This window comes from Juglans regia, chromosome 2 (genome assembly GCF_001411555.2).
Source record: "Juglans regia cultivar Chandler chromosome 2, Walnut 2.0, whole genome shotgun sequence".
NCBI classification, from domain to species: Eukaryota; Viridiplantae; Streptophyta; class Magnoliopsida; order Fagales; family Juglandaceae; genus Juglans; species Juglans regia.
This window is the reverse complement of record NC_049902.1, coordinates 2002331-2074419: the sequence shown is the minus strand read 5'-3', so window position 1 is coordinate 2074419 and position 72089 is coordinate 2002331. Positions and strand designations below refer to the sequence as shown.

The window sequence follows — 72089 nt, the reverse complement described above, 5'->3', positions numbered from 1 at the left end:
TATATTATATTGACATGATCAATCCAGATTCATGATGAATGAGGCTCATGATCCTTCTACTCCTAACCTTTAGAGAGTCGTCTTGATCATTATTAGATTGCTGTAGTTTTCAATGTGTTTTGCCTTTTCGGGGGGTATTTTCTGGCTGCTAAAAGTACAATATAAAGATAGAAAAATTCTACTTATCATTTCTTACACGACCACATATTAAGAAGTGATTTTTCATTTTCATTACTAGGTAAGAGGATAGTAAGTTATAAATTTTATCTTAGTAGAACATGTATTTCTATTATTATGAAATTTATAAATGAAATAGTCAATGGTGTGTATTAGATAATCAAAAACAGAGAATCTTGAGAACTATTCAAAATTCAGAAGAACTACGCGGGAGGCTATTGAACAGCTTGGAAAAAGCCCGGGCAGGTTTAAGGAAAGTGGAAATGGGTTCCTGTATCAGATTATGACTGATACTTAGAGCTATTTTTCAATCTCCAAGTCTTTCTGGAGTCCATTTAAAGTCTTCTTTATGCACATGTATCAGATTTTGGGGCTTTTAAAGTGTTGTGGGCTCCATTTCAAGCCCAATTTCTTTTGGGTTGAGCTATTCAAGCCTAACATAACCAGCCATACTCCTAAACAAATTTACAATCACAAACATAAACAGTAAACTCCAACATAACGAAGGCGAAGCTCTATCTGTAACCAGCCGAAACAAAGGAATATCGGGAAATTTCGTAAAGGCCAAATCTGAAGTCATATGAGCAATAGCAAAATATGAAGGGTTTTAAGTATTCATTCGATGATCATGATTATTTACATTACTTCTGACTTATTCCCCACCATCACTCCCTCTTCCCACTTGAAGTCAAGCTTGATCCTCACTGTTTGTACAATTTTTTAAGGAAAATTAAAAATATGTTCTTCTTGGTTGGTGTGCACTTTCTATGTTGATGTGTGTGTGTTTAAGAGAGATCAGCAGCTTTGATTCTTGGCCGGTTTATGAAAATTATATCATGCATGGGTCTTCATGATTTCATCTTTGGCCATATTTGCAGATGACACCACGAGGGTCGTAGAATGGCCCAACTGTAAGGGCATTACGGGGCCATATCTGAAAAAAATACAAAGCACACATGAATATTTTGGTTTCAGCACCGCAAAACCAATATTGCATTGATTCTAATTTTATACAAAGTGTACAAGAATAAGGAAATATACAATCAAGAGAATAACTATGAATATTTTTGATCATGTACAGCTAGCTAGATACAATTCAAAGTACTAATACAACAAGTCAATGGCTGGATATTTCCATGTGAGTCTTGATCTACAGTGAGGTCCTTTGATTCAAGGATGTAGTGATCTTGTTGTCATAGTTGGAGCGGAGAGTTGATATGCGTATCTGTTAACATCCCCCAACAAGCTAATGGATGAGAGACACACCTTTAGCTTGTCTTTAAGTAGTAGAAATCGAGCAGAAGTTAGACCTTTGGTAAAGATGTCTGCAATCTGTTGAGCAGTGAGAATATATTGAATTGAGATATGTTTTTGCACTACTTTGTCATGAAGAAAGTGGTAATTAGCCTTGACATGCTTAGTACGAGCATAGAAGACAGAATTTGATGCCAAGGTTGTCACACCAAATAGTAGGAGTGGTGCTAAGAGGAATTTTGAGATCATGAAGTAGCATGCGAAGCCAAAATAACTCAGTTGTGGCAAGGGCAAGAGATTTGTATTCAGCTTCAGTGTTGGACTTGGAGACAACTAGCTGCTTCTTAGCACTCCAACTAATGAAATAAGGTTCGAGAAAAATAACATAGCCAGTGGTAGACCTTCTATTATCTGGATTGCTTGCCCAATCTGAGTCACTATATGCATTCAATTTGAGGGAGCCTTTGCCAAAAAATAACCCTTGAGTGATGGAACCTTTGAGGTAACGAAGGACTCTCATAGCTGCTGTCCAATGTGTAGTGGTAGGATTGTGCAAAAATTGGCACAATTGATTTTTTGCGAAGGCTATGTCAAGCCTTGTCAATGTACAATATTGTAGTGCTCCTATTAAGTGTAATATTTAGTTGCATTCTCTAAAGGGTCATCATCATATTAAGACATCTTGGGGCCTGTAGGAATTGGACTATTGGCAGATTTGGCATGATCAAGAATCTCAATAATGTATTTGGCTTGTGAAAGATGTAGTCCAACATCATTTCTATGCACATGAATGCCCAAGAAGAAACTTAAGCACCCAAGATCCTTTATGGCAAATATTTGCTTCAAAGAAGAGATTAAGAAAGTGATAGCTTGCATGCTATTTCCAGTCACAATGATGTCATCTACATAAATAAGAAAGAATAGATGAATGTTGGACTTCTGAAAAATAAAAGGGAGTAGTCAACCTTTGATTCAATGAGCCCATGACTCATGAGTGTGCTTGCCAGCTTGTTAAACCAAGCTCTAGGTGCTTGTTTAAGGCCATATATGGCCTTATTAAGCTTGCAAACATATTGTGGGAACTGCTTGTTGATAAAGCCAATATGTTGCTCCATATATACTTCATCTTCAAGGGATCCATGGAAGAAGGCATTGGGTACATCCAGTTGTCTTATTGGCCAGTTAAAGCGGACTGCAAGAGCAAAGATTGTTCTAATGGTTGACGCTTTGACTACTGGACTGAATGTTTCAGTGAAGTCAATGACATCCTTCTACTCAATACCATTGACCACTAATCTTGCCTTGAATCTATCCACACTTCCATCAACCTTTTGCTTTACTCGAAAAACCCACTTTTTGGTGATGATGTTTTTATTGATTGGTCTAGGACATAAGGTCCATGTTTGATTGGCCTAAAGTGCTCCAAACTCTTCTCCATAGCTTGGCACCATTGAGGAGATTTTATTGCCTATGTGAGAAATGTGTTGGTACAGTAGGTAGGGATGTGGAATGAAAAGCTTGAAGAGGATGCTTGATAGAGTAGTACACGTGGTATTTTGAGAAGTCTTTGATTTTTCGAGAGCCATCTTGAGATCTGGTAACCATTGAACGTAAAGGAACGTAAAGGCTAGGGAGAGACTGAATTGGATTGAGGAATTGTGTTGTGTGGTTCACTGTCTTCAGTTTCAATGACATGTGAATTTGAGCTAGTTTCTTGATCATTGGATTCTAGTGGTTCATCATTAAGAGAAGTGGGAGAAGGTGAAGCTTCCACGTTTGAATCAACCAAAGAAACATTAGAAGGAATATAAATTTGTGAGAGCTGAGGGAAAGCACTTACTACCTGTGAAGTGCAAGTTACTGGAGGACTAGTATTTTTTGCAGAGGGCAATGCTTGAGAGGAGGTCCAATCTTGAGTTGGAAATGAGTGTACATAAAAAACAACATGTCTATTCATGATTATTTTGCAAGACACAATATACATCTGTCACCTCTATAATTTGAAGCATAGCTAAGAAAAATTCACCTTTTGGATATGTACAATAGCTTATGCTGATTGTAGGGACAAATGAGAGGTAAACATGAACACCCAAAGACTCTAATAAGAGTGTAATCAGGTTGTTTTTTTAACTAACATGGCATAGGGGGATTGATTTTGCAATATTTCTATGGGTAACCTATTAATGAGGTTGACAATAGTGTTACAAGCATCAACCCAATGTTTTGAGGGGAGTTTTGATTGAGGTAGGAGAGCCAACCCAGTCTCTACTATATGTCTATATTTTCTTTCTACTAAGCCATTTTGTTGAGGAGTTGGGGACATGATAACCTTCTCATGATGCCATTGGATTCAAGGGATCTAGTGAACTGATTTGAAGTGAATTCACCTCTTCCATCTGATTGGAATGTTTTAATTTTGGTGGTTAGTAGATTTTTAGCTATTCATTTGAAGTTAATGAAGCATTCAAATGTTTTAGCTTTTGATTATGAGGGGTATATCCAAGTGAATTGAGAGAAATTGTCTATGAATGACACATAGTATTTGCAGCCATTATTAGAAATAATAGGTGAACTCGAAAGATCAGAATGTATAATTTCAAGAGTTGCAAAGGTTAATTATTTGATTAAGAAAATGGAAGAGATTCAGCCTTGGCTAGTTGACAAGATTCACAAAAGTAATTATATTAACCAGACTGAGTAATAGGAAGCTGAGCAAGGCTCTTTATTCTATCAACAACAAGAGAAGAGGGATGTCCTAATCTTTTTTGCCAAGTGGCTGAATCTGTTGTGACTCCAATGAAAGCTATGATTTTCTTGACTTTGTTTGTTGACTTGGATATGTAGATTGGATAGAGTCCATCTTTACTTTGCCCTTTGGAAAAGAATCTGGCCCGTGCATTTGTCCTTCACAAAATTGTTGGAGTCAGTAAAAAGGAACCAGCAAGAGTTATCAGCACAAAATCTTTGGATGGATAATAAATTTGCAGCAGTTGAAGGGCAATGAAGGATTCTATTCAATTTAAATGATGTATTGGAGTTATGAAGTACAATGGAACCTCTTTTGGCAATAGATAAACCAGTACCATTACTTGCTTCCACCTCTTTATCACCTTTGTATGGTTTTTGAAGGGATAAGTTTTCCAAAGATGTTGTTCCATCGTTGTTGGCATCACTATCTGCATACCAAGGCTACTCTTGAGTTTCTTTTGTTCCATAGTTGGTTCTAGCTGCCATGGGAACAAGCTGAGCTAGTGGATGTGTGCCTTTATAGGCAAAATTCATATGTCGATTGCAATCCAAGGCTTGGTTACTAGTATTTCCACAAATTTGAATCACCATGAAAGGGATTCTTGGAGGAGTTATTGCTGTCTGACCTTTTTTGGTTGTGTTTAAAGTGATTTTTGTTATGTCCCGAAGGCTTCCATTTGTAATGAGAATTGGAGTACCTTTGGCTTATGAGAGTAGAGTGCAAAGTTACCCGTGTCAGTGTTGGAAGGTTGCTGATTTTCCAATAGAGCTTCAGAGTTGAGAAGTTCTACTTGAAAGTCTTGAAATGACATGGAGAACACTCGGGTGGCAAAGTTGAATGATGTTATGCATGTTGTGTATGCAGGACTGAGTCCACCAAGAATGTAGGAGATTAGATCATCATCTTCTATTGGATTTCCCACAACTATCAGTTGATTAGACCAAAATGTGTCTTGACCAAGATATTCAAAACAGGCCCGAGAACCTTGCTGCAATGTTTGAAGTTGGCGTTTTAGGTAAGCAACTCTAGATCTTGATTGAGATGAAAACCTAGAAGCCAAAGATGTCCACACTTATTTTGAAGTGTTCAATCCATAGATGGAGGACAAAACACTGTCAGAAAGTGTGGTAGTAAACCAACCAAGGAGATACTGGTCTTTCTTTTTCCACACAGTGTCATCTGGGTTGCTTAATATTAGTTATTTTTCCAGATTCATCATAAAGGAATCGAGGTGGGCATGGTTCTAAGCCATCAACAACACCCATACGTTCATGGCTTTTGTGAATGAGCAGGAACTGTGATACCCAGTTCAAATAATTTGATCTATCCAATTTGGTGGAAATGTGGTGTGTAATGCTAGATAAGGTGAATGTGGTTGTGGTATGTGAAGAGGATTCCATATTCAAAATAGGATTAGAGGAGCTATCCTAGGATAGCTCTGATACCATGAAAAAAAATACAAAGCACCCAATGAATATTTTGGTTTCTGCACCACAAAACCAGTATTGCATTGATTCTAATTTTAGGAAATACAAAGTTCAGTGTACAAGAATAAGGAAATATACAATTAAGAGAATAACTATGAATATTTTTTTTTATCATGTACAACTAGATACAAATCTAAGTATTAATGCAACAAGTCATTGGTTGGATATTTCCTTGTGAGTCTTGATCTGTAGTGAGGTCCTTTGATTCAGGGATGTTGTGATCTTGTTGCCATAGCTAGAGCTGGAGTGCTAATCTGCATATCTATTAACATATATACATCATAGAAATGGTTTGAAAAGATTAGTGGTGTGGGAGGGTGCAGGCCAAGCTTGTGAAGATTGCCTATGATTAGAAATTTTGGTGGTGATGGACGTAAATTGACTTTGCCCCTTCTAACTATACATCTAAAAACATACAAATATGAAAATATGAAAAAAAGATAAGGATGGGATTGACGGGTATTTAATTGAGAAAATCTTAAACTCGAATGAGGTGAAAATGTAAGATTTTCACCTTCTAATCACAAAGAGACATGTCAACGGTTTCATAAACCTATAATAGAATCAGATACTAACATTTTCTTTTAAATGTTAGTCCTATTTTGTTTACACAAACCAATTCAACTCATCTAATAATTACAACTTTCTTATACTCCTAAACAAAATAAAAAATAATAATTCAAAATTTTTAAATCTCAAAACAAAAATAATATTAAAAAATAATATTCTAACAATATTTTATTCAACTTTCATTTCATCTATCTGTCTAACCAAATGGGGTCACCTTTCCTCACTCTTAGCAAACTCTTTCTCTCTCTGCAACCTACAAAACATTGAATTTGGGGAAAATTGTTGGAAAAATCATGAAGGAAGAATCAAACCCATCAACTGAAATATCTCCTCTATATAATATATCTCTGTTTGGTAGCTTCCAGAGAGAGTTTTCATAGATCCATTTTTTTTATGCAAATGTAAAAAGAGAAATTTCCTTTATCAATTGAAAAAATGAGGCATTTATTTCACAAATCCAGCATGGGATGCATCTAGGAAAGCTCAAATCCACAACGGTCCAATCACACAATAAAAATCGAAGAGATTAAATTACAATCCCATTAAATTGAAAAAGCCTCATCAACCGAAAACACAATCCCACCAAAAAATTGTGTTGGAAAGATTTTGCTGAGAGTAAGTTTGCTAAGAGTGAGGAGAAGTTAGTATTTGATTTGAGTCTCTCTCTCCCTCCTCACTTTCAATCTCTCTCTCTCTCTCTCTCTCTTCACTGTCAGCAAACTCTTAGCAAGCTTTATAAAATATTAACATTTGCAAAATAAAATGTTATCGACCTCTAGATTTGAAATAGTAGTGTTACAAACTAAACAAGCCAACCTGCCCCAAGAGAGTTCGGCGAGCTGTGCGAACCTTTTGAAGACGTCTGAGAGGTTGTATACTCACCAACTCACAAGTTACCAATTGAGGTGGATTTTTCCATGGTGGCGACTTCTGGTGTAATGGCAAAGGTCTCGAACCCCCTTGTTGAAGAGGACAACCTGTGGGGCATGTTGATGGTTGAACTTAGCGACGACAGGGTTTCCATCCCCTCTCCACCTTTTAACTAGACTTATGAGCTAGAGATCTTCTCCTTTTCTATCCTAGAGGAACATCTCCCTAGCATTCCTCATTCTGGAAGCGCCAAGAACTGTTTGGTGTACACGACTAGCGTGGTGCTTGGCTTCGGTGCAGCGGGCATTATTGAGCTGGATTCCACTACGCTAAACGTCTCATTTCAGATGGAAGCCTTGCAGGAATCATGGGAATATCCTGTAACAGAGGATGATCATCTGTAGCAGGAGACATCGAATCGAGCGGTTCCATGCTGAAAGTGGAGGTCACATTGGGGATGCCCTCGGGAGTGCTCTTCGAGGAGGTGCCCCCACTGGCCACCTCTGCTCTGGCAGGGGTGCATTCATCGATGCTAGCACCTCAGGCTTGGCTACCCCGTCTTTCGCTGAGCCTCTTTGGCAGTTGGAAGTGTCAGGTTTTCCTTAATTCCAAGCTAGTGGTAGTGATCTTCGGGTGACGGGACCAGGCTTTGCCAGGGTGCGTGCTGAGGCCATCAAACGGGAGGCTAACAAGCAGAGGGGTATTTTCTCTTAGGTACTTTAGTCCGTCCTTTCTTCGTTGCTTGCTTTGTTTCTTCTTATTCCATGTCTCTATATACACGTTTCTTGTGTCTCAGAGGGCTGACCGTCTAGCTGCTATGATTGTTGAAGAAAAAGGATATCTTGAATAGGCAGTCTGGGTGCTTTGATCCCTTTAGATTCTTGTCCACCTCGAGGTCAAGAAGGCTAACTGGGAGGTCGAGGAGGCAAATTGAGAGAGGGAGTCCATGGTGGAGACCGTCATGAAGGCCGAGCAGCCTAGAGGCCAAGCTCTTGGAGGATGAGCGACCTTGGTTCCCAAATATGCTGGAGAAATGAGAGTCTGAGCTGGAGGAGTTTAGGTCATCTTGCGACACTCTGAGGTCCAAGAACAAGAAGCTTACCGACTAGGATAGCGCAGTTGTGAGGTTGCATAATTGGATATGGAACTAGTACTTTGAGGTGACCAAAACTGCGGCGCGCAAAAAGGACATTATAAAGAAGCGGGATTCTCGCATCCAGTCCCTTGATTCTAAGCTTACCTTGGCTCGTGACACAATTCGATCCCGACACTTGAAGATCTAGGCTCATGAGTCCATTTGGGAGGCTACCTAGGCATCTGTGAAAGATTTGTTGGCCCAAATGAAGGATGCTAAGGCAGTTTGCAACAAGACCTAGGGTTATGGCTTCAAGGAGGGGCTCGAGCAGTTGAAGGACCATGTGCTGCAGAACCTCGGGGTTGGCCTAAGGACTCTAGACTTGTCCTCTCTTTCTCTTGACCAGAAGGCCTTTGAATTTGCTAAAACTATAGGGAAGGACATGATGCCTGCTGCTTTAGAGAACCCCCTCTGTGCCCTTGAACACCTTTATTGTCGTGATTTTTGTACCCCCAATTCTGTTTTTTTGTTGTTGTGGTTGTTGTTTTTTTTTTTTTTTTTTCCCATTTCCCCCATGTGGAATGCAATTCTCTTGTTTTTTTTTGCTTTCTTTTGCCTTATGAGCGTCTTGATCTGTGATATTATAATTGGTCATTTGATCCATTGTTTGCTTATACAATGGTATCCCAAATGGCTTCTCGCGAGGGTCGCGGTACCAAGTCAAGGGGCTTGGTCGTGACTTGTGCATTGCGACAAGTCTGGGGACTTGAAAGGTTTCCCAGGAAAGTCACGGTACCAAGTCAAGGGACTTGGTCCTGAATTGTGCGTTGCGGCGAATAAAAGGTTTCTTGTGTGGGTTGTGGTACCGAGCCGAGGGACTTGGTCCCGACTTGTGCATCGTGGTGAGTCTAGGGACTCGAAAGGTTTCCCACGAGGTTCGCGGTACCAAGTCGAGGGACTTGGTCCCAACTTCTATATCGCAGAGAGTCAAAGATTTCTCGCAAGGGTCATAGAGTCGAGGGACTCAGTCGCGACATGTGCATCATGGCGTGTCTATAAACTTTAAAGATTTTGTTTGCTAAAGGAACAACGCAGAGAAACACATTAAAAAATTTATACTTGTGCCACCTTGGCTTAGTATGTTTGTCAGTTTTACAGTCTACGGGAAATACTTCTTCAAATGTTTTGCGTTCCATGGGTGTCGTAACTCGTTTCCTTTTCCATCCGTTAGGCGATATGACCCTGGTCGATTAGTAGTAGTAACCATGAATGACCCTTCCCATCAAGGCACCAGCTTCACTTCTTTTTGTGTGGTTACTCCCGTCTACTTTAGTACTAAGTTTCCCAATTGAAGGGATTTGGGCTTTACACAGTTGTTGAAATAATGCTCGGCCTTCCTTTGACCTACTTTCGTCCGACCTCCTGTCTTTTGTTTTTTGTCTAACAAGTCTAGATGCTCTCTCGTTCTTTCCTTGTTGGAGTTTAGGTCGAAATGTTGAATCCTATATGTCGGGATCCCAATATTTGTGGGGATCACAGCCTCACTTATGTATGTCAAGGTGAAAGGCGTCTCTCCGGTGGGTGTTCTGACTATGGTTTTGTGCCCGATAGGACTCTTGGCAGCTCCTTTACCCAATCGCCTCTTCTATCTGTTAGCTTCTTCTTCAGTGTCGCCAATAGAGTCTTGTTAGTAGCTTCGACCTACCTGTTCGATTGTATGTGTCCTAGGATGAGAACTTGGCTTTTATTCCTAGCTCGGTGCACCAATCGCGATAGTGACAAAGTCGAGTTGTCACCCGTTGTTTGAGATGATACTCTCTGGGATGCCAAACCGGCAAATTACAAACTTCCATAAAAATCTCGTGATAACACTTATTGTTTTGGTTCCTAAAGGTTTTGCCTTTACCCATTTCGTAAAGTAATCTACGACGACGATTACAAACTTTTCTCCTCCCTTGCTTACTGGCAGGGGACCGACCAAGTCCACTCTTCATTGTACAAAGGGCCAAGGTGACATGATAGATGTCAACTCTTCCTCAGGGCAGTCTTGGTGCGTGCACTTGACATCTCCGGCACTTCTTGACGAATTCCTTTACGTCTTCAAGGGCGTGGGGCCAATAGTACCCGGCCCTCATCACCTTTCTCTCCAAAGCTCTCCTTATGGAGTAGTTCCTGCATATCCCTTCATGAACCTTGGCCAGTATATATTGGGCTTCTGTGTTCCAGACGCGTCAGAGGAAAGGTTCTGAAAAGCCTTTCTTGTATAAAACCCTGTCCACCAAAGTGAACCTTGTTGCTTTATTTGTGACCTTTCGAGATTCTTGCTTGTCTTCAGATACCTCATTGGCATCTAGATATTTTACTACATCTACTGCCCAATCTAGATAGCCAGGTTGTATTGCCGCTATCATAGCCTTGATGGTGAGAAGGTTTGTTATTTAGGAAACTGCCTGTTTGGGTAGGGGTGTCCTCTTGCCCTGACGCTGCCCGAGCTAACTTGTCCACTCGTCGATTTTTCTCCCTTGGTATCTATTGGATACAAAAGTATCGAAAGGTATCCCATTTCATCCAGACCAATTGCATGTATTTTTTTAGTTTTTTGCTTTTTGTGGCGAATCCCTCCAATAATTGATTGACAACTACCTGCGAATCGACCCTTACTTCTACCTTTGATGCCCCCAATGTCCCGTCAATGGTTAGCTCGACAACTAGTGCTTCATACTTCACCTCATTGTTGGTGGTCTTAAAGATAAGTTTGATAGAGTAATATTGTTCCTCTCCGGATTCGGTGATGATGTATACCCCTACCCCCGGCAAGACGAGCCATCTACGAAGACCTGCCATGGCTTTCCTGTAGGCATGACGAGGTTAACCTCTAGAAAGTCAACAAACTCTGCCACAAAGTCGGCTAATGCATGTTGTCTCATCGCCTTTCGGTGGAGGTACTCTATGTCGAACTCGCTGAGCTTGATGGACAAATTTATTAAGCCTTTGTAGCACTTTCTTGAGTGAGCTGTCGATTAGCACCTTTATTGAGTGGGGTTGGAAATACGGCCTCAATTGTTAGGATGCGACGACCAAAGTGAAGGCTACCATGTCCATCCTAGGATATTGGGTCTCTGCCCTTCGAAATGCTCAACTAGTATAGTTGAAGAGTCTTTTCCCTCCTTCAATTTCCTGGACCAGGACTGCTAACATGGCGTTAGGCGATATTGAGAGGTATATTGTCATATTTTCCCCCAAGTTTGCCAGGTTGAGGAGTAGGGGGTGGGCTAAGTATTCCTTCAATTGCTGCAATGCCTGGTCGCACTCAGAGTTCCATTCCTAGGCTTGTCTGTTGCTTGGGCAATGAATCAATTAAGCGTGTCGATTCACCCTGCCAACCTTTGAACACAATTAATATTGTGGTGTTTTGAGATCCCACAGACTGCGCCAATGTTGATGATGTGCTTTGCACCCAACCAACTCATCAGTCCACTTGTTGCACTGCAAAGGTCCACAAGGGAAGGAGCTCGGGGTGGTAAGAGACACCTTCGATGCTTAAGTTAGTCAGATTATCTGAATATATGTATGAATGCAAATGGAGGATTTTCTTGCTTCGAGGAGGGATATATATATTCAGCCGGAGTGGTCCCCATGAGGGAAGAAGGTCTGCAGATTGTATGGGAGACCACTACCCTGGGAGGACCCACCTACCACTGTTGTGTTCTGCCATCATACTCGAGGTCGGAGGACTCTCATTCACGCCCTCTGTCCTTGTTGCGCCCACGACCCCACTACTCTGGCTTGGGGTGTCTTTTGACAAGATTGTCATTTGTAGATATTTATGTGCTGCCCTTGTGGCATTCCGTTGTACCCATAAGAGGCGCGTGCCCTGTTGGTGGTCTTGCGCACTTGGGCTTACCATCCTTCCTTACCTTACAATTCGTAGCCCGGGGGCCCAAGCACCTGCTGGTGCTTGTGCGGTTTGGGCCAAGCCCATCCCAAGGGCCTAGGGGTCTTCGACAACCCTTCCCAGAAGGGAAATTCCCTTCCAAGTAGTATATATGATATATTGTGATAATCAGAGTGCCATGCAAATAGCTCACAACGACGTTGTTTATGAGCATTCTAAACACATTGAAATAGATTGTCACTTTGTATGCCATCATCCTTAGCAGGACTCCTTTCACTTACATATAGTCTCCTTCGAAGAGAATCCTACTGACATATTCAGGAAATCCGATAACACCTAGTTAGTTGGGTGATCTTTTTTCCAAACTCTAGTTGACTTCGCCACCTTGAGTTTGGGGGAAGATGTTAGTATATTTAGGAATAGTTACTAGTATATCTCATAATATTTTCATGATTTGGTGCATCTTACAATATTTCCATATTATGGAATATTCTTAGGATATAATATTTTGCCATTCAGGTTTGATTGTATTTGTATTTATGTCTCGATTGTATTTCCTTATTTATCACAGGTCTAGTTGATTCAACTATAAATAGACATTTCCTGTACATTGAAATACACACTTGAATATACATTTGTTTTTATAGAACGATCGAGAAATAAGTTAGTTACAAGAAAGAATAATTGAAAACTGCTTTTTTTTTTTTTTTTTGTAAGTTTTTACGAAGGATTTGCTTGCCCCCTAATTTATTCATAATATATGAAAGATACAACATTTTCACTAATTAAATCCAACAACAAATTACAAAGCTTAGATAGCTTCCACACTTGAACATAATTACAAAGATAAGCTTAAAAACAAAATGAAAAAAAAAAAAAAAAAACACACTGAGTAGCTTTTTCACGCAAAGACAATATTTAAAACGAACTTGAAAAGTAAAATGAAAGCCACCACAATGAATGCGGCAAGTTGACCTTGATAGTAGCAAGTAATTAGCACATGGCATGGTGAATTATGAGCTCCCTCCCCATTTCAGCTAGGATCATCCTCTTGCATAAAAGAGCAATATTAGGTGCAAAACCATCTCATGCAAATATGGTCTTAATGGACGGATGGAGGAGAGTCATGTAGTGTTGGGACTAGATGAAGAGGAACTTTCTTAGACAAAAGGAGGCCGAAAACCTCTCCCATGTCCAACTCCTTCCCTGATAAATTGGCTCCTGGCAACCTCCAGTCAAACCAGCATAATATGTTGGCAATCAGATATTCAATTGCAGCAACACCAAATGTCAGTCCAGGACATCCCCTTCTCCCACCACCAAATGGGAGAAATTCAAAGTCTTGGCCTTTGAAATCAATTGAGTTATCAATGAATCTCTCAGGGAGAAATTCTTCAGGCCTCTCCCATACAGTTGGGTCCCTTTGTATTGCCCATGTATTAACAAATACTTTGGTTTTTTCTGGAATTTCATAATTGCCAAATTTCACCCTTGCTGATGTTTCGCGAGGTACTAGAAAAGGAAGGGGTGCATGCAATCTGAAAGTCTCCTTTATGATGCATTTCAAGTAATCCATTTGGTTGATGTCATTCTCATCTATCTTCAGCTTGTTACCCACCACTCTTCTCACCTCTTCTTGTGCTCTCTTCATGATGTTTGGATTTTTTATGAGCTCCGCCATTAACCATTCCAAAATTGTTGAAGTCGAATCACTTCCTCCAATAAGCATGTCCTGAAATTATTCAAAAAAAAAGTTTTACATGCTGTGTGCTATTTTGAATGTGTGTGTTTCAGAGAGAGAGAGTGAGAGAGAGAGAGAGACCAATACGATTGCTTTGAGGTTGTCGAGAGTGAGTTCAAATTCAAGCCTACCATCCTCCCGAAGTTGGTGAAGAATATCCACAAAATCTTTCTTATTCGATTTTTCATAGTTATCACCTGTGATTGTCTGGTGTTCTTCAAGGAGTAGATCTAAGAAATCATCTACTTCTTTGAAAGTGGATTTCAAATTTGGGATCAATCCGGTAAGAACATCAATCCATCCCAAAGAAGGAAAAAAATCGCCCACACAAAATGCTGTCTGTAGCACCGATAGCCTTCTTGATAGCTGTCCAAACTTGCTCTTACTATCTCCTCCGAATTTCTGTCCAAGAGCACATCTAAAGATTATGTTGATTGAGGTTGCAACGAACATCTCCCTTAGATCAACAGAAGTCTGTTTGAGGCACGACTCACGTAACATATTTGTTAATAAAGCAACTTCTTCTTCCCTTACATATTGGAACGATTGCACTCTTTTCGGACTCAAAAGTTCGACGACACAAATTTTCTTAGCTTGTCTCCAATACTCACCGAAGGGCGCATAACCTATGTCTGTACAACCGTAAAATAAGATGTTAGCTGCTGTGGTTCTTGGCCGATTTGAGAAAACGATATCATGTGTCTTCATGATTTCTCTTGCCATATCTGGAGATGAAACCACAAGGGTTGGAGCATGACCCAAGTGCAAGAGCATTACAGGGCCATATTTCTTGGAAAGGGCTTGAAAAGAGCGATGTGGGAGTGTGCCAAGCTGATGAAGGTTGCCTATGAGTGGAAGCTTTGGTGGCGATGGTGGTAAATTGGTTTTGCCACTTCTAAATATTAGACTAAAAACATAAAGAAGTGAAAAGATGAAAAGAAGAGATAGGAGGCCGGGATTGACGGGTATTTTTTGTAGCTCTTGCCACGATTGCATCAACCATAATGGCAGAGCCATTTCTTTCCTCCCAAGTGTTTGGCACCACAACCCTGCTGGCCCTTTCACTCATTCATATACATATATATATACACAATTAGCAAGCTGTTAATCATGTTTCTAAATGCACTTTCCGCAACATGACTAGGAGAATATATGGTAAAATATATAACAAGTGGAAGAATGACATAGTTTTGCACATGTAAAACAATCCTTAATTCGCATCTTTTGCTTGTGCAGATAGACATGAAGTAGACACTTGATCAGCAGTAGACATCTTTACCATGGCGTTTAGTAAGTAATATTCTTACAGTCGTCACATGATGCTAGCTAGCTAGGTGCATGCATGGGTCCCAACATAACCAATCATAATTGCTTTTTACCATATAATTATATAATCTTTGTAGTAAGGAAAAAATAGGATAATATTTTTTATATTGGCCTATCAACTAAAGGGATCAATCAATTAATGCATATTGTACACATGAAGCAGAACAAAATCGTGCGTCGATCGATTATTTATTTAATATTGTGCTGATGAAGCAGAATGTCCCTTTCTTAAATAATTTATCATTTTAGATATACATCAATTTATATCTATTATATATACAAGTGCTAATCAAGATGAATAGTATTTTCATCTAACAATTTTTTTTTTTCATTTTGCCCCTGCTTCTATTTCCAAATTTTCGTTTTGCCCTTAGTCTTCTTCCCATTTTGTCCCTACTTCTATTCCCAAATTTCCGTATTACCCCTGGTCTTCTCCCACGCACGAGCCCCTCCTCCCCTCTCCCCCGTCCGTTTCTTCGTCTCCCTCAGTGCACCGCTGCACGCTAGTGGGGCCAACACCACCCCGCCCATTCTCTTCCCCTCCAGCCAGCATCCTCCCCTTCCAATCTCCCCTTCATTCATTCATATATATACAATTAGCTAGTTGTTTTTCTTTTTTCTTTTTCTTTCTCTCTCTCTCTCTCTCTCTCTAAAATGACTTCATTAGAAAAAGAGCATTAGTACAAGAGTAGATTATATTACAAACCATTTCATGAGATCATGCTTCTAATACTTAAGGGAGGGTCCTTCCCGCTATGAAAAGTTAAAAAACATGGTGGTATTTCTATCAGAGGGGTTTTTCCAAAATTATTGTTGGAATATGCTCATTGCGCTATTGAATGTATCTTGACTACTCTCCATTCTTCCAGCTCTCTTAACAAAAATATAGTATCCTTTGCTAATCCTTCTGATTCCCAATTATTTGATTTTTTGGATGATTAATGTTATTGAAAACATTTAGTCAATCCCCTTCTATGATAACTTTTCTGATATTTCTTGTGAATGTTTCTTGAACTCCTATGTAGGCTGCCATCGCTTCACTATGATTTGGATTAGTACTCCATACAAACCTAGTCACTACAAATTGAACTTATCCATTTTTGATCTGCAAACTGCTGCTGATGTACTACCATGTTGTCTCACTGCAACATCAAATGTGATGGAGTAGGTGTCTTCGAATTCAAGTGGTTTCCAGTTCCAATTTGAGTTGAGTTCTGAACATTTCCATTCCCATGCTTTACAATGTTCTTGATACATATCTAAGGTTTTTTTGACAAATTGATCACTGCTATGCTGTTGTTTGCATGAATTTTATGATTTCTAGTGAACCAAATATTATCCATTGTCACAATAGCAAAAATCTGAAAATTATGTGCTTCTTCATCAAAGAGATTTAGTTTAGTAGGGTTAAGAATATTTTCAATCCAAGTCCTAATACCTAAAGGTTTGAATGCTTTTATGTCTAGTGGCCAAGGTGATTGTCTCTAAACATTTTCTGAGGATCAAAAAATCTGTCCTATTTGTCATCAAGAGGAGGAGACTAATGAGCATCTTTTTCTAAGCTGTTAATCATGTTTCTACATACACTTTCCGCAACATGACTAGTAGAATATATGGTAAAATATATAACAAGTGGAAGAATGACATGGTTTTGCACATGTAAAACAATCCTTAATTCGCATCTTTTGCTTGTGCAGATAGACATGAAGTAGACACTTGATCAGCAGTAGACATCTTTAGCATGGCGTTTAGTAAGTAATATTCTTACAGTCGTCTCATGATGCTAGCTAGCTAGGTGCATGCATGGGTCCCAACATAACCAATCATAATTGCTTTTTACCATATAATTATGTAATCTTTGTCGTAAGGAAAAAATAAGATAATATCTTTTATATTGGCCGATCAACTCAAGGGATCAATCAATTAATGCATATTGTACACATGAAGCAGAACAAAATCGTGGGTCGATCGATTATTTATTTAATATTGTGCTGATGAAGCAAAATGTCCCTTTCTTAAATAATTTATCATTTTAGATATATATCAATTTGTTGTAAGAGTTTTATTTGAACTCTATGTCCCACTCACCCATATTTGATAGAGTTTTAAATAGTTGTTAGAGTTATAATGAGATTGAAACTCCTAAGAGATAAGATTAACTCTTATCTCTAATTATAGTCTGACTCGAAGACTTAGATTTCATGATGGCCAGAAATCTATAAATAGGACTGAGGGGATAAAGGGTTATCACCTACAACATGATAGTGCCTCTAGCCATCGGGAGACACTAGTGAGGCCAAGTTGCTAGAGTGATCGTTCTCTCATAGCCAGATTCATTTCTTCATCAAACAGATGGAGAAATGTACGTCTTTTACTATTATTGTTTATTATTGTGGATCATACAAAATCAAAAATCCATTTATTAATGTTCATGTTAAAATATCTAACATGTGGTATCAGAGCATCGGGTTATAGATTTTTTATGATCTCAATGAAATATACAGTGAACATGTGATTTCATATATTATGATTTTATCATTCTGCGAAAGATTAAAAAACATTAGTTTTACAATCTGAGAGAAAAATTTTATAATGATTGATTCTGTATTATATGAAATTACGATGCACTGACAACTATTAATATATTTCGGTTTTGTACCTATTTCTCCTATTACGATTACTTGCATCTGTTTTGATTGAGTGTATTTCAAATATTACGCATTGTTTACATTGATGCGTGTTGGAAATAAAAATAATAAAAAATCCCGATAACAACTCTGGTGAAACCGTGACTTGGATGTCGGAGAAAGGAGGTGGACGGAGACCCTTGTCGAGCTCTTCCTCGCCTGCGACGTCCACCATTGCGGGATGAGGCTGTCTGCTGTGTGAGCTGCGGCGCTGTTATAGATGGGAAGGAAACAGTGCGGCGCTGAAGGAAGAAGAGACCTGTAGGGTTTCTTCTTAAGGCTAAGGGACTGGGCCATGGGCCGTGGGCCTTGGCCCAGTCCAAGAGAAAACCAACGGGCCAATATTGTGGCCCAGCTCGAGAGAGAGAGAGAAAAAAAAAGAAACACAATTGAAATCGGGCCAGTGGGCCCAGTACAGTAGGCCCGATTTCTGGCCTATTGTGTTAACCGGCCTCATCACTAAACCGGGTTTCGGCTCGGCTTACTGTACCAGTCCGGTCCAGACCGAAACCGGTTGAATTATATTATATTATCTTATAATATTATTTATAAAAAAAAAAATCTGGAATTTATTTTCTGTTATATATACATGTTATTATTGTCAAATACATGTATTAAATTTTATTAACATGTTATTATGGGTATTAAATTAAATTTTATGCATGTTATTATTGTTAAAGACATGTATTAAATTTTATTAACATGTTATTGTTGGTATAAAATTAAATTTTATGCATGTTATTATTGTTAAAGACATGTATTAAATTTTATTAACATGTTATTGTTGGTATAAAATTGAATTTTGTACATGTTATTATTGTTAAGCACATGTATTAAATTTATTATTATATACATGTATTAATTAGATTTTATGCATATTATTAAATACATGTATGAATTGTTTATTTTGGCTATTATTATGTCATGCATATTTTATCCAATATAGGGCAAATGATTTACTTCAAAAATTAAGAAAATATTGGTTGCCCAAAGGTACAAAATTTTCTTAATTTTTATGATAAATCATTAAACCCATAGTAAGGTGGATATGATGGAGTGAACAATTTGTGTGTCAAGATCTACTCCCAAAGGAGGATCTTGATGACACTTCTAGTTCATTCATCAAAAGTAAAGATTGGAGGGAATACTTTGTATATCAGAGTTTACTCCCAAAGGAGAATTCTAATGATACAACTAATTCATCCGCAGAATTTAATACTGGTGAGAACACTTTGTGTATTAAGATCTACTCCCAAAGGAGGGTCTTGATGATACTATTAGTTTATCCATAATTGTTTAAATTCTGATTATTATTTATAAGTGTCTAACTCAAAGCATTATGTGATAAAATTTTCTTGCAGTAAGCGTATCTACATCACTACACTCACAAACTTCATCTGTTCCTGTTTTGACTGGCTCAAATTTTTCTGAATGGGTTGAGCGAGTTAGGTTCACTTTGGGAGTCCTTGACTTGGACTCATCACTTACGAGTCCAAAACCACCACCCATTACTGAGAATAGTGACAGAGATCAGAGAGAGTCATATAAACAATGGGAGAGATCAAATAGGCTGAGTTTGATGTTCCTGAAAATGACCATAGCTGAAAATATAAAAAATTCACTCCCTAGTGCTGATGAAGCCCAAATTTTTTTGAAAAATGTTGAGGAGAGGTTTAGGTTCGCAGATAAATCTTTAGCAGGAACACTTATGGCTAGACTTACCACCATGAAATATGATGGTGCTAAAGGAATGCAAGAGCATATCCTTGAAATGACCAATATTGCCGCTAGATTACAAACCCTTGGAATGAAAGTTGAGGAGTCCTTCATTGTTCAGTTTATTCTGAACTCATTGCCACCTCAGTATGGTCCATTCTAGATGCATTATAATTTTATTAAAGACAAATGGAATGTGAATGAGTTGGCAAGTATGGTAGTTCAGGAAGAAGCGAGACTAAAACAACAAGGACATTACTCTGTTAATTTTGTGACCAAAGAAGCCGGAAAGAAAAAGCACCAGTATGGCAAGATGAAACGAATTGGACCACCGAAAGGAAAGCAGCCTGAGAAAGTTAATCAGGTTCAACATAACAGTAGCAAATGCTACTTTTGTGGGAAGCATGGACACATGAAAGCTGAGTGTCCGAAACGTAAGGCTTGGTTTGAAAAGAAAGGTAAGTCACTTGCCTTTGTATGTTTTGAATCAAACCTTGTAAATGTTCCCACTAACTCTTGGTGGCTAGATTCAGGTGCTAATGTTCATGTTTCTATAACTATGCAGGGATACCTTACAAGCCAAACACCAAGCCCCAGTGAACGATTTATCTTTATGGGAAATGATAATAAGGCTGAAGTTTTAGCCATAGGAACTTTTCGTTTAATTTTGAGTACCGGTCAATATTTAGACCTTCATAACACAGTATATGTGCCTTCTGTGAGGAGTAATTTGATTTCCTTATCCAGACTAGATACTGATGGTTATTCTTTTTCGTTCCATAATGGTAGTTTCAATTTGTTTCGAAATGATTTATCTATTGGTTCTAGGTTTCTTTCCGATGGTCTTTATCGACTTTGCCTCGATAATACATTTATTAAAAATACCTATACCCAGTACCATGAAACATGTATTGGAACTAAAAGAAACATTATGAATGAAAATTCTTATGACTTGTGGTATAAAAGATTGGGGCATATCTCCAAAGAACGGTTACAAAGATTAGTAAAAGAAAGGATACTTCCACATCTTGATTTTACTAATTTTGAAGTGTGTGTAGATTGCATTAAAGGAAAGCAAACCCAACATACTAAGAAAGGTGCCACAAGAAGTAAAGGGCTTCTTGAAATAATTCACACTGATATATGTGGACCATTCTCCACTGAATGTTTTGGTGGAGAAAAATATTTTATCACCTTTATTGATGATTTTTCACGGTTTGGATATATCTACCTACTACATGAGGAATCTCAAGCTGTTTCAGTGCTTGAGGTATTTCTCATGGAGGTGGAAAGGCAGTTAGATAAAAAAATGAAAATCATCAGGTCGGATCGAGGTGGAGAATATTATGAAAAGTATGATGAATCGGGCCGTAACCCTGGCCCATTCGCCAAACTTCTTGAACAGCGTGGTATTGTTGCACAATATACGATGCCCGGGACGGCACAGCAGAGCGGTGTTGCTGAAAGGCGTAATTGGACCTTATTGGATATGGTCAGAAGTATGGTAAGCAATACTACCTTACCCAAATCACTGTGGGGTGAAGCTATTAAGACGACAATGTATATCTTAAACCAAGTTCCTAGTAAGTCAGTTCCAAAAACTCCTTTCGAGCTATGGACTGGTAGGACACCAAGTTTAAGGCACATGCATGTTTGGGGTTGCCCAGCTGAAACGAGACTTTACAATCCACATGAAAGGAAATTGGATCCTAGAACTGTAAGCGGGTACTTTATTGGGTACCCAGAGAGATCCAAAGGGTATAGGCTTTACTGTCCTAATCACAGTCCGAGAATAGTGGAAACAGGGAATGCCAAATTCATTGAATTTGGTGAGATCAGTGGGAGAATTGAACCCAGAGAAGTGATAATTGAGGAAGTACGGATAGATGTCCCTATACCTACATCCTCAGAAAGGATAATAGTTCCTCTAATTGATCATCACGATGATACATTGGAACATGTAAATGATTATCCATCTCAGAATGATAATATCACTGACGAACCAAGTTCGGAGTCACTAGAACAGGTTGTCTTACGCAGGTCTCAGAAAGATCGAAGACCTGCTATTTCAACAGACTATGTGGTGTATCTCCAGGAATCTGAATTTGACATTGGGACAAGTAAAGATCCACTAACATTTTCACAAGCTATACAAGGAAATGATTCTAGTAAATGGATCGATGCCATGAAAGAAGAATTGAAATCCATGGATCAAAATCAAGTCTGGGATCTCGTTGAATTGCCTGAAGGGAGTAAAAGAGTCGGGTGTAAATGGGTCTTTAAGACCAAACGCGACTCAAAAGGCAATATTGAACGATATAAGGCCAGACTTGTTGCCAAGGGTTTCACTCAGAAAGAAGGCATTGATTACAAAGAGACATTTTCTCCAGTATCTAAAAAGGACTCTTTCAGGATCATTATGGCATTGGTGGCTCATTATGATTTAGAGTTACACCAGATGGATGTGAAAACGACATTTTTAAATGGAAGTTTGGATGAAGAGGTCTACATGGAGCAGCCAGAAGGCTACTCAGAAAAGGGCAAAGATCACCTAGTATGTAAGCTTAAGAAATCAATATACGGACTTAAGAAAGCTTCCCGACAATGGTACTTAAAGTTCAATGATACCATTACTGCCTTTGGATTTAAAGAAAACATTGTTGATCGATGCATATACCTAAAGGTCAGTGAGAGTAAGTTCATAATTTTGATTCTGTATGTTGATGATATCTTGTTAGCTAGCAGTGATCTTGGCTTACTTTATGAAACCAAGGGTTTTCTTTCTAAGAACTTTGAAATGAAAGATATGGGTGATGCATCTTTTGTGATCGGAATCGAAATTTTTCGAGATCGAAAACAAGGACTGTTGGGATTGTCTTAGAAAAGTTACATAGAAAGAGTTCTTGAGAGATTTGGCATGAAAAGTTGTTCATCACTGGACACTCCAATATCAAAAGGTGACAAGTTTAGCCTATCTCAATGTCCTAAAAATGAGTGGGAGCGCAAAGAGATGGCAAAAATCCCCTATGCATCAGTCGTGGGGAGCTTGATATATGCACAGATTTGCACGAGGCCAGATATTAGTTTTGCAGTTGGCATGCTTGGGCGCTACCAAAGTAACCCAGGGATGTCTCATTGGAAAGCAGCAAAGAGGGTATTGCGATATTTGCAAGGAACTAAGGATTACCAGCTTACCTTCAGAAGAACTGACATTTTGGAGGTAACTGGATACTCAGACTCTGATTTTGCTGGTTGCTCTGATAGCAGGAAATCCACTTCAGGTTATGTTTTCCTGCTGGCTGGTGGAGCGATCTCATGGAGAAGTATGAAGCAAACAATCACTGCTTCATCTACAATGGAGGCTGAGTTTGTGGCATGCTTTGAGGCCACAGTACATGGTTTATGGCTGAGGAACTTTATTTCAGGGCTTGGAGTTATCGACTCTATAGCCAGGCCGCTGAGAATTTATTGTGATAATTCCTCTGCAGTATTTTTTTCCAAAAACGATAGGTATTCTAAAGGTGCCAAGCACATGGAACTCAAATACCTAAGCGTTAAGGAGGAAGTACAGAAACAAACAGTGTCCATAGATCATATTAGTACTATGCTTATGATAGCAGACCCATTAACAAAGGGTCTAGTAGCAAAGCTATTTAAGGAACATGTTGATAGAATGGGTCTTATGATATGAACATGTTAATGAGTTTGTAAATGTTTTGAATTCTATTTTGACACTTAATGATATCTATTATGGTTATTTTGTTTATGTTTTCTTGTCTTTCCACTTTATATGTACATTAAATGATGTGGATGAATGATGACAAGATAATGTCAACAATAGACATGAATTGGAACCCAAGGCATTATAGCATTTGCCTTAATTATTCCAATCAAAGATTATGTTAAATTAAGTTACTGATGTTGTGGTACATGAAAGGGAATTTGTTGATTATATAACAGAGGACCGCCATGACTCGCATTAGTATCTAGTTTGACATTGATATTACGGAACTCCTGAAATGTAAATTAAGCTATGAAAAATTTCAGGAAATGAATTTGCGCAGTATGGTTAATTTCCTGTAATAAATTCATGAACGGCAAATATCATTTATGGGCGTATGGGCCAAGTGGGAGAATGTAAGAGTTCTATTTGAACTCTATGTCCCACTCACCCATATCTGATAGAGTTTTAAATAGTTGTTAGAGTTATAATAGGATTGAAACTCCTAAGAGATAAGATTAACTCTTATCTCTAATTATAATCTGACTCAAAGACTTAGATTTCATGATGGCCAGAAATCTATAAATAGGACTGAGGGGTTAAAGGGTTCTCACCTACAACATTAGAGTGCCTCTAGCCATCAGGAGACACTAGTGAGGCCAAGTTGCTAGGGTGATCCTTCTCTCATAGCCAGATTCATTTTTTCATCAAACAGATGGAGAAAGGTACGTCTTTTACTATTATTGTTTATTATTGTGGATCATACAAAATCAAAGATCCATTTATTAATGTTCATGTTAAAATATCTAACATTTATATCTACTATATATACAAGTGCGAATCAAGATGAATAGTATTTTAGTCTAAATTCTTTTTTTTTTCATTTTGCCCCTGCTTCTATTTCTAAATTTTCGTTTTGCCCTTAGTCTTCTTCCTATTTTGCCCCTGCTTCTATTCCCAAATTTCCGTTTTGCCCCTGGTCTTCTCCCGCGCACGAGCCCCTCCTCCCCTCTCCCCCGTCCGTTTCTTCGTCTCTTGCAGTGCGCGCTGCACGCTAGTGTGGCCAACACCACCCCGCCCATTCTCTTCCCCTCCAGCTGGCATCCTCCCCTTCCAATCTCCCCTTCATTCATTCATATATATACAATTAGCTAGCTGTTTTTCTTTTTTCTTTTTCTTTTCTCTCTCTCTAAAATGGCTTCATTAGAAAAAGAGCATTAGTACAAGAGTAGATTATATTACAAACCATTTCATGAGATCATGCTTCTAATACTTAAGGGAGGGTCCTTCCCGCTATGAAAAGTTAAAAAACATGGTGGTATTTCTATCAGAGGGGTTTTTCCAAAACTATTGTTGGAATATGCTCATTGCGCTATTGAATGTATCTTGACTACTCTCCATTCTTCCAGCTCTCTTAACAAAAATATAGTATCCTTTGCTAATCCTTCTGATTCCCAATTATTTGATTTTTTGGATGATTAATGTTATTGAAAACATTCAGTCAATCCCCTTCTATGATAACTTTTCTGATATTTCTTGTGAATGTTTCTTGAACTCCTATGTAGGCTGCCATCGCTTCACTATGATTTGGATTAGTACTCCATACAAACCTAGTCACTACAAATTGAACTTATCCATTTTTGATCTGCAAACTGCTGCTGATGTACTACCATGTTGTCTCACTGCAACATCAAATGTGATGGAGTAGGTGTCTTCGAATTCAAGTGGTTTCCAGTTCCAATTTGAGTTGAGTTCTGAACATTTCCATTCCCATGCTTTACAATGTTCTTGATACATATCTAAGGTGTTTTTGACAAATTGATCACTGCTATGCTGTTGTTTGCATGAATTTTATGATTTCTAGTGAACCAAATATTATCCATTGTCACAATAGCAAAAATCTGAAAATTATGTGCTTCTTCATCAAAGAGATTTAGTTTAGTAGGGTTAAGAATATTTTCAATCCAAGTCCTAATCCCTAAAGGTTTGAATGCTTTTATGTCTAGTGGCCAAGGTGATTGTCTCTAAACATTTTCTGAGGATCAAAAAATCTGTCCTATTTGTCATCAAGAGGAGGAGACTAATGAGCATCTTTTTCTAAGCTGTTAATCATGTTTCTACATACACTTTCCGCAACATGACTAGTAGAATATATGGTAAAATATATAACAAGTGGAAGAATGACATGGTTTTGCACATGTAAAACAATCCTTAATTCGCATCTTTTGCTTGTGCAGATAGACATGAAGTAGACACTTGATCAGCAGTAGACATCTACACCATGGCGTTTAGTAAGTAATACTCTTACAGTCACATGATGGGTCCGAACATAACCAATCATAATTGATTTTTTACCGTATAATTATGTAATCTTTGTTGTAAAGAAAAAACACCATAATATTTTTTATATTGGCCGATCAATTCAAGGGATCAATCAATTAATGCATATTGTACACATGATGAAGCAGAACAAAATCGTGCGTCGATCGATTATTTATTTAATATCGTGCTGATGAAGCAAAATGTCCCTTTCTTAAATAATTTATCATTTTAGATATACATCAATATATATATATATATGTATGTACACTAGCGATGAGATTAGGTGCAAGAGGCGCGCGCGTTTGCACTGTATTATTATAAAATAAATTTCAAATATAAACATTCAGTGTAAAAGAAGAAAATTTAATGATAAGATCTACGATGATAATATAGCTAATTTCAATTAGAAACTACATCTTCATATTGCAATAAGTTTGAAAAACCTATGACTCATACCCAGAATCTTCAATCTCATGAAGTATTGATTGAACTGAATCATTGCAAATTTTATATATATAGAACCAATATATTTCAATTATTTCATGACATTATTATTGGTTTTAAATAGAAAAAATGGTTAAGACGCCTAAACAAGAGTTGTGAATTAAATTGGTTAATAGTATGATATATGCTTAATTTTATAACTCGTGATTTAATTAGGCAATGGTTTTTCACATGCACAATACATCTTTGATATTTTATTCTTCATTTTTATTTTTTTTCTAGTTTCTATTTTTTTTAGGCCAATAAATGCACAACATTAGCAGATAAAAAATGAAAAAGCAACATTTTTACAAACAAATAAGGACCCCTTCAGTCACATTGTGCACATTTTACTCATTCGGCATATCTAGATTCCTACCAATAAAATATTTTGCAGTATAATTAAAGAGAGGCTCAAATAGATGAAGCATATGGGTTGCAAAATATAAAAGTAAAAGTGGGCTGGCAGAAAAAAGAAGGCAACAGCTTTATTTGAGAAAGGCAGAGTTTTGCGCAGGGGCATTGATGTAAAAAAAAAAAGTGTCAAACATAAAATACTGTTCATATATCTATACCCTCTTTTGGTTATACTAGTAGTGGTTTAACGTGCAAAGCACGTTTGCCACATTTGCCTAATTGGAAAAATAAAATAAAATTCTTGAAAATAATGTGTCCAAACCGTCAATAAAGTGTGACTCCTTACATGTAGCACAAAATCTTGAATAATTGAATTAGATATTAGTTCACAATCATCAAGATTAAAATAGTACATAAGATTGATTAGTAAATAGCCTAATTATTATGAGATTTAAATTATGTTAAAATTTCTAATTATTTATATGGTTTTACTCTCTTAAAAATATTTATAAAAATTAAGGTTAATTTTAAATGCATGATATGATATTTATATTTTAATTATCTATTTAAGTTAGTTTATTTTTAATGTTTTAACATCTACCTTTGGATCAAATCTAGATACTCAAGATGAAGGGTTAATGGCTGACAAAATCAAAAGATTCAAACCGTAATGACAAAACAAATCAAATAAGAGTGGTTGACAAAGTGCAAATGGAAGAAGTAAAACACAAAAAGTAAGGATAAAATCGTAATAAGCCCTAACCAAGGGCATTGATGGAATAAAAATGTTAAACGAGAATTACTATTCGTCACTATTCATATCTTATAGACGCTTTTAAAGTATAAGGATATATATATATATATATATATATATACTAGGTGGAAGTAACGTGCAACGCACGTTTACCTAGTTTTATGAAATGATTATTTCTAAAAAATAATATATATTTTATAAAATGATTGATTTCACTTAATAATTTAAGGTATAGTGGAGAAAATCTCAATCTTATTACCTGGGTGACCGTTTGTCAATTGGTACCTTGATTATGAGATTATGTATTGATTATGAAGGGTAAAATCTCAATTTTATTGCTTAAGTTACCAATATAATTATTGTTAACTTGGCGTTATCACCACCTTAAAACAATGATTTAAGCATTGCAAATCTCATTGGCTTGTTGGATTACATGAATAATTTTGTCCATAAGTTAATTGGTGGGCCAATAATAATAGTATAGGTATATCTGATAGACTCCGATAATACATATATTAATATTTGTGAAGTCATGTCCCAGATGATCTCAAAACATTTTCACCTTCATTATGGTGATTGAATATAGAAAAAGCAGCTTCGTTAATTAATAGTCATCTTCACTTTTTAGGTAAAATTACATAGATTATGATAGCTCTCAAGGAATAGAAAAAAAAAAGAAAAAGAAAAAGAAGAAGATGAAAACTTGAACATCTCACTTGGGAAACCTCATTGAAAATACAGAGGTTTGAAAACTTGAAATTATGTTCTTTCTTTTGCATTTGTTGTTAATTTTCTGGTGTGGAATGCCCTTGACATTCTTTGGTTGATTAGATGGCAGGAGTCTTTAAGCCGTTTTAAGCATATATTTGGTTTGAATGCACAAAGAAGATATACAAATATCAAAGTTCATTACATTGCAGGAAACCATGATATTGGCTATGCAAGTCTTAACAGTCAAAGGCCAGAGGTATTTTAGCACGTTATCTCTGGCGATAGGCTGCTCTTTTTTCTATAATTACATGAGGATTGATATCGAGTGCTTGTATGAATGGGGAGTTGCTCTTATGTCTTACAACCATTTTATTGTCTAGGCTGTGCATTGTTTTACAAATGCATGTGTTATTCGTTGAACTATATTTGTTTCTACTTTCTGGTAATCTATTCACTTTTAAAATATGGCTCATCTTTATTTATCAGTGTTTATTATTGCATTCATGCAGGTTATCAGACGCTATGAAAAGGCATTTGGGATTTGAAACTACCAATTTACCGTTGGAAAAATGAATTTCATTGCCATTGGTGCCCAAATAATTAAATTTGGTGCCTCTGAGCAAGAAGCTTGCATTGCAAAGTCATTGAAACAACTAATGACACATTGTTGAATCTCAAGCCTAATGCTTCTAAGGTATTCACTGTTGATAGCAGTAGCCCTAGCTTCCCTGCACAGCAAATCTCAATCCTTGTATCCACATTCCCCCACTCCACATCAAACTGCCAAGGCAACGCGTGGAATTACCACATTCAGACTTTTGGTAAGTAATTCATGTTTGACTTCAATTTTGAGGATCTTGCTGAGTAAAGCGAGCAGAGTTCTTACCTTCGATGAATTTCTAACCAAGATTTCATTTGGTTTTACATTCTTGAAAATGCCCGTAATGTTTGAACTCCCTTGATCAATTTCTAGCTGCAAACTGTTGATTTTCTCTAGGAGTTCTTTCATGTACTCTATAGTATCTCCAGGTATAGACGTCCTGTCCATCTTTCAATTCAAAATCCAAACAAAGCACATTGGATTCCATATAAATATGAACCACATATTCTAAGAATGTTGTAATCCAAGTAATTAGAAACAGACTCCATGATTTCTTTCTTTTTTTTGTAAACAATCAGCCAAGACCCGATAAGTTTTGTCAGAATTTGTTTTAAGTAGTACTCAAAATGGTTTTGTTTGCTACAATTTGAGCAAATTACCATATGGAATCTGAATTCAGCGAATGCCATATAGCAGCATCGATCCGGCCAATTTAATTACCAGACTATTGTTTTCTTGCAGACTTGAGTAAAGGAGAATTGACAGTACGTAATTGTCTGAACATGCAATACGAAAAGACCAAAGATGATAAGGAAGAAATTAGAAGAAGACGAAGAAAATAAATGGATAAAATAGATAGAGTCATCCAGTAGTATGCATGCAACTCTATCCTCCGGATAAATATTTAAATGGAAAGAAAGAAAACAGGTGAAGCTGAAATAATATTGGAGGGTCTGGTGTAGACTTGTGTTAAAAAAGCATTGACCACTCTACGAATACAGTATATCTATCCTAGCTCTTCTTCCATCATGGAAAATGGATAGTCTTCTTCCATTGTGATAAATGCACACATCAAATGGACAGAAAAATATCACTCACTGTAAAGCGACAAATATGTAGCTAAAAAAAATAAGCAACAGAAATCCCCAAAAATGGAACTAAAGTGATATTTCTTTACACAAATAGAGCAAGGGCTCCCAGAAAGCCATATCTCAAAGCGCACTATAATAATCTTCACCCCAAGCAACCAAAAATCCTTGGAAATTATAGTTTTCCCCCCTATGAAGCCAGACCAAAAAATATATATTTATATTTAAATCGTTTCCGATAGCCTCAAACAAAGCACGAGCTAGTGAGCCTCTATTTTAGGAGGCCAAAAACAGAGTCAACTGTTGCACCTCCGCTGCCAATGACTGAAGCTTCCCAGCCACTTGCCGTCGTGCACCATAGCCCAGCTGTGAGACACTGCCCAGGTCGATCACCATTACACTGTCGTAAGCTTTTGTATCTTCCTCTCATGCATGTTCTCTCTTTCTCTCACTCTGTTTTTGTAAACTTGTAAAAAAATTTGTCTTTCAACTGGGTTTTTGTTAGAATCTACCTCAAATAATACACAAAAAAAAAAAAAACTTGCATCAGTCCGTCTGTGTACCAAAAATTTATGATGATGAAAGAAAGAAACGGCAGGCATAGCAAACCTTAACTTGAGACGACATGCAGACTTCTTATAAACAGCAAAAAAAACTTGCCTCAGTCCGTCTGTGTACCAAAAATTTATGATGATGAAAGAAATAAATGGCAGGCATAGTAAACCTGGTGATTCTTGGCCACTTCGCACCGTTGGTGGAGGAGACGTTTGGTCTTCTAACATGTTGCAAATCATCCGTGAAGTCGAAGGGTCAATATATCTATGGTATATTCAATAGGCATTCCATTAACTCTTCACACTGCTTTTAATTTTACTATACAAACGAAATTAAGAGGGAGTTAACAGAATACAGAAAACGTTAATAGAAAAAGAAGAAAATCTGTTAAAACAAGAATTTCCGTTAGATAGCCACTTTATATATATAGAAGATATATATATTTATATATATATATATATTATTTCATTTGCAACCTTTAAAGCGCTTCATCATTTGCAGGCTGAAAGGATGAATAACAAGAAGAGAGCCAAAAGGATGCATGGTTCAAAAACGTCGATTTAAAAACGTCAAAGCAAGGCGTACGTGCAGCTTTCTAGCTATATCTCCCTTATCTTAAAATATTGTATGTGATGATTTTTCCTTTGGCATTGAGTCAATGGAATATATGGCCCATGGTCTGTTTGTCAGTTTTATTTCTCAAGTTGTTTTATATTTCAATAATTTTCTCTTCAGTAATAGTTGAATTGAGATGTTAAATGATGCCTTATCTAAACCATTTTTTTTTCTTCGTGAGCAGCTGTTTTGGGATCTACGTATCGAATCCCCAGAATCAAGCCCTTAGATGGGCAATGCCATACTAAGTTTCTCATTATCTGTAAAAACGACAGGTACACCCTGAAGATCAGTCTTCGAGATCTAAATTATCAACAACAATATCATCCTTAATTTCTAACTTAAAGCATTGGAGACTTCCCCTTTCAGGTCCCCAAGCCTCTCCTCTGATTAGTTATTGAATATGTGGGAGGCATAGCCGGATATTGCACTAACATTTTGCCTCATTTATGGAATCCACGAAAAAAAATTAGGAAAATACTTTAGCCATAAATAGATTACACAAAAGTAAACTCACAAACTGATGTGACTTGATGTGGTACGTCAGATTGTGAAATGACTTTTACTATAAAGTAGATCCAATGGATTCTATAAAGTCACGTCAGTTTGTGGATTTACTTTGTGTAATCTCTTTGTATCTGTAGTAGTTCTAAAAAAATTAATTTATTGGTAAATTAGCATGATCCAAATGCATGCTACCACACTCTCACACACAGTTCGTGAAAGGAAGTTGCTACGATGGACAATAATAATACTGAGTTTGGATAGGAGATTTGTGGAGATGAAATAGAAGCTGCACTAATTAATGGCACTAGAGAAGGAAGCCTAACAAAAAGAGAACAACGCCTTGGAGCGAAGGGTAATTGAATCTGAAAAGGCGAAGAACGAGGACAGGACAAACATCATGATGAAGAATCTCACGGGGGGACCAGCCCAAAGCGACCAAGATGAAAAGAGAAAAATGCATGACGATCTATGGGTTCTCATGAAAAACCACAAAGATATAGCGAGACGAATGGGGAGCGTTTTCATCAGACAATAACCTACTCAATAGTAAAGACCAATCGTATAGTAGGAAGATAATGATAGTCCCCTCTCGCCAAAATTCAAGGTAGCACTTATAGACCTCTATGATAGATCCAGAGATGTAGTAAAGCATCTGGAAATTTTCAAAATCCATATGAACCTACACAAATTTTTGAGAAAAATCACATGTAGGGCTTTTCATTTGACCCTCAAAGGTGTAGCAAGAAGTTGGTTCGGGAGTTTACAAGTAGACTCTATAACTTGTCTAGGAGTCCTTTCATGGCTAGGTTGGTAAAGAAGACGACAATGACTCTACGAGAGTTCATGGATAGAAAAGATTACTTTTTCAACCACCAAGGATACTCTTAAGGCATTGATCAATCCCAGGGGGACATAGGTATACAATGCTAATAAAGGGCAAAAAAGGTAGTCAATAATGGAAAAGGGTGAGAAAAGGATGAGAAGGTGAGGAGCAGGTGCCACAATCGTAAAAAGGAAAAAGTCTCCCACTCTCACCACCAAGGTCCCAAATGACACAAGCAAGACAAGTAGTCCAGGCATTGGGCAACAGTTGGCAGGTGCCATCTCCAAATAATTTAAAATATCACGAAGGGTGTGGCAAAATGGAAGCATCAACCCCTTCTCAGACATGTCAATGTAAAGTTTTACACGATTCGCGATCCCATCAGAGTTTACCATACCATCACGAGAATTAGGAAGGCTTAGCCTTACCGAGTTAGGGACATAGAACCACTCTTTTACATAGTTTAACTCTATTTGGGTTGTGGCCACAGCCCATCGATTCTGTAATGCCCCAAACTCGGGTGGCTTGGAGAATTACTACCTGTCACTTAAAACCATGTTTCCCAACACAACTAAAATAAATCTCCAAAAACTTTATTATTAAAACTCAATCTCATGTATTCTAAATAACCACATTGAAAACTCCACAAAGTCATTATCGCAGCAAAAATAAACTAAGGAGTTCACAATCTCCCGGTAGTCATAACAAACAAAACTAATAATTTCATAAGTCTTACTAAACACAAGATATAATTAAATCTAAGAGACATTAAAACTAAAAGACATCAGAATTCCTTGTTCTAACATCCTCTCCTCAGCTTAATCATGCTCACCAATCTAATGCAGGTTCTCAGTTGGACTCTCCACATCATCTGAAAAATATTATGAAGATAGGGGTGCGTTATCAACAACTCAGTAAGCAGAATATATATGCTAGCGTGCAAATATGAACATTTATAAAGTATAGCATGCAGAACAAAATATTTTCCAAAGTTATCATGCAGAACAGAACATATTTTCAAAAGTAACCGAGCGAAGGTTTTAACACCAGTAAAACCCAGAGTACTTTGGCATAACATAAACTGAGCATCATCATCACATCAAAACAGAGCAGCATACAGAGCAGAGACCATGTTTCACCCCCGTGGAAGGGTTGTGCTATCCCTAATGGCCAAACCGAACGAGACAGAGGTGAAATCTTTACCTTATTCTTCTCGGAGCCCCGAGTGTGCACACGGGAAAGACCACAATAAAACTATTTTGTTTACAAAGTAGGTGCACTCAGATACAGAGAAGTTGGTACCAACCCAAACAGTGCAGAGCATAACAGAGCAGAGCAGAGCATAACAGAGCAGAGATAGAGTCAGATACAGAATCAGTACACCGTGCCAAAGGTTTTCAGATGCCATATCAAAATAAAACAGAGTACCAAAACATAATCAGATCATTCTCTCATACTGAAAACAAAAGTCGGAGCATTTTTCTAAATGAATGCATAATTTTTCAGATTCTCAATATCGCTCTTTTTCAGATTTCAGAGACAACATAACAAAATTTAGCTCATGTCTATACAATGCATGTCAGAAAATATTTTCCCTTTTTCATACAGATTTCATGAGTAGTGCAAATAAGCGACCAAGGTTGATTTTTCCCAAGTTCTCATTTCATAACAAAATATGCAAAGTTTTCAGAAAGTCAACTTCAGTCTTAATAACTTGTATAAAGCCTAGCATAGGAACCCCGCTTACCTGACTCCTGCAGCGTATTATTTGCCTTAAATTCGACCTCTAAAAATCTCGTCACCTATTGATAGAAACAAAATATATACATTGAGTATTAAACAATAATTGGCATAACTTCCATCTAATAATTAAAATCCATAATCTCAAACCATATTATAGCAAAAAAAACTCACTAAGACAACCATATATAAATCTGGACAGCCCGCATTTCAACCCAAAATACCATATACTATTCTTAATATTGACCTATACACCCACCAAAGTCAACGTCAAACACAAATAATCAAAATATCAACCCCACTTCAGTGGCCCCTAACTCCAAGCAATCATCACAACTCAACCAAAACAACAACAATATTACTCCAAATAATTTAACCTCCACTTCAACGGTCGTATAAAAACCTGAATAGTACAAAAACAACACCTACTCAACTCTGAGTATCCATTTGGTTTACTGCACATCCAACCCAAATAATTCAAAACTCCAAGACGATTCCAACACAAGGTGTTTGCTTGCACACCAAAAAATCCCGAGAACTCATGGACTACATATTAAAAATAGAAATTTCATTGAAGTGACTTGAAGTGAAAGTGTGTGTGCGTGCGTAAGAAACTGAGAACAAGAATGGCCTACCCATGGAAGCTAAATTCTCCAGTAATGGCTTCAATGGTTACACGAAAAACAAATCCGAGTACCCACAAAAACGCAATACCCAAAAACCACAAAGCCACAACAAAATCTGCAACTGATGAGACAGAGAGGGTCGGCTGAGAGGGTTGAGTTCAGGGTCTTACATGTAGAATAAAAGAGAGGGAGAAAGAGATACCTGTAGGCAGAAAAAAATACCAAGTGGAAGAGGAAGAGCCGCGTCTGAAGAGGGAAAATCCAACTGTAGAAAACAGAGGTACATGAGAGGGAGAGAGACGCACAAAATCTACAAAAATGAAGGGACGCGTGAGGGAAAAACACCCAATGTGCAGAAAGATGGAGGGGGTGCGAGAGAGAGAAACTGATTAAGAGGGAAAAACCGAATGGGAGGAGAACGAAATGGAGAAAATGCTAAGCATTACCTTCGGACTCAAGCAATAAACCAACAAAAATAAGAGATGGAAACGGGAAGGGAAGTGGGTAACGTGGGAGAGAGAGACACGGGGGAAACTAGAAAAAAAAAAAGAAACTGAAAGAGAGAGAGGGAGAGGGAATCGGGGAGCTAAGGAAGGAGGAAATGCTTACCCAAAATGGCGTTGTTCTGAAATACATCCAAGAAAAGGCTGGGCCTTTCGTGCACTGGTCCGGACTCACAGACTGGGCCTTACATCCTCCCCCTTACAAAAATTCCGTCCTTGAAATTTGCTACAAGCTATAAAACTTCTCTTCAAACTGGTGAGGATACTTAACTCGCATCTCTTCTTCGAATTCCCAAGATGCTTCGCTGATAGCATGATTCTTCCACATTACTTTAACCAAATGGATAGTTCAAGTTCGTAACACTTACTCTTTCCTGTCCAAAATCTGCACTGGTTCCTCGATGTATGTCATATCCTCTTGAATCTGAAAGGGTTCATGATTTATAATGTGGGTGGGGTCATGAATGTACTTTCTCAACATAGACACATGAAACACGTTATGCACTCCCGAGAATGCCGGTGGTAGAGCCACCCTGTATGCCACTGGTCCAATCTGATCGAGAATCTCAAACGGTCCAATATATCTTGGGCTCAACTTACCCTTCTTTCCGAATCTCATAACTCCTTTCATCGGTGCAATCCTAAAAAATACCTAATCTCCCACCTCAAACTCTAACTGGCAACGGCGTTTATCTGTATAACTCTTTTGTCGGCTTTGAGCTGCTTTCATTCTAGCCCGAATGGTATCAATCTTCTCAGTGGTCTGCTGAATAATCTTTGGCCCTATAAGTTTCTGTTCACCTACTTCATCCCAATACAATGGAGATCTACATCTTCTGCCATACAAAACCTCATAGGGTGCCATCCCGATGCTAGCTTGGAAACTATTGTTATAAGAAAATTCAACCAATGGTAAATGTCTCATCTAAGTACCTTTAAAATACATCACACACGCCCTCAACATGTCTTCTAAAAGCTTAATAGTCCTTTTTGACTATCCATCTGTCTGAGGGTGAAAAGCAGTACTGAAACTTAACTTAGTACCCATTGCCTCTTGTAAGCTTCACTAGAACTTAGAAGTAAAACAGGGATCTCTATCCGACACAATGGATACCGGTACTCCATGCAACCTCACTATCTCCCGCACATACAGCTCAGCTAGTTTCTCCAGTTTATAAGAAACTTTAATGGGCACAAAACGGGCGGTCTTCGTTAAGCGATCCACGATCATCCATATAGTATCTTGTTCGCTTAAGGTCCTTGGTAGACCTGTCACGAAATCTATGGAGATATGCTCCCACTTCCACTCTGGAATCTGGAGTGGCTGTAATAACCCTTTTGAAGTAATTAGTATAGACATAAAGTTCATGAATTCATACCATTCCAAAGTTGGCATTTAGAAATTATTGTAAAGTCCTCCTCCACCACCCGAATTGAGATAACATTAATGTCTGGTTCTTTTTTATTTTATTTTTATTGTTTTTGTGGCATAGGTAGTAGATTTATAATAGTGATGAGAATATTTTTGTCATTTCACAGCTGGAACGTACTTCCTAATTTCCAATATACTTTTAATGGATAAGCTATTTCCATTAATATGGGGTTGGGTTTTAAAAATTGAAATAGAATTTTACCCTAGCCTGTTGATATTCTTCATGTCATGGAGAAGTTTATAATTTTTACGAGACGTTGTCGTGTTCCTCTAAACTTTGCGATTTTAGATTTCGAACTTTATTTATTAGAAAGCATTTATTGTTGACTCAACGTCTCTGTGTGCCATCCCACCTGGAAAAAACATATTGAGGGAGGGAAATAGTTATTGTTTCTTGCTTCTTGATCATGAAGTGTTGGGATATAGTTAGCATGGATATTTTTGTTGAAGTTCTATGGATTTTTTCCAAGGTCAGCCTCTTTCTCTCTATTTTCTTCATCTTTATTAGATAAAGTTTCTAAAATGCAAATTTTTCTTAGAATAATATATATATATATATTTTTTTTTGAGAAATATCCCAAGTTTTGATAATGAGAAACCTTATTCTAATCTTTTCTTCTCTTTGGATTAGGATTCTGTTCCAGCTGTAGGGATCTCTAGTTTTGGATCCATTCATTGTTACTACCACATATTATGCACTACTTGTTTGACTATTTTTTAATGTTTTCTGAATGAATATCACTACTAAATGGATTTTGCAACTCACTTTAACTTCAGTGTTGAATAGATATTGCCTCATTAGCAACTTGGTTCACTTCATTGGACACATACTTTAAATATTCTGAGGTATTTGTTGCTGAATAGAATTTTACCCTGGCCTGTTGCTGGTAAACAAAATGCGCAGCTTGAGGTATTTGTTGCCCTTTTTTAAGGGAGGGGTGATATTAGTTCCTGCTTTGTTTCAGGATTGAATGGATTATCAATTAGCTATCTTACTTATAAATGATTTTAATCTAATGACTTGCATTGCATTTTTAAATGATTTTTTGTATAAGCAATTTTTTTTTAAGATGATGACATTGCATTGTCTCAATATTGCTTGGGAAAAAAGAGTATATATGGTTTTGTGAGCTTGTATGGTGGTACTATTGAGACAATGCAATGTCATCATCTGTTGCACATGGAGATGATGACATTGCAACTCTGCTGTTAAATTAAAACATATAAATCCCTATTGATCTAATACCCAATCCTCTGCTATAAAGATCCAAATCTGGAATATCTAAGTGAGATTTGTAATTTTCATGATGATAAATTCATAGGGAGCACTTATAATATGAACACTAGAGTAGGAGTTCTTGGATCAGTACTATTTATCAGTAATTCGACTTTTGATTGTTGGTGGTACTTGTATCTCATTTGCTTTCTTCCAGAACTCATCATTTACTATGGGGCTAGAAGTCTCACCCTTTCATTTCTGTTTCTCTCATTTGTGATAAAGAAAGATGGATGCTCATTATTGGTTTAAAATCAAGGTTTGCCTTTATACTTCCTAAATTTATTCGATTCAATCAAGCTTCCAAGATGTTGTCACACGCCATTTGCTATATGTCCCCCTTTTCTTGCAGTTGTTCCACACCATTTGCTACTCCTGGTTTATGTAAATTGTTTTACTCAAGATAAACTTGATTACCATCCCCAATGCATGTGGGATTATTCATAATGTCATTTTTGGCAAGAAATCATGATGCCTTGCTTGTTTAGTTGCTACTTGTAACCATAAATTATGTTTTACACTTCGAAACTTCTATTGAAAACCAAAAAAGAGATGTGAAAGATGAGTTTACCAAGATGAGTCTGAAACTTTCTACATAAAAATGTGTTATACGAATAGGTGGAAGGCTAGGTACACCGAATACTTTAGAAGCCAAAAGTATAGCATATTTGATAACCCAGCAACAATATTGGTGAAGAATATACTGAGGTTGATTAAGATTTCATGCTATATGCCTGTAATGGGTTAGGACCCTAAGATTTGTGTACACTTTGCAATCCACTTGTATGCTAGTTTGACTAGTGAACAAAAGGATCCCAACACATATTTGAGAAGTTTTAACTGCTTACAATATGAACTATTATATGGAAATAGCAAAGTTTGGAAATGTTTCCATCCCTTTCATGATCTTCGCCACCCAATTCAATTATTTTCCTATACCATGCAGTATTATTCGTTGACAGAATGTTTTATTGTTCCTTACAATTTGGTTACTTTTAGCTCAAAAGTGATTTGACTCCATCAAGGAAAATGAAGGAAATATATTTTAAACATTTTTGATTAGATTGAATTCATTTATGTTGGGACCGACCAGATGATGGTCTTGGTTTGTTGTACTAGGGTGAAATTCGAGTGAGTGTATGCAGAATGTATCTAGTTTTTGTGTTTTACATGTAAGGATAATGGTTATTGTAATTGTCACCATATGCAAGATGCAATATATAATCATGTATGATTGGATAGGTTGCTGTACAAAACAGTTTCTGCAATTGCCATTGTATGAGATGTGTAATTTTTTTTATTGGCTAGGGTGGTGGAAGGTCTGCGGAGTTGGGGGTTTCCTTTGTTGATTTAGATGCCAAGTATATAGGGAGAGAAAGTATGCAAGAAGCAATGCACTTGGGAAATTTGGACATGAGGTATAAATGACTATGTACTTGATCTGTTGGTATCTTTCTATTTTCTTATCAAGTACTGGTGTTTATATCTCTGCTATCATCACAAAAAAGATACTGGTCTTCTTAATTCAAATGGGAGAACTTTTTACATAAACCAAGAGATAACAACCTCTTTAAATGCTTATAATTTGGCACTTGTTTTCTCACATAAAATGGCAATGGTTATTAATCCAGATGCTTTGTAATCTTAGTTTTAAATTATTGCTTACAGAATGTCTTAGATAGTTGGAGTTCAAAACTTAGGTAGTTGCTCGAAGAAAGTCTTGGTTTAAGATTATGTTTATAGGTTATTAAATCTGTTTCATGTGGATTAACTTCTTTAAAGGATTAACTTCTTTGCCATCTTTAAAGAAGTTAATCCACATTTATGATACTATAAAAAGATATTATAAGGATAATGATACTAATGAAACGTTTAACTAGTATTTTTTTTTTGTAACAGATTATTTGCAGCAACTTAAAAAGGTCACTTTGTCGTCGAAAATCCTTCCTTGTGACCATTAACGTACATCGCAAATATACTTTAGCGTGAAAAAGTTTTTATGGAAAGGCAATAAACATTTGTGACGACTTCGTGATTGATGAAAATGCCTAATTTTTGCAAAGAATGTTCATCGCAAAAAGTCTTTATGGTTCCCATAAGCTTTTAGTGCCAAAATAGATATTCGTTGGAAAATAGGCTATTGTGGCCATTTTTAGAGTATTTGCGGTGAAAATTTATCGCCACAAATAATTTTTTGTAACGATTTCCTATGATAATGGAATACACATTTCTAGCGAATTTTTAACTATTTGTGTGATACCCGTATTTACGTGTATTTTGACTAAATAAATTATTACATTTACTAAGATTATGGACTTTTTTGTTTTAAATTTTAAATGATTTACGTGATACTATTTTAAGATTTTTAATTGTTAATTCAATGTATTTTCTTGTTATTAATTATTGTTCATTATTTAAATTGCTCCTTATTTTAAATTAGTTTATTGTTGGATTTAATTATTTTATTTTTATTTAGTCACTGTGTTTAAATTAGTTTATTTAAGTTTTTGTTTTGAAATCATTTTCGTTGGATCAGTTTTGAGATCCCAAGTTGAAAGACTGGATCTCATTTCTTTCCCTTCATTTTTTTCTTTTTCCTCTTTTCTTTTTCCCTTATTTTCTTCTTTCTTTTTCTTCATTTATCTCCCTTGCCTCCCAGCCTGTGCGACCCCCTTCCCTCTATTTCTCTCAGTGCGTCTCTCCCCCAGCCCACCGCTGTGTACCGCCGTCTGGCGTCACCACTCAGCCCACTAGCTCCACCACCCTCCCCCACCCTAGCTTCCCTTCCCCAAGCTTTCTCTCTCTCTCTCTCTCTCTCTCTCTCTCTCTGCTGGCCGTGTAGAACCCATTTGGGTTGTGAATTTTTTGTGCCGCCGTGCACCGTCGTGGCCGTCACCGCTTCTCCCGTTTGCTTCCCCTCCAGCCGGCGACCTCACCCTCCGATTTCTAGCCCTCCTCGCACCACCATTAACCTCCACGCACGGCTTGAAGTCGCAGCCTTCTCTTTGCTCCAACGCTGCTGTCGCGCCCCCTCCGGCCACCATTTCTTCACCACTTCATCTCTGACATCCTAGCAACCTAATGCACCCATCCTGAACCCCGATCGGCCACCGGTGAAGCACATTCATCAACATTTCCATTTTGGGCATTTTAGTCTTCAACCACCCTCTACGCCGCCACCCACAGCCAACCACCACCACCATTGGTTTCACCGACATTCCTAAGCTCTTTCCTATGAATCTCGAGTCTTGGTTTGTCCTCGTTCAAAAGTGAGTTTTTGAGACCCACAGCCACAGTGCATTTTGCACTATTCCGTTGTTGTGCCGCCACTTCTAACACCTCCGTGATATTTCAAAAATCATATTATAGTATTGTAAGTATTTTCCCAAAGAACTTTTGAGATTTAAATATATTTTCGCGCTATCTCATATTTACTGTGAATTGGTTGGTTGTGCCGGACTGAGTCCAAGGAGTAAGGGGGTTGGTTGGATTGGATTATGGAATTGTTTGTGTGATTGGTTTATGATGTGAGATTTGTTGGCTGTTTCGGGTTTAAATATTAGTGTTTTGAGTTTGACGTTGGTTATGGTGGATATTGATGATTTTAGAAAGTGATGATATATTTTGGGATTATGAGAGTTTTAAGTTTTGAGGAATTAAAATAGGTTATTTTAGAAGGTTAGGCTTAAATATTGAAATACGTGATTGATTGAAAACTTACAGAAATTACATGATTATTTTTATAGGTGATGATTTATAGTTGACTCGAAGTCGTCCAGGTAAGAGGGGTTCCCATGCTAGATTTGCATAAAAATAAAAAAATAAAAAAAAATAAAAAAAGAAAGAAATGAACTGAGGTTGGTTTGTAAAAAAATGTGCATGTTGTTTTAAAAAGAAAATGAGAAAAAACAACCTCAGTATATGTTTTGCATTCACTCAGGAGATATTTATGGAAGAGAAAAGAAGTGTTTTTGACATGAATAGTGTAGACATGAGCAATATTTGACATGTTTCTAAAATATGCAAAAGAGCGAATGTGATATCATTGAGATTTTTATGCATGTGATATGAAATGATCTGGATCTATTTTTTATCAAATGAAAATTATATGAATATGTTTCGCACGTGTTTTGATATGATATGGATATGATAAATCTTTGGCAGACTTATCTGTTCTGAATCTGATTCTGAATATGGTTATGATATGATGATACTGGTTCACGTGATATGGTTGGTACCAATATGATATGATATGAGTGCACCCACTTTGGAAACAAAATGGTCTTTTTACGTGTTCTTTCCTGTGTGCATCGAGGCTCCGAGATTGAAAAATGGGAAGTTCACCATATGAGACTGCCTGGTTTGGCCACGGGGGTTAGCACAATCCTACCACGAGGGTTAAACATAGCATATGATATGATACGATATGATATGATATGATAAGATAAAGATGCTCAGTTATGTTATGCCAAAGTGGTTTTGAATATGAAACGGATCTTTAAATATGAATAGTTGATTTTGAGTATGAAAAGATTGAAAAATTGCTTTGATTTTCTGATAACACGTTTTTCTAAGATCTGTATATAAAAATAAAATGTTTTGTTTCTGCATACTGAACTTTCTGAAAAGGCTCATATTTACATACTAATATATGTTCTCTGCTTACTGAGTTGTTGATAACTCATCTCTTATCTCCATAATATTTTTCAGATGATTTGAATGTTCCATTTGAGGATCAAGGATATGGAGCATGAGTGAGAGGAGTTAAGAATTGTAACATCCCGTATTTTTTTTTTAGTGTATTTTTTTTAATTGAATGATTATTTGTTATTAATTTAAAAATTGATTCTCTTGTTTTAAATTTTTAGATTTTAGTGGGTTTATTTTTATAATTTTTATTAATTTGTGAAAATTAAATTTGACATGTTTCCTTAATATTAATAATTGTTATGCATTTAAATTTCTCTTAATTTAAATTAGTTTGTGGGTTTTAAAATTATTGTATTGTTAGATTTAATTATTTTATTTTACTTAGTCACTGTTTTTAAATTTATTTTATTTAAAACTGTTGTGTTGAAATAATTTTTCGTTAGAATTTTGTGACCCAAGTTGTAAGTTTTAGATCTCATTTATTTTCCTTCATTTTTCTTTTCCACTTTCTTTTTCTCTTTTCTCTTTTTTTTTTTCTTCTTTCTTTTTTTTCTTTTCTTCTTTCCTTTTCCGGAACTGCTCCTCCCACGCGCGACTTCTCTTCCTCTCTCCCCGTGCGTTGCGTCTCCTCCCCAGCCCGTTGCCGTGCGCCTTCGTCCGGCGACACCGCCCAGCCCATGGCCTTCCCCACCCTCGGGCGACCACCTCCCTCGAATCTCAGCCCCTCTCACGTCGCCGTTTGCCCCCACACGCAACACTATGCCGCAGCGTTCCTTGTGCTCGTGCGCCGCCGTCGTGCCACCATCGGCCACCATCTCTTCACCATTTCATCATCGACTTCCTAGCAACCTAATGCACCCATCCTTGGCTCCGATCTGTCACCGGTGAATCCCATCTATCTCCATCTCCGATTCGTGCTTTTTGGCCTTCAACCGCCGCCCACGACCAACCACCACCACCACTAGCTTCACCGACATCCTTAAGCCCTACCCTAGCAATCTCGGGTCTTGGTTTGTTACCGTTCAAAAGTGAGTTTTTGAGACCTATGGCCACAGTGCATTTGGCAATGTTTTGTTGCTACGTTGCCGCTTCTAGCACCTCCGTGATCTTTCAAAAATTATATTATAGCATTGTAAGTATTTTCTCAAAGAACTTTTGAGATTTAAATGTATTTTCGTGCTAACTCATATTTACTGTGAATTGGTTGGTTGTGCCGGACTGAGTCCGAGGAGTAAGGGGGTCGGTTGGATTGGATGATGGAGTTGTTTGTGTGATTGGTTTATGCTATGAAATTTGTTGGTTGTTTCGGATTTAAATATTGGTGTTTTGAGTTTGACGTTGGTCATGGTGGATATTGGTGATTTTTTTAAGAAGTAACTCTCCGACCCGTGCTAGATCGAGGCGTTACAAGAATGATGGTTTAAGCATAGAAGGTTTATATGGGTATTGAGGATTTTCATTCAGTAAACTTGTTGTGCTCTGATGATGTGATTTGTTGGGAGGTTGATATTTATATTAAGACTTTGTATTGTCTTAGAATAGTTATTCTGGAATTTTTGATGTAAATAAATGAGTATTTTGTACGATAGAGAAAAATTAAAGTATGTACTATGTGGATAGAAAATAATTTTTAAGTGACATGAGTTAACTCTTCGGACCATCAGGGATGGGGCATTACAATTTGCGACTAATTTAATTGCCGGAAATAACATACTATTTGCAACAATTTTCTCAGTTCGTTGATTTTATACGAAAAAAAAAACAAAGAATTCCTACGAACATGCGATGATTGAAAAATCAACGAGAATGGATATTTCCAATGATTTTTCATAATATTAGCGACGAAATGTGCCATCGAAGAAAAGTCATTTTTCTCTTAGTCGTTCCAAGAAAAACAATTGAGAATTTTTCTGCCAATTTTTCCCTTTTTATTTATTTAAAATATATAGACGGTACATGATCATTTTGGCCATATAAAGTGAACACTAAATAAAAGACAACCTTCGCCAGCTTAATTAATGGCTTAAATGGATCCCAACGTACACCAGAGCACAATTATTAAGAAAGGATCCCAAACTAAATTAAAAACAAAGAAAGTTTTTCATGCAAATACAATATTGATCGAAACGAAGCTCATGATGATCAACACTATCGGTGATAACATTAACAAGAGTAAAAGCCGCAATCAGTTGGCCGCCATCCATAACCAGTTGTCAGCAAATGGAGAATCGCCACTACAGCAAAAGTAATATTCCTTGCGTAACCAAAATCAATCTCATCTTTAATGGCTGGATGGATGGTTCAAGGAGAGTGTAGTGTTGGTACCAAATGAAGAGGAATTTTCTTACCCACAGTGAGCCCATAAATTTCTCCCATGTCCAAGTCTTGCCCCTTTACACTAGCTATCGGCAACCTCCAATCAAACCAACATAACATGTTGGCAATCACATACTCAACTGAAGCGAGAGCAAATGTCAACCCTGGGCATCCCCTTCTCCCACCTCCAAATGGGAGAAATTCAAAGTCTTGGCCTCTAAAATCAACAGGATTGTCTATGAATCTCTCAGGGACAAACTCTTCGGGCCTCTCCCATACTTCAGGGTCCCTTTGGATTGCCCATACATTGACATATACTCTTGCTTCTGGTGGTATATCATAACCGCCAAATTTCACCCTTGCTAATGTTTCTCGAGGTATCAACAAAGGAAGTGCTGGATGGAGTCTGAGCGTTTCCTTGATAATACATTTCAAGTAAACCATTTGATTGATGTCATTCTCATCTATCTTCAATTTGTTGCCCACCACTCTTCTCACCTCTTCTTGTGCTCTCTTCATAATGTTTGGATTTTTTATGAGCTCTGCCATTAACCATTCCAAAGTCGTTGAAGACGTCTCGCTTCCTCCCAAAAACATGTCCTGAAATTGTTGAAAAAGAAGACTTTACACGTGATTGTGTGTTGGTGTGTGTGGATGTGTCAAAGTATTTGAGAGAGAGAGATCAGAGAGAGAGAGAGAGAGAGATACCAATAAGATTGCTTTGAGGTTGTCTTGACTGAACTCATAGTCAAGCATACCGTCCTGATCTTGAATTTGAAGAAGAATATCAACAAAGTCTTTCTTATAATTTGGTTGGTCATGATCATGATCGCTTCTCATTTTCTTGTGTTCTTCAACAACTTGATCTAAAAATGGATCAATTTCTCTGACGACGGCTTTCAAACTTGGGATTAGTCCCGTAAGAACATCAATCCATCCTAGAGAAGGGAAAAAATCTCTGACGCAGAATGCTGTCAATAACACCATTACCCTTCTTGCTAGCTGTGCAAACCTGCTCTTACCATCTCCTCCTTCAAACTTCTGTCCAAGCGTACATCTAGAGACAATATTGTTTGAGGTTGCAAAGAACATTTCGCTTAGATTAACAGAAGTTTGTTTGAGGCACGACTCACGTATCCTATTTGTTAATAAAAGAACCTCTTCTTCCCTTACATATTGGAATGATTGCACTCTTCTGAGACTCAAAAGTTCAAGGACGCAGATTTTCCTTACTTGTCTCCAATATTCACCATAGGATGCGAACCCTATGTCTGTACAACCGTACAGTAATATGTCAGCAGCTGTAGTTCTTGGCCTGTTTGAGAAAGTGATATCATGTGTCTTCATGACTTCTCTGGCCATATCTGCAGATGACACCACAAGGGATGGAGCATGACCCAAGTGTAAGAGCATGACGGGGCCATACTTCTTAGAAAGGGATCGAAAAGAGCGATGTGGGAGTGTGCCAAGCTGGTGAAGGTTGCCTATGATTGGCAGCTTTGGTGGGGATGGAGGTAAATTGGATTTGCCACTTCTGAGTATACGTTTAAAAACATATAGAAATGAAAAGATGAAAAGAATAGATAGGAAGGGATTGACTGGTATTTTGTGTAGCTCTTGCCATGATTGTAGCAACCATGGCAGCTGAGCCATTTCCTCTCAAGTTTAAGCACTGGCAGTCTGGCTCTTTCGGTGATATATATAATGGCTTTAAGTTTTTCAACACTTCAGACAATACCATATATAATAATATCTTCTTTTTTTTGGAAAAAAAAAGAGAAGAAATTATTATATATGGTATTGCCTGAAGTGTTGAAAATATCTTCTTATTTGCATCTTCTAAAATAACAAGATGCAGAATGACATAATGTAGCATGCAAGATGACAAGAGAGCCTCGACGTCTTTTGCTAGCCCTCTTTGTTAAGGCAGCAGAAATGTGTGACTCTGAAGACTCTTCTAGAATAGTGAAGAATAAGTCTGCAGAATATTCTTGTAACAAAAACAATGACTAGGCTAGACAGGTGTCAAAAGATGTATGGCAATAGACTACAAATTCTATTATGCAAAAGTTTATATATACTGTCCTCATGTATATAGTGTTGTGTGTAAGAAAATATTCGGAAATGAAAAGTAAGTTTCTATAAGAAAGTTCTTCTAAGAACTTTATTCAAACACCTAGTGTGTATTGCGTTTTCATTTTCTTCATCACTCTTCACCTGGACACTTACACTCGACATATTTAATTAAATCCTGGTGTTTCGAATCTTTGGATAATCTTGCAGTCACATATGCCAAGGCTAGGTACGGCCAAACTAATTAAACGTTCAAAAGATATTCTCTTTACCATTTAAAAATACAATATAAAATAATTATTTATACACAAGAAAGTATAACCCACCATATATAAATAGTCAATTGTTTTAATGGGTATCAATTTTTTTCAATTATGTCAAGAGCTTACAATCATAAGAACATTATGTGAACCCTTCTCTGCGTAGTTCTTGCCATGATTTTAGTAGCAGAGCCATTTCTCTCAATTGAGTATTTAGAACTAGCAACACATGATGGCTCTTTCAGTTATATATAAAAGGTTAATTACAAAATTAATATATGGGTTTTCACATATTTGTAAATCGATGCCTAAGTTTTCAACTTTTGCAAAATTGTTACATATGGACTCTAAGAAACTCGCAACTAGCTAATTAATTATATGATCTAGTGTCGATCTCCAATTAGAAAACAAATAGGAGATTTTTACCACATGTCAATCTTTGATTGGTTTACATGTGGGATCAATATTATGTCATTAGGTACCGATCCCACATGTAACCAATCAAAGGCTGACATTGATGAAAATACCTAATTAATATTTGTGAGTTTTAAATTCATTTTTAAAAAACTTAAACCTCGATTTGCAAATCAAGTACTAATTTTGTAATTAATCCTATGTATAATGGCTCCTTGTCTTTCAACACCTAGGCAATTATAATATATATATATATATATATATATATATATATACATACTAGGACAGGAGCAACGTGCAAACGTTTACCTAGTTTGGTGAAATGGTTATTTTAAAAAAATAATATGCTTTTCATAAAAAATTGACCTCAATCAATAATTTCATACATAAGGAAAAAAATGTAAATTCTAACAAATATTTTTAGATAATGATAGTTAAGTAGAGTATTATAATTACATGTTTACATAGATTAAAAAAAAAAAAACATTAGTTCAAAATTCAACATAGTCTAATACATATTTATCATATTGATAGTTTTTAGGAAACTTGTTTAGGACAAGCTTGGTACAAGTCTAACAAAAACATTAGTTCAAAATGTGACTTCTTTAGTTTTATTTTGTGTCATCTTGTATGGAATCAATTGAGACGACATTGAAGTTTTTGTACTGCTATTGATTGAATCGGTCAAGGTCTGCAATAACTTGAATCATCCACTTTTTCCGTGAAACTTGTGTTGCAACATTCTCTATATATGGCAAATGCTCCAAGCAACCTCGCAGACCCAACAAAGCAGAGAAAATTGAGAACTAAAATCAAAGAAGGAATCAAAATATTTGTTAGAATTTACCCACCACCAACAAGCATAAAAGTAGGAATCAAAATAACCAACACAGGTACAAGAGCAGAAAGGGTTTTATCTGCAGGGGAGATTTTTCTATGCGTCGGATTGGTCATATTATTCCCTTATGTGCTTTCTATTTTAATTTATTTCTCTTATAAAAATGTATGTTATTAAGAAGTACTCTTTCAAATGCCAAACAAGACGATCACATGATTGTAAATACAGGAGGAGACATGTTCAGAAGCTGATAATTTAGGATACGTTTGGGTGTTGAAAAATGTTGAGAAGTGTTGAGAATGTTTGTGAATAGTTATGAGTAGAGATTGGAGTGAGTTTGTGGGTCCCATTGAGAGTATTTTGAATTGTTTGGATGTGTGAAGTATGTTGAGTTGTTGACTTTTGAGTAGGTAGTTGAAAAATATGTGGGTCCCATAAATATTATAGTGATTTTATTTTTAGTAATAAATATTATAATGATTTTATTATAGTGATTTTTTAATATTAATAAATATTGTAGTGATTTTATTTTACTTTTATATATAATAATGATAAATAGTATAATGATTTTATTTTTAATTTATATATAATTGTGATAAATATTATAATGATTTTATTTATATATATAATAGTTATAAATATTATAGTAATGTTATTTTTTATTTATATATTATAGTGATTTTATTTTTAATTTATATATAATAGTGATAAATATTATAGTAGTTTATTTTTTATTTATATATAACAGTGATTTTATTTTTTATTTATATATTTTAGTAATTTTATTTTTTATTTATATATAATAGAGATAAATATTATAATGATTTTATTTTTTATTTATATATTATAGTGATTTTATTTTTTATTTATATATTATAATGATTTTATTTTTTATTTATATTTAATAGTGATGAATATTATAGTGATTTTATTTTTTTATTTATATATTATAGTGATTTTATTTTTTATTTATATATAATAGTGATAAGTATTTTTTATTTATATATTATTGTGATTTTTATTTATTTATATGTTATAATGATTTTTTTTATATTTAATAGTGATAAATATTATAGTAATTTTATTTTTTATTTATATACTATAGTGATTTTATTTTTTATTTATATATTATAATGATTTTATTTTTTATTTATATATTATAATGATTTTATTTTTTTATTTATATTTAATAGTAATAAATATTATAGTGATTTTATTTTTTATTTATATATTATAGTGATTTTATTTTTTATTTATATATTATAGCGATTTTATTTTTTATTTATATATAATAGTTATAAATATTTTTTATTTATATATTATAGTGATTTTATTTTTTATTTATATATTATAGTGATTTTTTATTGTTTATATATTATAATTATTTTTTTTATTTATATTTAATAGTGATAAATATTATAGTTATTTTATTTTTTATTTATATATTATAGTGATTTTATTTTTTATTTATATATAATAGTGATAAATATTTTTTATTTATATATTATAGTGATTTTATTTTTTATTTATATATTATGAGAAAATATACTTTCAACCTTGAATTGCGTAACCGCCGCGTAATCGCTTTGAAAAAAATGAATAAATATGGGACCCACATGAAAAAAATTAATTTTTTAATAGTGGACCCTACTTTTTTTCAAAGCGATTACGCGGCTGATTTTATTTTTTATTTATATATTATAGTGATTTTTTATTATTTATATACTATAATGATTTTTTTATTTATATTTAATAGTGATAAATATTATAGTGATTTTATTTTTTATTTATATATTATAGTGTTTTTATTTTTTATTTAAATATTATAGTGATTTTTTTATTTATATACTATAATGATTTTTTTTATATATTTAATAGTGATAAATATTATAGTGATTTTATTTTTTTATTTATATATAATAGTGATAAGTATTATAGAATGTTTGTGAATAGTTATGAATAGAGATTGAAGTGAGTTTGTGGGTCCTATTGAGAGTATTTTAAATTATTTGGTATGTAAAGTATTTTTAAAAGTATTAAAATATTTGAAAAGTGTTAAGGAACGTTTGGTACCCAAACATAACCTTAGAGAGACAAAAGGACTGACGTGTTTTTAATGGTCACGACTTCCTAAGCGACACCGAGTACTATGCCACCCACACGAAACTAACACTGATAATTGATATTATTTATGGCGGCCTATCAATAATTCAGGTAGGCCTAGTAAATAATATCCATGTATATATATAGAGGAGATAATGAACGAACCTAGCTAGCTCATTTCAAGACTTCCCTTTGGAGAGGCGAGGATAAAAAATGTATGGCCACGGTTCCCTGCATTTGAAATTTCCGATTTAATCTTATTAATGACTAATTCAACCAGTTGTATAGACTTTAAGAAATTTTGTCATCTCATATATATATATATATAGATATTTTCGTCATGGGTCTTGCATGTGGGTAATCCCAGGGGTCTTATTTATTTATTTATTATTATTATTATTATTATTATTAGTTATAAAAAAAAATAGAAATGATATTGTGAAGAATGACTTCGTTCACGAATCAAGGATTATAATTAGCTTGTAATTTAATTCATATATAGAATTCTAAACACCTCAAATCTCATTAAAAAGGGTTAAAATTATATGTAGCAAAACATGAGGATATATCCCTTATATATTAAAACCGGCTATAGGCATATGAATAGGAATGGATAATGTTTTTGTTTGACACTTTAATTCTATTCCACTTATGCCCCTCTGTAATTGATTGTTATTACATTTATGCCCCTGAATGCTCTGTACAGAATGAATAGTATTTTCTTATCCAATTTTGCCATCTGTTTTCTCAAATTCTCATCCTTTGGTGTTTTTCTTTCTCACCAACTATGTAAAGTGCATTTTTACAGTATTTCACTTATCTCTTTACAGCTTTATTACATTTATGCCCCTGAATGCTCTGTACAGAATGAATAGTATTTTCTTATCCAATTTTGCCATCTGTTTTCTCAAATTCTCATCCTTTGGTGTTTTTCTTTCTCACCAACTATGTAAAGTGCATTTTTACAGTATTTCACTTATCTCTTTACAGCTTTCTTCTTATCTAAAGGTTGGTCGAAATTTCTTTTCTCACTTTCTCATGTTTTCAATGTCTTTTACTCCTTACTTTCTCACACAAACTTCTGGGTTATACAGCGTTGGAATTTTTCTTCTTGTCTATGAATCTCGCCGTTACGTCGGTATGAGTTTTCTTCGTCTCTTTCCTTAGTTGAAGCTCTTTGGATTTTTAGAAGTTGTGTAGAAAACTTATCACATGTATAATCTGGGTTAGCCTTCATTCGAAATAATGAGATCAATAGACATGCATAAATTTGGATGAAACTAATCATCAAATCAGACGAAATAACACCACAAAATATCTGTTTCGATCTAAAAACAATTGATGATAAGACGATTTAACTGTTAACAAAACCAAATCGAACTAAACAAGTATTATGTAATATCTGTTTAAATATTAAAAGACAATTGGTGATGAGACGATTTAACAAACAGAAACAAGTGAATTCTTAGAGATCCTTACACCGATGCATTGAGGCGGCGTGAGTGAAACCAAATTTACGTAAAAAATTGTGTTTATAAACTTGGTAATTTTGTTATGCAACTCTCACGGGCTTATCAATTGAATGATGATTTTGTATGTTGGCCCATTTATGTAAATAATTATGTTTTTAATCAGGTGTTGTTCAAAATCTATTTTTAAAGAGCTTTATTTCATGAATTGTTACTATTATATGCTTCTGTGAAGAGATTTTAAGATTTTGTTTCCTCCAACCAGATGCTACATACAAGGGGCATGCTAGTGTGTGTGTGTATCTATACATATATAGTCTTATTGATCGGATCATGAACTACGTACCATTAATTAACCTAAAACCAATCATGTCAAGGGAGATGTACAATACTAAAATCTTTTAAGCCATTAATTCGGGAGTAACGCTATTCATCATCTCAATTATCATCATCATTCTATCTTCTCATGATGTAGCATTAGATGATTAGAGACTATTTATTATATTATACTTATGAATCTATTATCTAATACTATATCATAGAATGCTGAGAAAATGTAAAAAAATTGATGATGGATAGATATTTTCTTAATTCGGAATCACACTAAACAGGTTGAATATATTATATGCATGCATCGGAGCCCATGCCTCTTTCTCAACGAAGATTTTTTTTTCCTTCCAAGGAAGATTAATAAAGCTGAACTAAAGCTGGTAGGGTTCACTGCAACAAATTTAGTTTTTTCATGACACTTCAGAATTTGTGGAAAACAATTTTCACTAAATTATATTTCTGTTACAGTTTGTAATAACCCTCACAAAAGATTGAAAAATAATTTCTGACGTTGGAACGTTTTAATAATTAAAAAATGCTAGAGTCACCGAATGTTGGGTCTTGACAATTTTTTTTTTTATTTGATGGTTAAGAAAGTGTTTTTTTATTGATGCTGTGATTTTTTTTTTAAAAAAAAAGTTTAAGAATATTAAAAAAAAAAATTGAATGAAAAAAAAAACCATTTTTGTATGTTTTTATCAGGACGGGTCTCGTGCTACTGCTCTTTACGTTTGGTAGTGAGAATATTTGAGAAGTATTGAAAATATTTGTGAATAGTTATGAGTAGAGACTAGAGTGAATTTGTGAGTTCCATTGAGAGTATTACCTTTTCTGACACTTTTTTCCATCAAAAAAAATTCTCGCATCTTTTTATAAGAAAATTATAAAATACAATATTCGAACGTAATATTATCATTAAGGTTCAAAAAAACTTTTATTTGTCTTAAATAATGCTCCAATGTTTTTGTACAGTGAAAGTTGCTGTCTCGTTTATTTTTACAGATGAGAAGTTGAGACTAAAGTTAAAAGTTGAATAAAATAATATTGTTAAAATATATTTTTTTAATATTATTTTTGTTAATTTAATTTTGAGATTTGAAAAAGTTGAATTATTTATTTTATTTTGTATGAAAATTTGATAAAATTGTAATGATTAAATAAAATAAGATGAGTTAAGCTATGAAAACAAACGAGACCGAATAACGTTCGAAAATTAACCAAGTTTCTATGACAATTTTCTAGAACTGTCTTAAACAGACTATCAAGTTATAATAATATGTTGTGATAAATTATAATTAAATATTAACAACCAACTTAAATTATATTTACATATCTGAGGTAATTAATTTAAATATAAGTTATTATATGATTAAATTTAGGTATTATATAAATAAAAAAACAATTGGCCGCTAGTTAAGTAGCCATAAAATTACAATGTAAAATAAATAAATAAGGATACACTTTGCATCACAAACAGATAAGCTGATAATACAATTTTATTTTTTAAAAAAAATTCTAAAGTAGTGTCGACATTCTTTCTTGGAGTTGAATGATTCCTCCTTTAATCAAGCTTATATATGACAAATGAAAACTTTTATTATCCTACTTAATGATCACTTAAGATTGCTTCAAATACCTGAACATAATTAATAAAACAAGTTTCGGAAAAACAATAATTAAGAACAAGATCACATTCACATGCAAAGACAATAATTATAATGAGTCAAGACACTACAGTGACAGCCACCAAAATCAATGCCACATGTTGCTACTACAAGTATACCAATTAATTAAGGCAACAAAGGGTGAATGGCGACATCAGCAAAGGTCATGATCCTTTTGCATCAAAAAGTAATTTTATTTGCACAACGATATTGATCTAATGATCTGGTCTTAAATGGATGCATCAATCAAGGTGAGTGCAATGTTGGTACCAGATGAAGAGGAATTTTCCTAGCCACGGTGACCCCATAAACTTCTCCCATGTCCAAGTCTTGCCTCTTTACACTAGCTATCGGCAACCTCCAGTCAAACCAACATAACATGTGGGCAATCACATACTCAACTGAAGCCAGACCAAATGCCAACCCTGGGCATCCCCTTCTCCCACCTCCAAATGGGAGAAATTCAAAGTCATGGCCTCTGAAATCAATTGGGTTGTCAATAAATCTTTCGGGGAGAAACTCTTCTGGCCTCTCCCATACGGTGGGGTCCCTTTGTATGGCCCATGTGTTGACAAATACTTTTGTTTTTGGTGGAATATCATAACCTCCTAATTTCACACTTGATGATGTTTCTCGAGGTAGCAACAGAGGAGCTGGTGGATGTAGTCTAAGAGTTTCCTTTAGGACACATTTCAAGTAACACATTTGATGGATGTCATTCTCGTCTATCTTCAACTTGTTGCCCACCACTATTCTCACCTCTTCTTGTGCTCTCTTCATAATGTTCGGATTTTTTATGAGCTCTGCCATTAACCATTCCGTAGTTGTTGAAGACGTATTCGCTTGCTCCCACAAACATGTCCTGAAATTGTTGGAAAAGAAAACTTTACACGTGATTGTGTGTTGGTGTGTGTGGATGTGTCCAAGTGTTTGAGAGAGAGAGAGAGAAAGACCAGTAAGATTGCTTTGAGGTTGTCTTGAGTGAACTCATAGTCAAGCATACCGTCCTCTTGAAGTTGTAGAAGAATATCAACAAAGTCTTTCTTATAATTTGGTTGGTCATGATCATGATCGCTTCTCATTTTCTTGTGTTCTTCAACAACTTGATCTAAAAATGGATCAATTTCTCTGACGACGGCTTTCAAACTTGGGATTAGTCCGGTAAGAACATCAATCCATCCTAGAGAAGGGAAAAAATCTCTGACGCAGAATGCTGTCAATAGCACCATTACCCTTCTTGCTAGTTGTTTAAACCTGCTCTTACCATCCCCTCCTTCAAACTTCTGTCCAAGCGTACATCTAGAGACAATATTGTTTGAGGTTGTAAAGAACATCTCACTTAGATTAACAGAAGTTTGTTTGAGGCACAACTCACGTATCCTATTTGTTAATAAAATAACCTCTTCTTCCCTTACATATTGGAATGATTGCACTCTTCTGAAGCTCAAAAGTTCGTGGACGCAGATTTTCCTTGCTTGTCTCCAATATTCACCATATGATGCGAACCCTATGTCTGTACGACCGTACAGTAATATGTCAGCAGCTGTAGTTCTTGGCCGGTTTGAGAAAGTGATATCATGTGTCTTCGTGACTTCTCTGGCCATATCTGCAGATGACACCACAAGGGATAGAGCATGACCCAAGTGTAAGAGCATGACGGGGCCATACTTCTTAGAAAGGGATCGAAAAGAGCGATGTGGGAGTGTGCCAAGCTGGTGAAGGTTGCCTAAGATTGGCAGCTTTGGTGGAGATGGGGGTAAATTGGATTTGGCGCTTCTGAGTATACGTTTCAAGACGTACAGAAATGAAAAGATGAAAAGAAGAGATAGGAAGGGATTGAGTGGTATTTTGTGTAGCTCCTGCCATGATTGTAGCAGCGATGGTAGCGGAGCCATTTCCTCTCAAGTTTTAGCACGGGCAGCCTGGCTCTTTCGGTGATATATATAATGGCTTTTAGTTTTTTAACACTTCAGGCAATACGATATATAGTTATATCTTCTAAAGTAACACGATGCAGAATGACATAATGTAGGATGCAAGATGACAAGGGAGTCTGGGCATGTTTTGCTAGCTCTCTTCACCTGGACACTTACACTAGACATATTTAAATCCCCAAAGGGTGTTGACGCCAAACTTGGTATTTCAATATGTGAGAATCATGTGGAGTTTTTTGGTATTTCAGAAAGTGTGTATATATCTTTGGACAAAACTTCAGGTTTATGAGTAATGCTTTACTCTGTTCTAGTGTTTAAAACTTTAAATACAAAAAAGCATCTGCCCTATTTTCACTGTTTTTGGAAAACCAAGCTCCACTTTGGATTAGAAACTTATCTCAATGCATCTCATCTCGTCATTATAACTTTTTTAAATTGCCACACAAAATAAAACAAACAATTCAACTTTTTCAAAGCTCAAAATAATAATAATATTTAAAAATAATATTCGAACAATATTTTATTCAACTCATCTAAACTATTTTAACTCATCTCTGAATCTAAACTGACCGTTTAAATACAAAAAAAATCTTCACTATTTTCTCTTTCTTTGGAAAACAAAGTACTCATGAGTGCATGAGAGATAATCACATATGTTTCTTGTTCCAGGTTCAGTAGCTTATCATGCATCTTGTTTAATCTTTCATTGACACAAATAGAACATCATGATCACTTTTGTGTGAAATGAGAATTTCCGTTCTACAGAAAAAGTTTTGTCGTCTCTAATCACATGAACGGTGTAATTCATTTTAATTAATTGTATTTAAATGATTGACATATAGATCAATCACTTCTGATATATTATATCAAGATATAAGTGTAATCACAATGCATATTGTTTAATCTTCCATTGACACAAATACAATATCATGATCATTTGTGTATAAAATGAGAATTTCCATTTTTCAAAAAAAGTTTTTACATCTCTAGTCAAATGAACGGTGTAATTCATTTTAATTAATTCTATTTAAATGATTGACCTATAGATCAATCACTTCTGATATATTATATCAAGATATAAGTGTAATTTCCATGCATCTTGTTTAATCTTCCATTGACACAAATAGAACATCATGATCATTTGTGTGTGAAATCAGAATTTCCGTTTTTCAAAAAAAGTTTTGTCGTCTAGTCACATGAACGGTATAATTCATTTTAATTAATTGTATTTAAATGATTGACCTATTGATCAATCACTTCTCATTTATATCAATATATAAGTGTAATCCTCATGCATCATGTTTAATCTTCCATTGACAAAAATAGAACATCATGATCATTTGCGTGTGAAATGAGAATTTCCGTTTTTCAGAAAAAGTTTTATCGTCTAGTCACATGGACCGTGTAATTTATTTTAATTGTATTTAAATGATTGGCCTATAAATCAATCACTTCTGATATATTATATCAAGATATAAGTGTAATCCCCATGCATCTTGTTTAATCTTTCATTGACACAAATAAAACATCATGATCACTTGTGTGTGAAATGAGAATTTCTATTTTTTAGAAAAAGTTTTGTCGTCTCTAGTTACATGAACGGTATAATTCATTTTCATTAATTGTATTTAAATGATTGACATATAGATCAATCACTTCTGATATATTATATCAATATATAAGTGTAATCCTCATGCATCTTGTTTAATCTCTCATTGTCACAAATAGAACATCATAATCACTTGTGTGTGAAATGAGAATTTCGATTTTTCAGAAAAAGTTTTGTCGTCTCTAGTTACATGGACGGTGTAATTCATTTTAATTAATTGTATTTAAATGATTGACGTACAGATCAATCACTTCTGATATATCATATCAAAATATAAGTGTAATTCCCATGCATCTTGTTTAATCATTCATTGACACAAATAGAACATCATGATCACTTGTGTATGAAATGAGAATTTCTATTTTTCAAAAAACGTTTTGTCGTCTCTAGTTACATGAACGATGTAATTCATTTTAATTAATTGTATTTAAGTGATTGACCTATAGATCAATCACATCTGTTATATTATATCAAGATATAACTGTAATCCCCATGCATCTTGTTCAATCTTTTATTGACACAAATAGAACATCATGATAATTTGTGTGTGAAATAAGAATTTCCGTTTCTCAGAAAAATTTTGTCGTCTAGTCACATGAACAGTATAATTCATTTTAATTAATTGTATTTAAATGATTGACATATAGATCCATCACTTTTGATTTATACCAAGATATAAGTGTAATTCCTGTGCATCTTGTTTAATCTTCCATTGACACAAATTGAACATCATGATCATTTGTGTGTGAAATGAGAATTTCCGTTTTTCAGAAAATTTTTGTTGTCTAGTCACATGGACGGTGTAATTCATTTTAATTAATTGTATTTAAATGATTGACCTATAGACCAATCACTTCTATTATCTTATATCAAGATATAAGTGTAATCCCCATGCATCTTGTTCAATCTTTCATTGACACAAATAGAACATCATAATGAATTGTGTGTGAAATGAGAATTTCCATTTGTCAGAAAAAGTTTTGTCCTCTAGTCACATGAACGGTATGATTCATTTTAATTAATTGTATTTAAATGATTGACATATAGATCAATCACTTCTGATTATTATATCAAGATATAAGTGTAATCCTCATGGATCTTGTTTAATCTCTCATTGTCACAAATAGAACATCATAATCACTTGTGTGTGAAATGAGAATTTCTATTTTTCAGAAAAAGTTTTGTCGTCTCTAGTTACATGGACGGTGTAATTCATTTTAATTAATTGTATTTAAATGATTGACGTACAGATCAATCACTTCTGATATATCATATCAAAATATAAATGTAATTCCCATGCATCTTGTTTAATCTTTCATTGACACAAATAGAACATGATGATCACTTGTGTATGAAATGAGAATTTTAGTTTTCAAAAAACGTTTTGTCGTCTCTAGTTACATGAACGATGTAATTCATTTTAATTAATTGTATTTAAATGATTGACCTATAGATCAATCACTTATGTTATATTATATCAAGATATAACTATAATCCCCATGCATCTTGTTCAATCTTTTATTGACACAAATAGAACATCATGATCATTTGTGTGTGAAATAAGAATTTCCGTTTCTCAGAAAAAGTTTTGTCGTCTAGTCACATGAACGGTATAATTCATTTTAATTAATTGTATTTAAATGATTGACATATAGATCCATCACTTTTGATTTATACCCAGATATAAGTGTAATTCCCATGCATCTTGTTTAATCTTCCATTGACACAAATTGAACATCATGATCATTTGCGTGTGAAATGAGAATTTTCGTTTTTCAGAAAATTTTTGTTGTCTAGTCACATGGACGGTGTAATTCATTTTAATTAATTGTATTTAAATAATTGACCTATAGATCAATCACTTCTGTTATATTATATCAAGATATAAGTGTAATCCCCGTGCATCTTGTTCAATCTTTCATTGACACAAATAGAACATCATAATGAATTGTGTGTGAAATGAGAATTTCCGTTTGTCAGAAAAAGTTTTGTCCTCTAGTCACATGAACGGTATGATTCATTTTAATTAATTGTATTTAAATGATTGACATATAAATCAATCACTTCTGATATATTATATCAAGATATAAGTGTAATCCTCATGCATCTTGTTTAATCTCTCATTGTCACAAATAGAACATCATAATCACTTGTGTGTGAAATGAGAATTTCTATTTTTCAGAAAAAGTTTTGTCGTCTCTAGTTACATGGACGGTGTAATTCATTTTAATTAATTGTATTTAAATGATTGACGTACAGATCAATCACTTCTGATATATCATATCAAAATATAAGTGTAATTCCCATGCATTTTGTTTAATCTTTCATTGACTCAAATAGAACATCAAGATCGTTTGTGTGTAAAATGAGAATTTTTTTCATTTTTTAGAATAAATTTTGTCGTCTAGTCACATGAACGGTGTAATTCATTTTAATTAATTGATTTTAAATGATTGACCTATAGATCAATCACTTCTTATATAATATATAGAGATATAAATGTAATCCCCAAGCATCTTGTTTAATCTTCCATTGACACAAATGGAACATCGTGATCATTTGTGTGTGAAATGAGAATTTCTGTTTCTCAGAACAAGTTTTGTTGTCTGGTCACATGAACGGTATAATTCATTTTAATTAATTGTATTTAAATGTTTGACATATAGATCAATCACTTTTGATTTATATCATGATATAAGTGTAATCCGCGTGCATCACGTTTAATCTTGCATTGACACAAATAGAACATCATGATCACTTGTGTGTGAAGTGAGAATTTCTGTTTTTCAGGATATGACTTGTTGTCTATAGTCACATGAACGGTATAATTCATTTTAATTAATTGTATTTAAACGATTGACCTATAGATCAATCACTTCCGATATATTATATCAAGATATAAGTGTAATCCTCATGCATCTTGTTTAATCTTTCATTAACACAAGTAGAACATCATGATCATTTGTGTGCGAAATGAGAATTTTCCTTTTTCAGAATAAGTTTTGTCGTCCCTAATCAAATGAACGGTGTATGTCATTTTAATTAATTGTATTTAAATGATTGACCTATAGATCAATCACTTCTGATATATATCAAGATATAAGTGTAATCCGCATGCATCGTGTTTAATATTTCATTGACACAAATAGAACATCATGATCACTTGTGTGTGAAATGAGAATTTCTGATTTTGAGAATATGATTTGTCGTCTCTAGTCACATGAACGGTGTAATTCATTTTAATTAATTGTCATCTAGTCACATGAACGGTATAATTCATTTTAATTAATTGTATTTAAATGATTGACCTATGGATCAATCACTTCTGATTTATATCAAGATGTAAGTGTAATCCGCATGCATCATGTTTAATCTTTAATTGACACAAATAGAACATCATGATCATTTGTGTGTGAAATGAGAATTTCTGTTTTTCAGAATATGATTTGTCGTCTCTTGTCACATGAACGGTGCAATTCATTTTAATTAATTGTTTTTAAATAATTAACCTAAGATCAATCATTTCTGATATATTATATCAAGATATAACTGTAATTCTCATGCATCTTGTTTAATCTTTCGTTGACACTAATAGCAAATCATGATCATTTGTTTGTGAAATGAGAATTTCCGTTTTTCAGATTGTGTTTTGTCGTCTCTAGTCACATGAACGGTGTAATTCATTTTAATTAATTGTATTTAAATGATTGACCTAAGATCAATCATTTCTGATATATTATATCAAGATATAAGTGTAATCCCCAAGCATCTTGTTTAATCTTTCATTGATAGAAATAGAACATCTTGATCATTTGTGTGTGAAATGAGAATTTTCGTTTTTCAGAATGAGTTTTGTCGTCTCTAGTCATGTGAATAGTGTAATTCATTTTAATCAATTGTATCTAAATCTGATATATTATATCAAGATATAAGTGTAATCCTCATGCATCTTGTTTAATCTTCCATTGATACAAATAGAACATCATGATCATTTTGTATGAAATGAGAATTTTCGTTTTTCAAAAAAAAATTTGTCGTCTATGATCACATAAACGTTGTAATTCATTTTAACTAATCGTATTTAAATTATTGACCGATACATCAATCACTTCTGATATATTATATCAAGATATAAATGTAATCCCCGTGCATCTTGTTTAATCTTCCATTGACACAAATAGAACACCATTATAATTTGTGTGTGAAATGAGAATTTTCGTTTTTCAGAATAAGTTTTGTCGTCTCTAGTAAAATGAACGGTGTAATTCATTTTAATTGATTGTATTTAAATGATTGACCTATAGATCAATCACTTCTAATATATTATATCATGATATAAGTGTGATTGGGGATTACAAATAATAATAATAATAATAATAATAATGGTGGTAATGATGATGTTTATGAATTTATGAATTTAAACTTATTAATTTATTAATGCTTTATTATTATTATTATTATTATTATATTTGTCGAATGGTGACCTTCTAATCAACGTAATACGTGCAAGTAGTAGCAGGCCAGGAAAGACGACACGTTCAAATCTTTTATGGTATTTGATATTCCCCGAACTTGATTTTTTAGAGTAGTGATATATCTATCTATCGATATTGTCATAACCCAGTTTTTGTGTTATAAGTTCATCCCAAAGCCCAACCCATTGTGAAGCCGAAGACCGTCGTTTTTAAACAAAAAACAACGTCGAAACGAATTTGTTTTTGGACATGAGGGGATTTGGTTTGTACAATGGCTAGTTAATTAACTTTGGGCTAATTGAATTTTGAAAATACTCATAAGAATCGAATTGGATAGATGGGTCTTGCTAAATTCGGGTCTCATAGGTGGATTGGGGTTGTTACAGAATTTTTTAGTATGATTTGTTTTAGTCTTAAAAGCATGACCGGTTATGTTAATTCATAGATCATGTTAATTGAGGTCGAGTTTTGAGAAAATTGCATATTTTGTTACGGAAAAAATATATGGTTTATTTTCTACATTATTCTCTATATCTAAACATTGAAATGAGATATTTTTATGATTACTAGCGTAGACATGAACATATAGACTTTAACACTTACTTTTTGTAGTCTTTGCTGATCATGTATGCATGGCCATGGTTCCACGCGTTTGAAATTTCCGATTTAATCTTATTACTAATTCATCCAGTTCATGTATAGACTGTAAGAAATTTTGTCAATGAGCAGTAGGGGTGTAACCGGTCCGGTCCGGTCCGGTTTTGGATAAAATATAAGACCAAACCGGTATGTATCAATTTTGTATTTTTCAAAACCGATTACGCACCGATTACCCTCCTAAACCGGTACTTCCGGTTTTACCGATTTTCTGGTTTTTTGAAAACTATTGATATAGTTATAAGTTATATATTAGTATTAGTTATAAATTATATATTTAATATTATTATTAGTTATAAACTTTTAGTAAAAACTTTTAGTATTAATTATAAGTATAACTATACTCTATAGTCTATATTAGACTATTAGTATTATTTATAAACTTATATATTGAATTAACATTTAATGTAATAATTTTTAAATTATACTATGAAATTATTTCATATATGAATATATATATGAAATTATAAATTAACATTTAATGTATAAATTTATAATTATACATTATATATAAAACTTATATATATTAATATTAATAAATATATAATATTTTGTATAAAACTTATATATAAAAATATTTTTTTTTTATATTTTTTTATCAACCAGTCCAGTTCGGTCCGGTCCGATCCAAAAAATTCCTAAACCGGAACCGAACCGAAATTAGCCGGTTTTCACATTCTAAGAACCGGTCCCGGACCGGACCGGTTCAAAACCGATAAAACCGATCCGGTCCGGTCCGATCCAGACCGATTTTCCAGTTTACTGGTTTGAATTTACACCCTTAATGAGCAGTGCTACATCGACCGAGGATGTAGCACAAGACCCGTCTCGATAAGAATAAAAATGTTTTTTTTTTATATTCTTAAACATTTCTTTTAAAAAAAAAAATTATAACATCACTAAAAAGTACTTCTTTAATCACTAAATAAAAAAATAAAAATAAATAAATTTTTCAGGACGGGATCTAACATTCGGTGACTCTAGTATTTTTGTTTGTCAATATCGTATATATTTTCGTCATGGATCTTGTGGGTAATCCCGGGGGTCTAATTTATTATTATTATTATTATTATTAGTTACATAAAAATACAAATGATATTGTGAAGAATGACTTCGTTCATGACGTATCAAGGCGATTATAATTAGCTTGTAATTTAATTCATATATAGAATTCCAAACATCTCAAATCTCATTAAAAAGGGTTAAAATAAAGAAAAATATTATTTTGCCCACTAATTATTTCTCTCCCTCATTTTGACATTTCAAGTATTTTAATTTTCTTTTAATTTTTTTTTTTACTTAATAGTTAAGAAAGTGACTATTTGTTTATTGATATATTTTTATATTTTTTAAAAAAATATTTTAAAATAATTAAAAAATGTGAATTAAAAAATTCAAAAAAAATAAAATATTAAATTTGACCTAGCGGTTAGATTGAGCGGACTATTCTAAACGGTAGAATGGCTCGACTCTAAAAATATAATATGTAGCAAAACATGTGATATATATTTTATATATGGGTGCGGCTACAATGCCGCCCCATTTTGACCGCCGGGCTTACCGCCCAGCGTAAAATCTTTTTTTTTTCTTTTTTCTTTTCACATTTTTTTTATATATTTAAAAAATAAAAAAAATACATCAATATATTTAAAATCACTTTCTTAATTATTAAGTAAAAAAAAAAAAAAAAAGAATTTTGACCAGCGGTCAAATGGAGGTGTCACTTTGGGGAGGTAAAGTAGTGTTTCTCTTTATATATATGTATACATGATATATAGTCTTATCGGATTAGTGACACATGGAGATTTTTCTTGTAATTGAATTGTCTAAGCTGGCAGGGGCCACTACAACAAATTTAGTTTTTCATGACAGTTTAGAATTTGTGGAAAAAAAAAATTGTAATTAAATTATATTTCTGTTACAGTTTGTAAAAACCCTCACAAAAGATAGAAAAACATTTTCTGACGATGGAAAGTTTTAATAATCTGTCCGAACATACTTTTTCTGAAACATTTTTCCATAAAAAAAAAAAAAAGTATAAAATACATTTGAACGTGTAATATTATTATTAAGGATTCAAAAAACTTTTATTTCTCTTAAATAATATTTTTACAATGTTTTTGTACAGTGAAAGTTACTTAAGAATATAAACGTTCGAAAGTTAACCAAGTTTTTGTGACAATTTTTTAGAACCATGTCTTAACAGACTATCAAGTTATAATAATAATATGTTGTGATAAAATTATACTTAAATATTAACTACCAACTTAAATTATATTTACATGATATCTAAAGTAATTAATTTAAATATAAGTTATTATATAATTAAATTTAGGTATTATATAAATAATAAATAAACAATTGGCTTGTTAAGTAGCCATAAAATTATGATGTTAAAGAGGTAAAAAAAAAAAAAAAAAAAGAAGAAGAAGAAGAAGAAGAAGAAGAAGAAGAGAGAGAGAGATACACTTTGCATCACAAACTGATACGCTGATAATACAATTTTTTTTTTTTTTTTTAATTCTCAAGTAGTATCGATATTCTTTCTTGGAGTTGAATGCATGATTACTCCTTTAATTTAATCAAGCTTATATATGACAAATGAAGACTTTTATTATCCTACTTAATGATCACTTAAGATAGCTCCCAATACCTGAATATAATTAATAAAACAAGTTTCGAAAAAACATTAATTAAGAACAAGATCACATTTTCACATGCAAAGACAATAATTAAAATGAATCAAGGCACTACAGTGACAGCCACCAAAATCAATGCCACATGTTGCTACTACAAGTATACCAATTAATTAAGGCAACAAAGGGTGAATGGCGACATCAGCAAAGGTCATGATCCTCTTGCATCAAAAAGTAATTTTATTTGCACAACGATATTGATCTAATGACCTGGTCTTAAATGGATGACAATCAAGGAGAGTGCAATGTTGGTACCAGATGAAGAGGAATTTTCCTACCCACAGTGAGCCCATAAACTTCTCCCATGTCCAAGTCTTGCCCCTTTACACTAGCTGTCGGCAACCTCCAGTCAAACCAACATAACATGTTGGCAATCACATACTCAACTGAAGCCAGACCAAATGCCAACCCTGGGCATCCCCTTCTCCCACCTCCAAATGGGAGAAATTCAAAGTCTTGGCCTTTAAAATCAATAGGGTTGTCAATAAATCTTTCGGGGAGAAACTCTTCGGGCCTCTCCCATATTTTAGGGTCCCTTTGGATTGCCCATACGTTGACATATACTCTTGTTTCCGAAGGTATATCATAACTTCCAAATTTCACCCTTGCTGATGTTTCTCGAGGTATCAAAAAAGGAAGTGCTGGATGGAGCCTGAGAGTTTCCTTGATAATACATTTCAAGTAAACCATTTGATCGATGTCATTCTCATCTATCTTCAACTTGTTGCCCACCACTCTTCTCGCCTCTTCTTGTGCTCTCTTCATAATGTTTGGATTTTTTATGAGCTCTGCCATTAACCATTCCATAATTGTTGAAGACGTCTCGCTTGCTCCCACAAACATGTCCTGAAATATTTGTTTGAAAAGAAAACTTTAGACGTGATTGTGTGTTGGTGTGTGTGGATGCGTGTGTCCAAGTGTTTGAGAGAGAGAGAGAGAGAGAGACCAGTAAGATTGCCTTGAGGTTGTCTTGAGTGAACTCATAGTCAAGCTTGCCTTCCTCTTGAAGTTGGAGAAGAATATCAACAAAAGCTTTCTTATTTGGTTGGTCATGATCATCGCCTCTCATTATCTTGTGTTCTTCAATAACTTGATCTAAAAATGGATCAATTTCTCTAACGAGGGCTTTCAAACTTGGGATTAGTCCCGTAAGAACATCAATCCATCCTAGAGAAGGGAAAAAATCTCTGACGCAGAATGCTGTCAATAGCACCATTACCCTTCTTGCTAGCTGTGCAAACCTGCTCTTACCATCTCCTCCTTCAAACTTCTGTCCAAGCGTACATCTAGAGACAATATTGTTTGAGGTTGTAAAGAACATCTCACTTAGATTAACAGAAGTTTGTTTGAGGCACGACTCACGTATCCTACTTGTTAATAAAATAACCTCTTCTTCCCTTACATATTGGAATGATTGCACTCTTCTGAGGCTCAAAAGTTCGAGAACGCAGATTTTCCTTGCTTGTCTCCAATATTCACCATAGGATGCGAACCCTATGTCTGTACAACCATATAGTAAGATGTTAGCAGCTGTAGTTCTTGGCCGGTTTGAGAAAGTGATATCATGTGTCTTCATGACTTCTCTGGCCATATCTGCAGATGACACCACAAGGGATGGAGCATGACCCAAGTGTAAGAGCATGACGGGGCCATACTTCTTAGAAAGGGATCGAAAAGAGCGATGTGGGAGTGTGCCAAGCTGGTGAAGGTTGCCTATGATTGGCAGCTTTGGTGGAGATGGGGGTAAATTGGATTTGGCGCTTCTGAGTATACGTTTTAAGACGTACAGAAATGAAAAGATGAAAAGAAGAGATAGGAAGGGATTGACTGGTATTTTGTGTAGCTCTTGCCATGATTGTAGCAACCATGGTAGCTGAGCCATTTCCTCTCAAGTTTTAGCACTGGCAGCCTGGCTCTTTCGGTGATATATATAATGGCTTTTAGTTTTTCAACGCTCCAGAGAATACCATATATAGTTATATCTTTTAAAATAACACGATGCAGAATGACAGAATGTAGGATGCAAGATGACAAGGGAGTCTGGGCATGTTTTGCTAGCCCTCTTCACCTGGACACTTACAGTTGACATATTTAAATCCCCATTGAGTGTTGACGCAAAATTTGGTATTTCAATATGTGGGAATCATGTGGAGTTTTTTGGTATTTCATAAGCGTGCATTTATCTTTGGACAAAACTTCAGGTTTATGAGTAATGCTTTACTCTGTTCTAGTGTTTAAATACAAAAAGCATCTGCTTTATTTTCACCGTTTTGGGAAAACCAGCGTCGGTTTGAGTAGAAAATTTATCTCAACTTATCCCAACGCATCTCATCTTATCATTATAATTTTTTTAAATTATCATATAAAATATAATAAATAATTCAACTTTTTCAAATCTCAAAACAATAATAATATTAAAAAATAATATTCTAACAATATTTTATTTAATTCATTTAAAACTGTCTTAACTTATCTTTGAATCCAAACTGACCGTTTAAATACAAAAAAAAAAAAAAAATTGATTGCATTTAAATGATTAACCTATAGATCAATCACTTCTAATATATTATATCAAGATATAAGTGTGATTGGGGATTACAAAATTTTAAAAAAAAAAATTGATGAGTAGCATTAATATTAAATTAATAATGAGTCTAATTAATTGTTAATATCCACATGATTAATCTTTAAACGAATACAATACAATACAATTCAAACGATTATGCACCAATTGCATGTTCTTGCCATCAACACTAATTGTACACGTAAAGGATCCATTTACCAGATCAAGTGATGAATATAAATTAACCAAACTTTTCTGATAATGTAAGCATGCATGATATATATAAGAACGATGCAGCTTATATATATAAATTAACCAATATATAAATGATACTATCTTTTTGTAATATTTGCTGATGTATGGTCCCATTTGAAAATTAATTCGTTTTAATCTTATTAATTAGCTGATCAACCAGTAGGCCGGTAGACTTCTAAGAAATTTTTTTAAACAAGGGTTGATTATAAAATAAGGGGAAAATGAGCATTGTGGGTGGAGCCTCCGCCATCTCTTTCCTCTTTAATTTGGTACTTTAAAAATTTATAAACATCATCGTCACTACCATTATTATTATTATTATTATTATTATTATTATTATATTTGTCGAATGGTGACCTGCTAATCTACCTAATACCTGCAACTAGTAGCAGGCGGCCAGGAAAGAGTCGAAAGACGACACGTTCAAATCTTTTATGGTATTTGATATCCCTCGAACTTGTTTTTTAGTGTAGTGATCTATCGATATTGTCATAACCCAGCTTTTGTGTTATAAGTATAGCCCATAGCCCAACCCATTGTGAAGCCGAACACCGTCGGTTTTAAACAAAAAACAACGTCAAAACGAATCAGCACCGGAGGTGTACTAATCAATGAACTCCGGAAACCTACTTTCTTTTCTGACAAAATAAACCAAGCCTAACTGGTCACGACATGTTGTTGATATTGATTGAGTTTGAGAGGGACTTTTACTGACCGAATCCATCCATAAACCTAGACCCCGGCAACCTTTGTAATCAAAGCGTCACGACAACATCTAAAGGCCATCCTTGAATTCTTAAGTAGGAGGCCAAGGCGGAGCACGTAGGAATGCCGACCACTACATAAGCCACTAGTGGCTGAGAGAAAGTTAATTAACTTTGGGCTATGTGAATTTTGAAAATACTCATAAGAAATCGAATTGGATAGATGGGTCTTGCTAAATTCGGATCACAGTGAATTAGAGTTATTATAGAATTTTTAGTATGATCTATTTTATTCTTAAAGCATGACCAGTTATGTTAACTCATAGATCGTGTTAATTATGTTTGGGGGTTGATTGATTTACGATGGACACATTTGTGAGGCAATTTAGTGGTAAAAGTCAAGTAAGCAGTGCACATCTGCTAATTTTACCTAAAACTAATTGAGGTTGAGTTTTGAGAAAATTGCATATTTTGTTATGAAAAAAATAAATCGGTTATTTTCCGCACTATTCTTTATATCTAAACATTGAAATGAGATATTTTTATCTTACTAGCGTAGACATGAGCATATTGAAATTATTATGTGATTAAATGATATTACTTGTATAGAACAATTTTTAGGTTATCGTATTGTATCTAAAAACCCTAAGGAATAGCTTTTTGTTTATGCTTCTATTTCCAAACCTTGCCCTGGATATAAAATGTGGCATCTATTATTAAGTTGGTACTAGCGTCTTTGTTTTTAAGTGCACTCACTTTGGAGATAAAGTGGTTGTTTACTCAATTGGCTGCCGAGATGCACAACTGTCTGTTAGGGGTAAGCACGGTCTCTATTTCTGTTTTTATGATATTTTAGTTACGCTTATGCCAAATGTATTTTTTTTATTGTTCTGTTATCATTAAAGGTCTATATGAAATTCAGTTTTGCTATTGTACAAGAAACTTGAAAATTTCTCTATTTTCTGTAAACGTAGAGGATCGCGTTCTGTCTTAAGAGCCTACAATTTCTTGCATTGTCTTACGCTTGTTCTCTTTCTTTCTCTTTTAAGAAACCCTGCAAATAATTTTTATAGACCCTCGCTTGTTCTCTAAATGCACACGTATATACACGCTCATGTATACATCCATGCAAATTGTCTTAAATACTCTAATTTTCGATTAGAGCACAAGCAAATTCAGCAAATAGCCTGTAACGCTCCGATCCCGTAGGGATCGAAGAGTTACTCCCTATAACTTAAAACTCACAATTCATCGATATATTTATAGACTCCAAAATATAACATCATCAGAAAACTACAAAGTCTCTTAATAAAATCTGTCACTTCTCAGAAATCTTCTATGAGTAATCCACTATGCTTAAATAATCATCTCACCGATACTCCATAATCCTGATACTTAGCTGACCTATTCAAAAATCATCTGAAAAATAATTGGAGATAAGATGTGAGTTATCAACAACTCAGTAAGCAGATGATATATACTAGTGTGTAAACATGAGCATTTTCACAGAGTTCAGAATGCAGAAACAAAACATTTCAGTATCAATATGCAAATCTCAAAAAAATAAATATTATCAGAAAATCAGAGCGACTTTTCAAATATTTCATATTCAGAAACTAACTTTTCATATTCAAAGACTCCTTTGGCACAACATGACTGAACATTTTCGTCTTATCATATCATATCATATCAGAGCATCATATCCGAACATAGACCATGTTTAACCCCCGTGGTAGGGTTGTGCATCCTGCGAAAAGCCAAGCAGAACATAAATCACCGTATTACCAAAGCGATTGCACTCAAAACAGAAAATCACTATTATATCCCGTGGCGGGCCAATCACTATTATCTCCCGTGACAGGGCCAGAGGTCACTATTATATCCCGTGACAGGGCCATAGGTCACTATTATATCTCATGACAGGGTCAGAGGTCACTGTTGTATCCCGTGACAGGGCCACATATCAGAGCAAAACAGAATCAAAATCACCATATCAGAAGCAGAATCAGAGTCAGAACAGAATTAGAAAGTCATGCTAAAGGTTTTTCAGATGCCACATCATATAACAGACTACAGAACATCTTCAGAACAGAACATAATCAAATCACAAAACATATTTTATGCACAAAATTTCATATTCGCTCTTTTTTTTTTAAAGTTCAGAAACAGAATGTCACAAATAAGCTCATGTATATACCAGTCATGACAGAAAATACTTTCTTATTAAACAGAATCTCATGAGTTATGTAGAACAAATAAGTGAGGCAGTTCAAATTTCTTTTCAACATCAAATACGTATATTTTTCAAAAATAATCTCAGCTCATTTTATTTTAAATGTAAAGTCTAGCATAGGAACCCTGCTTATCTGGACTTCTTAGCTTTTCGAAATTTTCCTCAAAAATGCCAGACAAATATTAATCGTCACTTAAAAATAATCACGTAACTTCCATAAATTTCCAACCAACCACGTATTTCGATATTTAAACTTAAAAATGCTAAAAGAACCTATTTTAAGAACCTCAAAACCCAAAATTCTCATAATACCTATAATACCAACATTTTCTAAGACCATCAATATCCATTTAATCAAATTCGTACTGAAGAAGAAAATTTATCGAATAAGTATTATGATAATTATAGAACTCAATAAAAATTATTATTCAAAATATCTAAAATACCAACAATATTTTATAAATAAAAAGAATACATTGGTTGCTAAAGTTTTCCTAAAATAATTCATGAAAAACTCACCTCTTAAGAAAAATAGATTTACTTACTTTAAGTAACAATATTATCAAAATACAATATAATATTTATTGAAACTTAAAACAAAATCCTATTTAAATATAAACTCAACAAAAAAAAACTTCTCACTCGAAAACTAAAACCGGAAACTTTCCATATATAAATATTAGGTTAAAACTAGTAAGTGCCCAAGTTAAAACTTTACTTATAAATACACACACACACACACACACACACACACACACACACACACACATATATATATATAAACACCCTATACATAAAACAAACGATAAACATACAAAAGAATAAAAGAAAAAAATTGCAGCGGTGGCAGGGACTCACCGAGATGGTAAAGTGCGACGGCGCAGTGTGCGACAGGAGGTGGTGCATTCGGTGGCTATGCACTGGACGAGAAAGAGAGAGAGAGATGCACGGTGAGAGAGATAATGGAGAGAGAGAGAGCTTACGGGAGAGCAAGCCGAACGTGAGAGAAAATAGAGAGGGAGGTTACCATGAGGCAGGGGTGGCATGAGGCGGACCTGGGGGTGACAGAAAACTTCGCTGACGGTTTCTGGAGCCGCAAGGTGAAGGAGCTCTCGATGGTTAGTGGTTGTAATGGCTCAAGGTAGGAGGAAAAATATCCTCTGTTTCGGGAGTGAAAAACAGAGG

The 72089-nt window shown here is 34.9% G+C and overlaps 4 protein-coding genes and 1 pseudogene across 5 annotated transcripts; 1 reads left to right on the top strand and 4 right to left on the bottom strand.

Moving 5' to 3' along the window:
* Positions 1–12979: 12979 nt before the first annotated feature.
* On the bottom strand, positions 12980–14850 carry LOC108986004 (cytochrome P450 71A1-like). Its single transcript, XM_018958497.2, has 2 exons — positions 13900–14850; positions 12980–13809 (listed from the first exon to the last, which is right to left on the bottom strand). The coding sequence occupies exons 1-2, from the start codon at positions 14833–14835 to the stop codon at positions 13180–13182; spliced, it is 1566 nt and encodes a 521-aa protein (XP_018814042.1). The 5' UTR covers positions 14836–14850; the 3' UTR covers positions 12980–13179.
* Positions 14851–22557: 7707 nt separating this feature from the next.
* Positions 22558–23238, top strand: LOC118347628 (secreted RxLR effector protein 161-like). The gene has a single exon (XM_035687338.1). The coding sequence runs from the start codon at positions 22558–22560 to the stop codon at positions 23236–23238; it is 681 nt and encodes a 226-aa protein (XP_035543231.1).
* A 21052-nt stretch (positions 23239–44290) lies between these two features.
* Positions 44291–46332, bottom strand: LOC108986006 (cytochrome P450 71A1-like). Its single transcript, XM_018958500.2, has 2 exons — positions 45336–46332; positions 44291–45227 (listed from the first exon to the last, which is right to left on the bottom strand). The coding sequence occupies exons 1-2, from the start codon at positions 46278–46280 to the stop codon at positions 44613–44615; spliced, it is 1560 nt and encodes a 519-aa protein (XP_018814045.1). The 5' UTR covers positions 46281–46332; the 3' UTR covers positions 44291–44612.
* A 7455-nt stretch (positions 46333–53787) lies between these two features.
* LOC108986007 lies at positions 53788–56011 on the bottom strand (annotated as a pseudogene).
* Positions 56012–65146: 9135 nt separating this feature from the next.
* On the bottom strand, positions 65147–67210 carry LOC108986001 (cytochrome P450 71A1-like). 2 transcript variants are annotated; one of them, XM_018958494.2, is made up of 2 exons: positions 66108–67210; positions 65147–65995 (listed from the first exon to the last, which is right to left on the bottom strand). In XM_018958494.2, the coding sequence occupies exons 1-2, from the start codon at positions 67029–67031 to the stop codon at positions 65381–65383; spliced, it is 1539 nt and encodes a 512-aa protein (XP_018814039.1). In that variant the 5' UTR covers positions 67032–67210; the 3' UTR covers positions 65147–65380. The 2 variants fall into 2 exon arrangements, with proteins under 2 accessions (XP_018814039.1, XP_018814036.1); XM_018958491.2 differs by having other exon boundaries at positions 66096–67208.
* Positions 67211–72089: the final 4879 nt, after the last annotated feature.

Excerpts from the sequence above, each read along its gene's own strand:
- LOC108986004 (XM_018958497.2), bottom strand. The coding sequence starts at position 14,835 with ATGGCTCTGCCATTATGGTTGATGCAATCGTGGCAAGAGCTACAAAAA. Across the intron at positions 13,810-13,899 it reads ACCTCAAAGCAATCGTATTG|GACATGCTTATTGGAGGAAG; the intron begins GTCTCTCTCTCT and ends GAATAATTTCAG.
- LOC118347628 (XM_035687338.1), top strand. The coding sequence starts at position 22,558 with ATGGCAAAAATCCCCTATGCATCAGTCGTGGGGAGCTTGATATATGCA.
- LOC108986006 (XM_018958500.2), bottom strand. The coding sequence starts at position 46,280 with ATGGCTCAGCTGCCATGGTTGCTACAATCATGGCAAGAGCTACACAAA. Across the intron at positions 45,228-45,335 it reads ACCTCAAAGCAATCTTATTG|GACATGTTTTTGGGAGGAAG; the intron begins GTATCTCTCTCT and ends CAACAATTTCAG.
- LOC108986001 (XM_018958491.2), bottom strand. The coding sequence starts at position 67,031 with ATGGCTCAGCTACCATGGTTGCTACAATCATGGCAAGAGCTACACAAA. Across the intron at positions 65,996-66,095 it reads ACCTCAAGGCAATCTTACTG|GACATGTTTGTGGGAGCAAG; the intron begins GTCTCTCTCTCT and ends CAAATATTTCAG.